The following is a 60948-nucleotide window of genomic DNA, read 5'->3' as shown; positions in this document are numbered from 1 at the left end:
ATCTTTAATCACAGGGTCTTTGGTTTAATCCCTCACCTCAATCAGTGTCTCTCTCACCTCTGCTGCCTGATACCTCAGTGCCTCTCTCACTGCTGCTGTCTGACACCTCAGTGTCTCTCTCACTGCTGCTGCCTGATACCTCAGTGCCTCTCTCACCGCTGCTGCCTGATACCTCAGTGTCTCTCTCACCTCTGCTGTCTGATACCTCAGTGTCTGCTGCCTGATACCTCAGTGTCTCTCACACCTCTGCTGTCTGATACCTCAGTGTCTCTCTCACCGCTGCTGCCTGATACCTCAGTGTCTCTCTCACCGCTGCTCCTGATACCTCAGTGTCTCTCTCACCGCTGCTGCCTGATACCTGTGTCTCTCTCACTGCTGCCTGATACCTCAGTGTCTCTCTCACCGCTGCTGCCTGATACCTCAGTGTCTCTCACACCTCTGCTGCCTGATACCTCAGTGCCTCTCTCACCGCTGCTGCCTGATACCTCAGTGTCTCTCTCACCTCTGCTGTCTGATACCTCAGTGTCTCTCTCACCTCTGCTGCCTGATACCTCAGTGTCTCTCTCACCTCTGCTGTCTGATACCTTAGTGTCTCTCTCACTGCTGCTGTCTGATACCTCAGTGTCTCTCTCACCTCTGCTGTCTGATTCCTCAGTGTCTCTCTCACCTCTGCTGTCTGATACCTCATTGGCTCAACACTCTTAACTTTACTCTCCCACCTTGTCTCAGTCCACATCTTCAAAGTGATGTCCACATGTGGCTGAGAACAAGGTGTAACGTTTGTTTTTATGATGCCAAAGTAACCTGTGGCATTGACAGAACTTTTAGCAGCATCAGCCACATCCAGGTTCAATGTGTGAGCCCCACATGGCATAAATAGAGCTCTCTGATTCATTTCCAGGAGTCTGGCTTGGATACCTTTGTTTTTGCCTCTCGTGTTGACCCCATTATCATAAGACTGTCCTCTGCAGTCCTCAAAATGAATTTTTAGCTCCTCTAATCTTTTGAGAATCGCGGATGCCAAATGTTGGCACGTGGACTCCTCTGCCTCCAAAAAAACCCATAAAATGTTCCTTTATGTGGGGCTCCTCCTTCAGTGACAATTCTAATCACAGCGGACAACTGTTCAGTGTGGCTGACATCTGAGGTGTAATCTAGAATGATAGAGAAGAATTCTGCCAGCTTGATGTCTCTCAACGTTATTGAAATGCTGCTCAACAAATCAATGAGTTCATTCTGTATTTGGTAGCCAAGGTGGTGTGACTTGAGGTCCCTTTTTGGACACGGTTAATGTGCTCTTTCATGACTGGATCAAATTGTGCCATCAGTTCAACCTCTTTGAGGATATGTCCATTTGATGGAGAGCTGTATTTATGTGGCCCCTTAGTGTCAGATTTCTAATTGCCAGAGAGTGCACAATAGCAGTCAGACGTGTCAACACCTCTCTCCATCTCATGCTTATCAATTGTTTCCCCTTTTTTGATCTTCATTGCCAGTTCTTTACATGTTTTCATGCAGTTTTGGTGTTCTGGGCTGCTGTCGTGTGAAGTCAGCAAAGAAGGTGCATGTTTTCAGTCTGTCAGACCTGAGTTTGCTCAATTAATTTTCTTCTTAGAAGCAGAAGAGGCTTTTGTTTCTTTAAAATAATACACCAACCAAATTCTAGAGATTTTTTTTACCACTCACCAAGGTCTTCCTGAAATACTGGTGGTGGCAACGTCCATCACTCTCATTCCTTGGGAAAACAAAGTTAGGTGGTACCTCACTTGGTCCTCTGCAAACTAGTTGTGTCCAAATTCTGTCAGTCAGAACAGAAGGCCAGTCAGCAGGGTCTGTAGACAGTGGTTAGTCCTCAGTCAGCAGGGTCTGTAGACAGTGGTTAGTCCTCAGTCAGCAGGGTCTGTAGACAGTGGTTAGTCCTCAGTCAGCAGGGTCTGTAGACAGTGGTTAGTCCTCAGTCAGCAGGGTCTGTAGACAGTGGTTAGTCCTCAGTCAGCAGGGTCTGTAGACAGTGGTTAGTCCTCAGTCAGCAGGGTCTGTAGACAGTGGTTAGTCCTTAGTCAGCAGGGTCTATAGACAGTGGTTAGTCCTCAGTCAGCAGGGTCTGTAGACAGTGGTTAGTCCTCAGTCAGCAGGGTCTGTAGACAGTGGTTAGTCCTCAGTCAGCAGGGTCTGTAGACAGTGGTTAGTCCTCAGTCAGCAGGGTCTGTAGACAGTGGTTAGTCCTCAGTCAGCAGGGTCTGTAGACAGTGGTTAGTCCTCAGTCAGCAGGGTCTGTAGACAGGGGTTCATCCTCAGTCAGCAGGGTCTGTAGACAGTGGTTAGTCCTCAGTCAGCAGGGTCTGTAGACAGTGGTTAGTCCTCAGTCAGCAGGGTCTGTAGACAGTGGTTAGTCCTCAGTCAGCAGGGTCTGTAGACAGTGGTTAGTCCTCAGTCAGCAGGGTCTGTAGACAGTGGTTAGTCCTCAGTCAGCAGGGTCTGTAGACAGTGGTTAGTCCTCAGTCAGCAGGGTCTGTAGACAGTGGTTAGTCCTCAGTCAGCAGGGTCTGTAGACAGGGGTTCATCCTCAGCAACAGGATTTGGTGGGGATGCTGCTACAGGCATTTCTAATGGAGAACACATGGACATTACTTTAAACACGTTATTCACCGCATTTATAGTGGTGGATCATCCCACATACATACCCAATAATAATAAAATCGTCATTGTTACCTACAATATGGAAACTTGAAACTTTGCGAGAGGAAATTATTTATTTTGTTTATGTTATGCAGGAATGCACACATAAACACATGTGCGTGTACCCACACACACACACACACACACACACACACACACACACACACACACACACACACACACACACACACACACACACACACACACACACACACACACACACACACACACACACACACACACACACACACACACACACACACACACACACACACACACACACACACACACACACACACACACACACACACACACACACACACACACGTGCGTGCGCACAAACACACCTGAAGGCTCCTGCTGGGTAGAAGTGGAAGCAAATGGGTCTTCATCCTCATCCTCAGGCTCAGACAACTTTTGTGAAGAGGCCTGTGTGTCTGAGGAGGTGGATGGCTCCTCATCTTGAGGCTCTGAGATCATTTCTGAAGAGGCCTGTGTGGCTGAGGAGGTGGATGGCTCTTCATCCTGGCCAGTGCCAGACGGTGCTCCAAAATATTTCAGAAGTACCCCTGAATTTGCATTGAAATACAGTATTTGAGTCTGACACCCTAAATACATTTGTTGCACAATTAAATATACATGTCATTATGCACAATTTATCAAACTTTCAGATAGGAACCAAATGAACCATACAACCTCATTGGCTAATTCTAGGCATGAGACACCCCAAAATACTCAATATATCACAAAAGGTACAAAATATAAGCATAATATAGACGTCTTTTAAGTTAGCCTCCTTACTGAGCTCAGGACCTAGTCAATACCATCACAGAAAACCTTTATGATGTCACCTCAGTGAACGTTAACCAAATCAAGAATGTGCTAGTTAGGTTTTAATCGTTTTGCTGCAGGCTACACACATTATCATGTGAAATTATATCCAATGTTATGTAAGCTAGTTGGACAGAAAACTGAATATTGTCGCCCTTCAGTGGGGAGAACAAGTATTTGATACACTGCCGATTTTGCAGGTTTTCCTACTTACAAAGCATGTAGAGGTCTGTAATTTTTATCATAGGTATACTTCAACTGTGAGAGACGGAATCTTAAAACAAAAATCCAGAAAATCACATTGTATGATTTAAGTAATTTCTTTATTTTATTGCATGACATAAGTATTTGATACATCAGAAAAGCAGAACTTAATATTTGGTACAGAAACCTTTGTTTGCAATTACAGAGATCATACATTTCCTGTAGTTCTTGACTAGGTTTGCACATACTGCAGCAGGGATTTTGGCCCACTCCTCCATACAGACCTCCAGATTTCGGGGCTGTCACTGGGCAATACGGACTTTCAACTCCCTCCAAAGAGTTTCTATTGGGTTCAGGTCTGGAGACTGGCTAGGCCACTCCAGGACCTTGAGATGCTTCTTACAGAGCCACTCCTTAGTTACCCTGGCTGTGTGTTTCAGGTCGTTGTCATGCTGGAAGACCCAGCTTCAATGCTCTTACTGAGGAAAGGAGGTTGTTGGCCAAGATATCGCGATACATGGCCCCATCCATCCTCCCCTCAGTACAGTGCAGTCGTCCTGTCCCCTTTGCAGAAAAGTATCCCCAAAGAATTATGTTTCCACCTCCATGCTTCACGGTTGGGATGGTGTTCTTGGGGGTTGTACTCATCCTTCTTCCTCCAAACACAGCGAGTGGAATTTAGACCAAAAAGCTCTATTTTTGTCTCATCAGACCACATGACCTTCTCCCATTCCTCCTCTGGATCATCCAGATGGTCATCGGCAAACTTCAGACGGGCCTGGACATGCGCTGGCTTGAGCAGGGGGACCTTGCGTGCGCTGCAGGATTTTAATCCATGACGGCGTAGTGTGTTACTAATGGTTTTCTTTGAGACTGTGGTCCCAGCTCTCTTTTGGTCATTGACCAGGTCCTGCCGTGTAGTTCTGGGCTTATCCCTCACCTTCCTCACGAGGTGAGATCTTGCATGGAGCCCCAGACCGAGGGTGATTGACCATCAGCTTCAACTTCTTCCATTTTCAAATAATTGCGCCAACAGTTGTTGCCTTCTCACCAAGCTGCTTGCCTATTGTCCTGTAGCCCATCCCAGTCTTGTGCATGTCTACAATTTGATCCCTGATGTCCTTACACCCTCTCTGGTCTTGGCCATTGTGGAGAGGTTGGAGTCTGTTTGATTGAGTGTGTGAACAGGTGTCTTTTATACAGGTAACGAGTTCAAACAGGTGCAGTAAATACAGGTAATGAGTGGAGAACAGGTGGGCTTCTTAAATAAAAACTAACAGGTCTGTGAGAGCTGGAATTCTTACTGGTTGGTAGGTGATCAAATACTTGTCATGCAATAAAATGCAAATTAATTACTTAAAACTCATACAATGTGATTTTCTGGATTTTTGTTTTAGATTCCGTCTCTCACAGTTGAAGTGTACCTATGACAAAAATTACAGACCTCTACATGCTTTGTAAGTATGAAAACCTGCAAAATTGGCAGTGTATCAAATACTTGTTCTCCCCACTGTATGTGTAATAGCATAGAAAGCAACATAGGCTAAGTGTTATACTAGTCTATTTCATTAAATGCATAATATTATAGTCATAAAGAGAGGACATAGCTGCATAGCTTTATCTTTCACGAGTTTCTGCTCCTCTTCTTTCCTCTTTTTCCTAAACTGGACACCTGATGGCTTAGACCTTTTCTTATCCATTTGTGTTGATTTTGCACTCAAGCATCAATACATTACCCATCCCCCAACACTGTCAACCAAGAGTCAAGACTACATTACCCATCCCCCAACACTGTCAACCAAGAGTCAAGACTACATTACCCATCCCCCAACACTGTCAACCAAGAGTCAAGACTAAACCAATTCACCTTGGTGGTGTGAAGACTGGTTTTATATTGTTCTTAACGATTTCACACAAACCAGAAAAAAATGCAACTACATGTCTGTGAAACTATATATTCAAACTATTATGGATGAATTGTGGTTTATTTGGTAGCATTTCGCAGTGTGACTGATTGTACTAATTTCATTAGTATTGTACAAAGTTAGAGGTGCGCTATTTGATAGATTCCCCGCTCCCCCTACCTCGGGCTTCCAGTGGGGAGACCTGAGGTCAACCTACCCCCGCCCCCCTCCCCATCTCGTACTTCTGAGTGGGAGACCTTCCCAGGCAGTAGCCTGCCTAGCTCACAAACTAGAATCAGGGCTCCCACTCTGACAAGGTTAATTGACCCACAGTCCCACACGGTGACATGATATCATTTACGTCACGTGCAAATGAGCGATAGAAAACTGATCGCGCAAATGTCACCATTCCAAATGTTTTTCTTAGGGCGCACAGTGCCGACCCCGGCAAGATGCTGCCCTGGGCGGCTGCCCATGTAGCCCATACCTAAATCTGCCACTGCTCCCAGGTACTTGTATGAGGTGACCACCTCAAGCTCTAAACCCTCAGAAGTAGTAATCACATCTGTGGGGAGAGGGGCATTCTTCTTACCAAACCACATGACCTTTGTTTTGGAGGTGTTCAGAACAAGGTTAAAAGTAGAGAAAGCTTGTTGGCCACTAAGAAAGCTTTGCTGTGGAGCATTTAACACACAATCTAGGGAAGGTCTAGCTGAGTATAAGGCTGTATCATCTGCATATAAATGGATGAGACAGATTCCTACTGCCTGAGCTATGTTGTTGATGTAAATTGAGAAGAGCGTGGGGCCTAGGATTGAGCCTTGGGGGTACTCCCTTGGTGACAGGCAGTGGCTGAGACAGCAGATTTTCTGACTTTATACCCTGCACTCTTCGAGAGGTAGTTAGCAAACCAGGCCAAAGACTCCTCAGAGACACCAATACTCCTTAGCCGGCCCACAAGAACGGAATGGTCTACCGTATCAAAAGTTTTGGCCAAGTCAATAAAAATAGCACATTGCTTAGAATCAAGGGCAATGGTGACATCATTGAGGACCTTAAAGGTGGCAGGGACACATCCATAACCTGAGCAGAAACCCGATTGCATACCCGAGAGAATACTATAGACATCAAGAAAGCCAGTCAATTGATTATTGACAAGTTTTTCCAACACTTTTGATAAACAGGACAAAATATAAATAGGCCTATAACAGTTAGGATCAGCTTGATCTCCCCCTTTAAATATAGGACAAACCGTGGCTGCCTTCCAAGCAATGGGAACCTCCCCAGAAAGGAGATACAGGTTAAAAGGTCAGAGATAGGGTTGGTGATGATAGGGGCAGCAACCTTAAAGAAGAAAGGATCTAAACCATCTGACCCAGATGTTTTTTTGGGGTCACGTTTAAGGAGCTCCTTCAGCACCTCGGACTAGGTGACTGCCTGCAGGGAGACACTTTGTAGTGGGGCAGGGGGAAAAGAGGGAGAAGCATTGAGGATAGTCGCATTAGAAGGGGTGGCATATAAGGAAATGTTGGACGGGCAAGGAGGCATGGTTGAGTCAAATAGGAATCCTGACTTAATGAAGTGGTGATTAAAGAGCTCAGCCATGTGATCCTTGTCAGTAACAACCACATCATCAACATTAAGGAACATGAGCAGCTGAGGAGGAGGGTTTATTCTCCAGGTCTCTAACCGTTTTCCAGAACTTCTTGGGATTAGACCCACAGAGAGAGAAGAGGTCCTTAAAGTAACTAACTTTGGCCTTCCGGATAGCCTGAGTGCACTTATTTCTCATTTGCCTGAACGAGAGCCAGTCAGCCTGAGTATGCATGTGCCGAGCCTTTCACCAAATGCAATTCTTGAGGTGGAGTAACTCTGCCAGATCACATTCGAACCAGGGGCTGAACCTGTTTTTAATTCTAATTTTCTTGATGGGGTGTGTTTGTTAACAATAACACTGAAAATATCAAAAAAAGAAGGGGATCAGAGGGGATCAAGCTGATTCTATACCATTTTACAGAGGCCAGTTCACAAAGGAATTAACGTTTTTTAGCAAGTGTCTATGACAAAGCAGGACATGTCGTTTCACTGAGAAACCATTACGAACACAGTCTATAAAACAGTGATCACTATGGTCATTACAGAAAACACCACACTGATATCTATCAGGATTAGTCCCGAGTGTGGGAACAAAGATAGTCTGTCCAACGGTTGGGTAAAGAAGGTTTTTATTCAACAAAGCATACGGGAGCCACGAGGCAAATAGCAAAAGATTATTCAAATAAGTACTTTTCATATATAGACTATGCACAGCTGCTTATGCTATATATATTTTTAATACGATGTGTTCATTAGTTATATTAATATTGCATATAATGCATTTCCCATTTATATTGAACACCCAATCTTTTCATTGAAAAACGCGCTTCAAATAGCACGCACTTTTTGGATTTGTGGTTTGCCGTACAACAACAGAAATGGCCTCTTCCCAGGACGTCCACGTCCGAATTTGTGGACAAGAAATAATCAAATATGATCTCGAAATTAAAGCTCTCATTCAGGTAGCTATATTTTATTAACTGTTTACTTATTTTTTTTTATTCATTTTGTGTAATTTCAATTTGTGATTGGGGGACAAGTCAGTGTACATTTGGCAAACTAACCTAGCCTAGCGAGCTACTGTAATTGTTGAGAGAAAGCGATGCAATAAACTATTAAACAAATGTGGATTGTATTGAATGGTCAGTTAAAGTTTAAAAAGTATGTATCTTATCTTGCTTAGGACATTAGAGAATGTCCGGGGCCACAAAGTGTGTTGATGGATTTCAACTCCGAAGTAAAAGAGCGATTCAATCAGCTACGACTGAGAATCCAGGTATGTAATTCAATGCATTAGTTTAACTTACTTTACATCTCATTCATTGTGATCAGCTAGATAAAACTCTTCTGACCTATACATTCAATTCACAGAATATGGAGCAAATGGCCAAGGAACAAGACCGAGAAACAGAAAAACAAGCCATCTTGAGTGAGACAGAGAGTAATCGTAGACAGATGCTGAGGTATGAGATTGGAATCCAGATTCATATTTAAAATGTAATTGATCTCACAATTCCTCTTGGAATTCCTTAACTGAATATTTTCAAAATATTCCCTCTACAGTAACCAGACAGCTTGGAGGAAGGCAAACCTGGCATGTAAACTGTCCATTGACAACCTTGAGAAAGATGAGCTGTTGTATGGTGGAGACTCCACTGTGCGACAACGGTGTGTGTTGCTCTTCTCTTCACTCACAGCTGCTTTATTAACCCTCTATATGTCCAGTTTCTGATTCCTGCAATCCTCATTCGTCACAGCTTTCTTCTGCACTTTTTCAAGAAACGTATTAACGTGCAAGTGGACAAATACCCCTTTGACAGGGACAGAAAGTTGGAATTGCATTGGAATTAATTGCAGTGTGTGTCCCCTCTCAGAAAAGCAACTAAGGAGAGTTTGGTCCAGACATCCGGTGATATCACAGAGAGCCTGATGAGCATCAGTCGTATGATGGCTCAGTCGGTGTCGCAGAGCGAGGAGACCATCGGCACTCTGGGTAAGAGACTACTCATTCGGGAAGGGAGAACAGTCACAAAATGGGTGCCAATGGTTAGGGCTTGCAGACCTACAATAATAATATATGCCATTTTGCAATGTTTTTATCCAAAGCGACTTAGTCATACTTGCATACATTTTTACTTATGGGTGGTCCCGGGAATCGAACCTACAACCAAACAAAGATATGATAACTCTATTGTCCATTTATCTGAAAATGTATGTTGTGATGTTCACATACAAAATACACAAAGCCAATACACTATAGTACAATACATAAATTGCTGGAAAGTGAGCACACAAATATTCACAGCCTCGTCCTTTTGGCATACTGCCCCTAGTGTCCCTGTTGGTGCTAGGCTTTGTCCACTAGTCTAGAATACTTTGCATTTCCAGCACTTTTTGTAATTCATCCCAGCAACGCTCTTATTAATCTAGGATAAATGAGTCATTATGTACACATTTTCTCCTGTATGTAGCTACGTCTTCAAGAACAGTCCTGGAAACTGATGAAGAGTTCAAAGCCATGACAGGAACCATACATTTGGGAAGGAAACTGATCTCAAAATATAACAGACGAGAATTGACTGACAAACTACTCATCTTTCTAGCAGTGGCTTTGTTTTTAGCCACTGTCTTGTACATTTTGAAAAAAAGGCTGTTCCCATTCATTTAGAGAGAACTGTGAGCAATTTCCTGTTATTCATTATTTTTTTTTGTCCCTTGATATCTGTCCAAAACTGTCTGTAATATAACTACAGTCATGCCTGTCTTGTGCATTTCCATTATGCACCTTCCCCAGACTGTCTACAGAACTGTCAGACTATTTTTTTTAAATGTTTTATTTAACCTTTATTTAACTAGGCAATTAAGTTAAGAACAAATTCTTATTTACAATGATTGACTAGGAACAATGAGTTAACTGCCTTGTTCAGGGGCTGAACGACAGATTTTTACCTTGTCGGCTCGGGGATTCGATCACTGGCCCAGAACTGTGTCAGGCTGTCTGCAGAACTGTGTCAGGCTGTCTGCAGAGCTGTCAGGCTGACATGCATTATCTATCTATACCACAGAGGAATAACCTTGTTTAAGGGCTCATAGCTGGCAGGGGCACTTTTTAAAATATATATTTTTTTTTTATCCCATTGCCCTACTTATTCTTACTGTACAGTTTACCTGGAATGTACAACCTGGCCGTAGTCCATATACAACAAGAAGGAAATGGTTACTGTAGATCTGTATTGCTGATGGAATAGTGTTCCCAAAACACATGTATTTAGCAAATTGTTGTGAGAGACTACTTATTGTATAAAAGAATCAACTGTTTTACAACATTTTGAATAAACAAATATGTTTCTCAAGTCTCTTTTAATTATTGCTAGCTAGCTGAAAGCTCTGTCTTCACTTTCACATAAGGACAGATATACATGTACCATAATAAAGTTTAGGTATGGTGTGGCTATTATGAAGCTTTAGCTACCCAGGCCTACGATATGAAGGCAGTGCGCCTTGGCGGTCCAAATAACAGTTGAACTTGAGGTGAGGAAGTTTCAGACCTACCAGAGTTACTCCTTTAATATAATGCTTATCTTTATACAAAATATTCAGAGAAATTAACAAATTACCCTCCTCCTGTATGTCTATCTGTATAGCAGATGCAGTAGCCATCTGACATTAAGAAATGCATGTCGGTGTCGTAGCATGCCTGTGTCGTAGCATGCCTGTGTCGTAGCATGCCGGTGTCGTAGCATGCCTGTGTCGTAGCATGCCTGTGTCGTAGCATGCCTGTGTCGTAGCATGCCTGTGTCGTAGCATGCCACCGGCATATCTCCATCTCTCTGAGGTTAGGCCTAAGCTTCTCTTTGTTTATATATTAAAATATGAATATCATACAGTAGACAACTCAGCCTGTAGGTCTTTGCATGCAGTGCCCTGATACATTTAGTGCTCAAATCTCTGAGACCTGAACTCTTGAGGTGGACAATTATTGTTTTAGAAATCCCCCCAGATAATAGGCTATAAAGTTTTGCATATGCTACACATCGAAACACAAGGAATAGGGTTTTTGTCATAGGCTGTTTTTAAGGACATGTAAATGTGTCTCATTTGGCAAACATCCCTTGTTTATTGATGGTGCTAGCTGTGTTGGATCTGAATGCCCATTAAATTTGTAATTTGTCCAGTATATTAAAATCTTCCCTGTCATGTTGTCTAGCGCCAAATTTTTCTAAAGGAAACTCTGAAATGGCATTTTTTTTTGAAGGTTTTTGAATATTCACATAAATCTGTCGCCAATTGGAAGGAAACCTAGCTATAGACACCCTAGAGACTCTGGCAACTCACTAGTCCAGTGTCACTTTGAATATGCCTAAACATGATTCATCAGCAGCCCCAAACGTCTGAAAATTAAGCTACCACCCAAACAAGCTTGTAAGAATTGTACTTAATCTCTCCCCTTATACTTATCTGGAGGTTGATAGACACATTACATAGACAAAAATATCCATCTACGCTGAACACAAATATAAAGCAACATGTAAAGTGTTGGTCCCATGTTTCATTAGCTGAAATAGAAGATCCCAGAAATGTTCCATACGCACAAAAAGAGTATTTCTCTCATTTTGTGCACAAAATTGTTTACATACTTGTTAGTGAGCAGTTTGTCTGTAATACATCCTTGTGGGTTAAAACGCATTCTTTGAAATTGTTGCGTTACATTTGTTTTTGTTCAGTAGCCAAACAAAAAGACCTGTGACTGGCATTATAAGGGAATACGTTGCATTATCATTGACAATCATACGAGGTTTGCCCCTTTGAGCAAAATTTAATGTAAATATATTTGTTATTTTATTTAAGGGGTCACGATAGAAATATGTCCCCAATTTTGTGCAATCCGAGTCATTTGAAAAGTGTATATGTATTTAAATGACAAATAAAATCAATCCAAACTGTGCAGCGGACAATTGAATGAAAAGCGACATGCTACAAAACACCAAAAAGTCTAACATTCGGAAAATGTCAACCAAACCTTCTATACTGGGTAAACCTACAAGTGTCCGTAGTCGGTATGCTTCATTGGTTGGTGCAGAGAAACGTGGAAATTGTTGCATATATTTTATATAACTATAAATCTGATTAACCCCTAGCTGATCGTAGTGTAATGAAACAGGCTCCAGGGAGAGTTCTCATCTGGGCTGACCGGCAAACCCTCAGCCTTCTGGCCCGTAGCGGCAGCGAATTTGCCACAGAAGTCAATATTTCATAAACAGGGCCGCTATGGTTATTTGTGGTCGTAAACATGAGGCAAGTCTATGAGAGGGTGTTCAAGACATTTAAAAATAGGGTCATGTGAATATTTTTTAAACTTGAACGAATTGAGGGTGACTAGTCTCTCGCTCAGTAAATATTGGGGTGGCTGAATAGTGTCCACTTTCGAGTCCCCCAATATGTCCTACCAGTAGATGGCAGTAAGCAACAGTATTATGCACAGATGTTGTCTATGTACATCTGATTTTGGCAAATTTTACAATATTGACGCGATACAACTTTTGCGCAACCTTACGTTGATTGTTCTGCACGTCAGTGTCATTTACGTTAGATTTAACAATTTGCACTGAGATGAGACTCAATCCAACTAGTAGAATTTGTTAGTTTTATTCAACAATATGCTTATAAAATGATTACAATGCATTGTCATAGATTTAAAACAGCAAAGTATCTGAAATGTTTAATGTCCAAAATAACTAAAATGAAAAGTATAAAATGGTAGTTTGCTTGTATCAAGGCCTAACCCTACACCACAAATAAAAGGTAATGCATAGCATAAGAAAAGTAGTCAAAATAAATAAAAGTTAAATAGACATTGAATCAAACTTCGTAAGAAATAAGTTGCTGTTTTCAAGTACAGAGTCTGAATGCAGTCATCCACTTGACATTTAGCCGATAGTACTGACAGAAGTTGTGTAGAGGGCAGTTGATGCTCATCTTACACATGCACAACTGGACATACCAAAAGAAAATCCACATCATACAAGCCAACTGTACAAAATGTGTAAAAAAAAAAAAGTAATAAAAAAATGAATGTGTGAGATAGCAGAGTGTCTGTTGTATTCATACCAGTTCAATGTCCTCTGAAAGTGTCCCGTATTAAACATCTCTAGAGCTGGCATGACTGGTGAGGTAGGTTACTTGGAGTACTATTGAGGTTACTACTAAAGGACAAGCTAGCTAGTTGGATCAAAAGCTAGTAAAAACATTCAAACTGTCAGATTTGAAAATGTTTGACAAGACATTCTGTGGTCATCCTGTGTGAAAAATGAAAAATTGCAGTAGACCCTGATACATATAAACGAAGGCCTCAGTGAGAACAGGCTAAGACTCACCATTCCATTTAACTAATACATTTTGATGGGTCTCATTGTTTTGTTATAACACCTGAGGTTTCCTTATGTTTGCCTTTGAGTGAACATGCATTACCATGTTTGAGTTTATGGTTGTGAGATCTTTTTAAATGAGCTTTCCTGATTGTGGTAGAAGGGCCACTTGTCAGCCAAGCTGTTACTTGTGATGAGACATCACACAAGGCATCATATGGGCCAGTAATGGACTTCTCTTTGCAGAGTTGATGTGACATTGAGTTGTACGGTTCACTTTTGTACTTGCAAATAAATAGTTTCCGCAGAAACAGCGACAGCTTGCGTAAGCACAATTCTCTACACAAGTTTATTTACGGTAGCGCTAGTATTTAGTTAAAACAAATGCAGTATTGAAACTAGTTGACAGAATGTAAAACACAATAGACAGTTTACTTATAAATTTACCTCATCTTCTGGATACCTAGAAAAATAGGACCTAGAGTGAGTCAGCCATCCAAGATGTGGGTTTAATTAAGTGTAAGGGCTCTTTAAAAACCTAATTTATCAAACTATAAGTCATAACTTTGTGTGTAATACCAAGTTAATGTCTAGCTAAACCTGGAATATTGCAGTCACAATTTTGGGAAGAAGTGTAAGAACTTCCAACCAGTTCCAATAGAGTCCTTGCTGTGACGAACTCTTACATCTTTACTGAACTAACAGATACCTGGATCTGTATAAATGGTTTATACTGTAAGATTGATATGCCCATGATTTACTTTTAAAAAAGGAATCAAATGAAATAAATGTTACTTTAAAATATGTTTTGAATATCACTTGTAATTAAAAACAAGGAATTATTGAAAAACAAGGCCTCAAAATCTACATTTGACCAAATAAACCCTGTCACCTGTACCATTTAGGAGAGTATGAATGGAGAAGCATGGTACACGGTCATTACTCTTCCTTGTTTACAACAGAGGTCGTCTGTAGTAGGGTTGTTTCAGGGGAGGGGGGGGGTCAGAGTCATCTGTAGTGGGGTTGCTTGAGGGGAAAGGGGGTAAGAGGTAGTCTGTAGTAGGGTTGCTTGAGGGGGAAACGTGGGTCAGAGGTTAGGGGCTTATCTGTTGCGTGTTCATGCTAGGGACCTTGCACTCTGTTTCACCCCTGGACGGCGGTACTGGGTGCTTGACCAGGCAGAGCGACCCCAGGGTCTGTGGCGTCATCCAGGGGATTCTGACTGAGACTCTCAGAGGGGTGAAGGCTCCCCTCGTCACCTAGCTGGTCTGTTCTTGGTTGGTCCTGTTCGGTGTTGGGGAGGGAGAGCTGGCCAGCAGGGGGCAGTGTGCTCCTGCCCTGCAGAGAGGCAGAAGGGACAGTGATGTGTTGGGGGTCATCTGAGCGGCCCAGGGAGCACAGGCTCAGGCTGCCACACAGGGCCCCCCAGTTCAGCTCACACTGCATCCTCACTCGCCGTGCTATAGCCGTCCTCACCTCCTCACCACATCCCAGCAGGATGTTCACCAGCTCCACATGAGGCCTGACATAGGAAGAGGAACAATTATATTTCTGAATGCAGATTACTATAGTAATTTAATTCAGAGCATGTGGACTCTGGACCATTAAAATGTACTACACTGAATGGGTTTAGTATGAAATGGAAGGCCTCATGCCCACCCTTTGGGGAAGAGGTCCTGGAAGTGGATCATCTCCACCATGACGTTGACGTTCTCCCTGACAGCAGAACAAAGGTTGTGTTTGACGTAGCACTCTCTCTGCAGCTGGAACACCATCTCGTTCACCGCCAGGCACTTCCTGCTCACACAGCTGAACCGGTGCCTCAGGCCGTGGGCCATGCACTTCAGGGCATCCTTGATGAAGGACTTCCCCTTTAGAGTTCAACATAACAAAGGTTGACGTCACCTTAGGGCTGGTACAATAGTATAGCTGACAATTATGGACAATAACCATGAACTGAAGTTGTAATTGTCATATCCTCTTACATTTATTTTAGCGGGGGGGATTAAACTTTATTTTCAAGTAGATGGTTCACCCAATAGCAGTTTCATTTTTACATGAAGATGCTAAAGTTGGTAATAGTTGAGAGAAGCTTAATTTTCAAAAATTCCAAGTGGTCAAATCTAGTTGTTTGAGACGAGTGTCTCCAAAGCTGTATTGTGAAGGGGGATACCTAGTCAGTTGCACAATGCTTTCAACCAAAATGTCTTTCACATTTAACCCAGAGAGGTGTGTGTGGGGGGGGGGGGGGGGGGGGGGGGCTGCCTTAAATTGACATCCTCACCCAGGGAGCATTTATTGTTAGCGGTTAATGGTCTTGCGCAAGGGCAGAGCAGCAGATTTTTCCCACCTTGCTGGCTCGGGAAAGTAAACCAGCGACCTTTTGGTTACTGGCCCAATGCTAGGTATGTTGTAGCTTATTTTCTTATTATGACAACTGGCAATTTGCGTGACAAATATTCATAAACCAAATTTCCATAATGGTCAAAGCTATACATCTGAAGTGGCAATTTCCAAATTGTGTTGTGCTTATTAGTTATAGCACAACACATGTTTATACAGTTCCATAAAGCATGTAATGCATGTAAGCTGTAGTAGGGCATGGGGATACTGTCACTTTCTTTAACCCTCTACAATAGAAATACTCCTGAGTCACTCACAATCCAGGAGGTTAGTTGGGAGGTTTGGAAGAAGTGGGATATACCTGGGAGTCAAACTTGCCAGCATTGTGAAGAAATGTCATACAGATGTCATGTAGGCCTTGGATTTCACACGAGTTGTTGTTGAAGCATTCGAACATGCCACAGCCCACATCCCCAGCATTCACCAGACAGTGCTGGATCTCCGCTGATGGAGAGAACACGTTAGTGAACATCAGGGAGAGCATGTGAAAACTACAAGGGAACAGTAGCTTTTTAATAATAATGCAGAAATTGACCTAGTGCCAATGTGGTGGTTGCTAGGGGGATGAGAAAAAAAATCCCTAATTTTTACTAATACTTTCAATAGTGATCATGTTCCAAATACAGTAGAGATTTAAAAAAAATAAAAAAAGTCCATGATTTAGTAGCCAATTAAGCAAATAGCTTTCACAATTGCAATAGGGTTACACCAGTGATGACGACTAGGAAGATGGAATGCTGGGACCATTCGAGTGCCTGAGAGCCATGCGGCATTGTATCGGTGATTACATAAACGCAGGGGATAGGCAAAAGTACATCAATGCATTGCTAGTGTCATAACGGCTTTGATCGAAAAATAAAACATGAGCTTCCATTCAATGCATTTGTGCGTAATTGAACACAAATGGCAACTTGCGCGTTTAAAAAAAAAAGAAAAATCAAACCAATAGCAAACATTCAAGTAACCTAGTTAGAAATGTCAAAACAATATAATCATTCCTTTGTAGTCTACACAATCTACCACCTTGGCATTTATGTTTCTTATCAAAACTGATGACAGGTCATATAGGGCGCAAATAAAATAATCGAAAACATGCAAATGTATCATAACAATGATACAATTTCTAAAATTGTTATCATATTCCCGCTGGTGTGCGTGCGCCGGGGTAAAAACAGCTTGCTGTCAGAGCTTGTGTTGGCATTGAAACAGGAAGGTGCTTGGAAAAGAGCTGGCCACTAGGCGTATGGAATTACAGTGAAGTGACAGAACTAGAGATCACTGGGTACCTGCGTAGGAACAGACTATGATAAAACCACATTTCGACCACAGGTGTGTGTGTGTGTGTGTGTGTGTCACAATTTCGTAAAAAGAGTTATCCACATTGAAATCAACTTCTCCACATGAGACTAAATAACCCCAAAATACATGTTGTCATAGAATTATTGATTTTGTAATTTTGGCTCGTGACAGAATGTGAAACTCAGAATTCAAGCAGGGAATCTTTATTTTATTTTTTGAGTTCACCTGTTTAAAAAGTTATAATCCGAATTATTAATTTAAACATGCAATACACAGTAGCATTCACTTACCTGTGTTTTGCAGTGATAGTCGTCTTTTCGGCTGGTTCAAATGTTTGTCTTGAGGGATTTCGTGAAATTCGATTGGATCTGTCGCCAATAATTGCTGAAACGCTATTAAAAAGAGCGCTAAAGAAAATGTAAGTAGCATCTCCATTTGCACTATTACGCACTCAAAAAAAAAAAAAGGAAATTTAGAAAAATATTACTTTTGAATTAAGTTCAGCTTGGAACCGCGCATTAATGTCGAGAGTGAGTACGGAGAGGGTATGATGCTTCCTATATCTCCCTCAACTCGTGTCAGTTTTGATTAAGTAGCTAAGCAGGTGCTGTCATTCGTGGCTGCCGACCAATCACAGTGGCAGGCATCCACCACCAAGTTTAAAGGGCGTACGCTCAATTAAATATTCGCCTATCCTGTACTGAATAATTAGAAGCAATTAGTGACATATTACCAACGCAGTGGTGCATTGATATCATGTTTTTTTTTTATTATTCTCTGTAATAATACAATGTAAGGGTGGGGTTAGGTTTTTTCTTTTGGTTCAACTTCTGAATCATTTGTTGTTATTCACATCTAGTATTTTTTAGTAATTGCTGCTGCTGAGGTGGCACTTGAAAAACACAGAATAAAATGTTAGAATAGTTTGTACATACCCAGAGAAATGTACAATAGATGCTTATGGACTGCATGGAGTGACTTGTGGTGAGGTCAGTGGATGGGTAGTCACATTATTAAAGCCAGATGTATTCACAAATAAACCTTGATGAAGCCCAAGTTCCCCATACAAAAGATAGTTCCAACAACCAAAGTGACAGAATTTACAAAAATGTTCACCAAATGTAAATATCAATGTAGGCAAAACACACAAGTGATTTTATTTAACTAGGCAAGTCAGTTAAGAACAAATTCTTATGTTCAATGACAGCCTCGGAACAGTGGGTTAACTGCCTGTTCAGGGGCAGAATGAAAGTATTGTACTTTGTCAGCTCGGGGATTTGAACTTGCAACCTTTCAGTTACTAGTTCAACACTCTAACCACTAGGCTACCCTGCTGCCCCCACATATTTTGTATATGACAAAATGACACCCCACTCAGCTCAGCCATAGACCGATGTAGCATCCACAGTTTCAACTGATAGGTGACACTAAAATACCAATATATGCACATTTAAAACTCTACAGCCTTTTACAAGGGATTTACAATTCTTACAATGTACTGCACTGCATGCAAGCAAACACACACACACTAATAATATTATTACCCACATATATACAGTTGAAGTCGGAAGTTTACATACACTTAGGTTGGAGACATTAAAACTTGTTTTTCAACCACTCCACAAATTTCTTGTTAACAAACTATAGTTTTGGCAAGTCGGTTAGGACATCTACTTTGTACATGACACAAGTCATTTTTACAACAATTGTTCACAGACAGATTATTTCACTTATAATTCACTGTATCACAATTCCAGTGGGTCAGAGGTTTACATACACTAAGTTGACGTTCAGTCTCCTAGAGATGAACGTACTTTGGTGCGAAAAGTGCAAATCAATCCCAGAACAACAGCAAATGACCTTGTGATGATGCTGGAGGAAATGGGTACAAAAGTATCTATATCCACAGTAAAACGAGTCTTATATTGACGTAACCTGAAAGGCCACTCAGTAAGGAAGAAGCCACTGCTCCAAAACTGACATAAAAAAGTCAGACTACGTTTTGCAACTGCACATGGAGACAACGATCATACTTTTTGGAGAAATGTCCTCTGGTCTGATGAAACAAAAATAGAATGGTTTGGCCATAATGACCATAATTATGTTTGGAGGAATAAGGGGGAGGCTTGCAAGCTGAAGAATACCATCCCGACTGTGAAGCACAGAGTTGGCAGCATCATGTTGTGGGGGTGCTTTGCTGCAGGAGGGACTGGTGCACTTCTCAAAATAGATGGCATCATGAGGGGGGAAAATTATGTGGATATTTTGAAGCAACATCTCAAGGCATCAGTCAGGAAGTTCAAGCTTGGTTGCAAATGGGTCTTCCAAATGGACAATAACCCCAAGCACACTTCCAAAGTTGTGGCAAAATGGCTTAAGGACAACAAAGTCAAGGTATGTCAGAAGGTGAATTCACCAATTTGTAAGTCGCTCTGGATAAGAGCGTCTGCTAAATGACTTAAATGTAAATGTAAATGTATTGGAGTGGCCATCACAAAGCCCTGACCTCAATCCCATAGAAAATTTGAGGGCAGAACTGAAAAAGCATGTGCGAGCAAGCAGACCTACAAACCTGACTCTTACACCAGCTCTGTCTGGAGGAATGGGCCAAAATTCACCCAACTTATTATGGGAAGCTTGTGGAAAGCTATCTGAAACTTTTGACCCATGTGAAACAATTTAAGGGCAATGCTACCAAATACTAATTGAGTGTATGTACACTTCTGACCCACTGTGAATGTGATGAAAGAAATACAAGCTGAAATAAATCATTCTCTCTGCTATTATTCTGACATTTCACATTCTTAAAATAAAGTGGTGATCCTAACTGACCTAAAACAGGGAATTTTTTACTAGGATTAAATGTCAGGAATTGTGAAAAACTGAGTTTAAATGTATTTGGCTAAGGTGTATGTAAACTTCCGACTTCAACTGTATAATAAATAAGGGTTTAACTACATTTCATATCAACAATCAATGACTGAAAAAATACATTTAAAAACATGGAAGTCTCTCATCAAAACAACATTTTGGCTTGATAAATCAAACACATTCAAAGAGATTTTAACCCTCAAAATTGCAAAGGAAAATGCATTCTCAGCCCTACATTGTTGTAAATTAATTTATTTCATCTGTCCTTCAGGGTGAACCATCTCACGGACAGCGTTTAAGAATTCACAGCAGAACCACATGTCCATTACTTTATTCTGCATGGACACAACAGGCCCATGGTTGTGTGGGAGAGGCATCCCCAAGGCACAAAACGTCACACACACAAACAGTAGCACAGTTCTCCCACGCAGCACACAGGTAGGCAGCTCCATCCATTAGGGCATGGTTCCCCAACTGGTGGCCTGCGGGTGGTTTTATTTGGCCCCCAAAGTTTTCTGAGCTAAAAAAACAAATAGTTAATTGTTGGACATAAAAGACTGTAAAAACACCAGGAAATCAGCTCAAAGTTATTTTAATTTGGTTAATCTGTTCCCAAGTATTCCCAATGCATAATAGAGAGACATATGTGATCGTATACAAATAATAATAATTAGTAATAATTTATTGGATTTACATCTTTCACTATTATAACAACTGAGGTACGCAAAGCACTTTACATAGAAAAGGGAACTCACCTCATCCACCATCAATGTGTATCACGCATCTTAGTGATGAACAGTGACCATTTTTTTTGTACCAGAACCCTCACCACACATTAGCTATGATGGAGAGGTGAGGAGGGATATATGCCAATTAGGAATGAGGGGAATGATGAGTTGGCCATGATGGAATGGGGCCAGGTTGGGAATTTGGCCCTGACACCGGGTGAACACTCCGACTCTTAAAATAAGCCCCATGGGATTTTTAGTGACAACAGAGTCAGGACACCCGTTTAACATCCCATCTGAAAGACGGCACCCTATACAGGGAAATGTTCCCAAATATAATCAATATTTGAAATGATTATATTTTGTCAAATATTATATATGTTTAGGCTTCTTGCGTTCAATTTGCAGTCAATTATTTGTTTTATTATGTTCCTGCGAACTAACCATTCGCTCAAGAACAAATTGGCCCGTGGCTAAATCTAGTTGATGATCCCTGATAGGGCTTCAAGCCGGCTGGAGAGCGGAATCCTCACGCGCGAGTGCGCCCGAAAGCCGCCACTCACGTAGAATAGTTGTAGTGTGGTTAGTCACATACATCTGGTAGAAGCCAAGGCTCTGGCCAGTATTGGGTGGTGTGAGAAGCCCCATTCCCACTACGTCCACGAAGTACAGGTAGTTGTCCAAGATGTGTAAAAGTCAGGGTGAAAATGTTTTCATTGGTAACGACATTTCAGACAAGTGGTCAGTCCAGGACTCACTGTTCGCCTGTCCGACAGTTAGCAACGAGGATGGCTGTGGCCTGTCATGTCACGTCTTGTTGAGCTCCTGCATATTGCCTATGTTCTTAACTTACATTATAGTTGACGTCCCCGTTCGAACGGCATGTTACATTATTCCAACTTGGAAAATTGTTTGATTTGATAGGTTGTTTTTGCTAGCTAGTTAGCTTTGTTCAGTTCAAGGGATGCGAACGACAAATTAAGTAGACACATCCAAATGTGCAGAGTTTACCCCAGGCATTACCCACACAACATGTTTAGGCATTAAGCATACACGCAAAATATGAAATCCGCTACTTCAAACTAGGGAAAGTAGCGACACCTATGCTGGCTCTGTCCGTTAACAAGTGACGAGTCAAGAACTGCTGGGCTCGTCAAAGATTTTAAAGGTTTTGAAAATATGGAAAGCAGATATGGAAAGAAAGGCATGAATACTGCGCCTTACCTGAGGGTTTGGTGCAGTTTTAGCAGATTTTGAGATTTGAATCACCAGAATCATTAGGTAACAAAAATAATGGTATGTTTTATATACAGTACCAGTCAAACGTTTGGATACACCTACTCATTCCAGGGTTTTTCTTTATTTGGACTATTTTCTACATTGCAGAATAATAGTGAATACATCAAAACTATGACAAAGCACATATGGAATCATGTAGTAATCAAAAAACTGTTAAACAAATCAAAATATATTTAATATTTGGGATTCTTCAAAGTAGCCACCCATTGCTTGATGACAGCTTTGCACACACCTGGCATTCTCTCAACCAGCTTCACCTGTAATAGTTTTCCAACAGTCTTGAAGGAGTTCCCACATATGCTGAGCATTTGTTGGGACCACAGTGTCTCCTGATCCCTCCTGTCTCTGCCACCAGTAGTTATGCTGCAATAGTTTATGTGTTGGGGGGCTTGGGTCAGTCTGTTATATCTGGAGTATTTCTCCTGTCTTATCCGGTGTGAATTTAAGTATTATCTCTCTCTCTCTCTCTCTCTCTCTCTCTCTCTCTCTCTCTCTCTCTCTCTCTCTCTCTCTCTCTCTCTCTCTCTCTCTCTCTCTCTCTCTCTCTCTCTCTCTCTCTCTCTCAGAGGTCCTGAGCCCTAGGACCATGCCTCAGGACTACCTGGCATGATGACTCCCCAGTCCACCTGGTCATGCTGCTGCTCCAGTTTCAACTGTTCTGCCTGCGGCGATGGAACCCTGATCTGTTCACCGGACGTGCTTCCTTATCCCAGACCTGCTGTTTTCAACTCTCTAGAGACAGCAGGTGCAGTAGAGATACTCTGAATGATCGGCTATGATCGATTTAGACACCGTGCTTCTACACCTGCATTGTTTTCTGTTTGGGGTTTTAGGCTGGGTTTTTGTACAGCACTTTGTGACATCAGCTGATGTAAGAAGGGTTTTATAAATACATTTGATTGGTTGGCTGCTTTTCCTTCACTCTGTGGTCCAACTCATCCCAAACCATCTCAATTGGGATGAGGTCGGGTGATTGGGGAGGCCAGGTCATCTGATGCAGCACTCCATCCCTCTCCTTCTTGGTCAAATAGCCTTTACACAGCCTGGAGGTGTCTTGGGTCATTGTCCTGTTGAAAAACAAATGATAGTCCCACTAAGCGCAAACCAGATGGGATGGCGTATCGCTGCAGAATGCTGTGATAGCCAGGCTGGTTAAGTGTGCCTTGAAATCTAAATAAATCACCCTCAGTGTCACACCTCCTCCTCCATGCTTCATGGTGGGAACCACACATGCGGAGTTCATCCGTTCACCTACTCTGCATCTCACAAAGACACGGCGGTTGGAACCAAAAATCTCAGAGCAAAGAACAGATTTCCACCGGTCTAATGTCCATTGCTCGTGTTTCTTGGCCCAAGCAAGTCTCTTCTTATTACTGTCCTTTAGTGGAGGTTTCTTTGTAGCAATCCGACCATGAAGGCCTGATTCACGTAGTCTCCTCTGAACAGTTGATGTTGAGATGTGTCTGTTACTTGAACTATGTGAAACATTTATTTGGGCTGCAATTTCTGAGGTGCAGTGAACTCTAAATGAACTCATCCTCTGCAGGAGAGGTAACTCTGGTTCTTCCTTTCCTGTGTCGGTCCTCTTGAGAGCCAGTTTCCTCATAGTGCTTGTTGGTTTTTGCGACTGCACTTGAAGAAACTTTCAAAGTTGTTGAAATGTTCCCCATTGACTGACCTTAATGTCTTAAAGTAATGATGCATTGCATCTTTGCTTATTTGAGCTATTTTGCCATAATATGGACATGAGCTCTTTTCGAATACCCATACTAACCACACTAACCGTACTATTTGTGACGTGGATTGAGTATATAGTATGCTTATTGGTCATAGTATTGATATGGTTAGTATGCCAAAAGTTCCCGGATGTCGTACTAAATTCGCCAAAATATGAAGTATACACTCAGAGGACACCATTTCCGTACTTTAGGACCCATAATGCAATTCTTCAGGAAATGGGCATGACCCTGAAGTTAATGCTCAGGAAGGTAATCGATAAGGATGGGAAAAACTGGGATTTCATGTTAATGTAACTGATGGTTACCATTAGCGAGGTTCCCCAAGCCACGCTGGGGTATTCACCCTTTGAGCTGGTATATGGGAGGCACCCTCAGAGGGAATCTTGGAGCACCAGTCCACCCCTTACACTCGTGTTATAGAGCATGTCATGGCAATGCAAGACAGGATAGCCACAGTCACGCCCATCATCAGAGAGCACATGAGACAAGCACAAGAGCACCAGCAGGACACTTATAACTGGCAGGCTACTCTGAGGGAATTTCAAACGGGAGTTAAGGTGTTAGTGCTGGTCCCCACGGTAGAGTATAAACTACTAGCCGCATGGAAAGGACCTTGTGAAGTGCTGGAGAGAATAGGATAAGTTAATTATCGAATCTGACAGCTAGGTTGTCGGCCCCCGGAACAGATCTATCACATTAACCTGTTAAAAGCATGGAGAGAGGGAGAAACACTAATGGTCACGTACCCCACATCCACTCAGGAGGCAGCCGAAGTGCAGGTTTCACCTACTCTGTCGCCACAATAAATACAGGAAGTAAAGACCCTGATCCAGAAAAACAGAGATGTGTTTTCAGGGATACCAGGCCTAACTGAGGTTACGGCTCATGATATTGTTTCCCTACCAGGGAGAAAAGTGAGCATGAGTCCATATGTGTTACCCAAGGCTCGACGAGCCACGATTAGATCAGAGACAGAGAAAATGTTGGCAGATGGAGTGGTCGAAAGAGTCACAAAGTGAGTGGTCTAGCCCAGGTTTGATGGTCTCCAGGCCCGATACGTCTTTGCAGTTTTGTAATGATTTTCAGAAGGTAAATTAAATCTTCAAGTTTGATCCCTACCCCGGGTAAATGAACTGTTGAGAAAATTGGTAAAGCTCGGTACATTACGACCCTGGACCTAGCCAAAGGTTACTGGCAAATTCCTCTGACCCCCAGGGCCAAAGAAAAGACAGCCTTTGCAACCCCTGACGGTTTCAATATACCATCATGCCATTCACCTTATACGGGGCCCCAGCCACCTTTCAACGGCTAATGGACCAGGTCCTAAAACCGCACCGAGTTTACACCGCAGCCTAGTTAGATGACGTGGGGATCTACAGCCCAGATTGGGGATCCCACTTACCCCGGGTACAGGCAGTGCTAGATGTCCTTAGGAAGGCAGGGCTCATGGCGAATCCTGCCAAGTGTTACGTGGGGTTAGAGGAAACAAGAGTATCTGGGATACCCCGTGGGAAGAGGGTTAATCAAACCCCAATTTAAGAAGGTCGAGGCAATTAGAGGATGGCCGAAACCAGTAAATAAGAAGCAGGTTCGAGCCTTCCTAGGGTTGACCGGTTACTACCAAGTTATGCTACAGTGGCTGCCCCACTCACCGACATGACTAGAGCCAGAGGGCCAAACATGGTCAAATGGGATGACAAGTCCACCAAAACATTTAGAACATTACAGGAGGCTCTCTGCTGTAATACAGTGTTGGCGGTACCAGACATTACAGGAGGCTCACTGCTGTAATACAGTGTTGGTGGTACCAGACATTGAGGAGGCTCTGCTGTAATACAGTTGTTCATACAGATGCCTCAGAATACAGGTTGGCTGGGTGCCGTGCCAGACATTACCCGTAGTGGTGGTACCAGACAGGAGGCTCTGCTGTAGTGTTCTGGTGGTAGACATTACAGGAGGCTCTCTGGGACATTGAGAGAGAGAGAGAGTTGGAACACCCCATCCTGTTTTTAAGCAGGAAGCTGGAACCATGGGAGGCCAACTACTCAGTCGTTGAGAAAGATGCACTGGCAGTAAAGTGGGCTCTAGAAAGCCTGAAATACTACCTGCTAGGGCACCACTTCACCATCATCAGTGACCATGCCCCACTCACCTGGATGCATAGGGCTAAAGAGAAGAACGCTCGGGTGATGTGATTTTTTTGAGTCTACAACCGTTTCACATTGACTTAAAACACAGAGCAGGGAAGGAAATGGGGATGGGTTATCCCGCATGCACGCCTATTTTGCTGCGGAAGCCCAACCTCGGGGGTCAAAGCTAGGGGGGAGATGTGTGCCAATGAAGGGGGCTGAGTGATAAATGTCAGATATGTGAGGGCAGAACTGATGAACAGACTCTGCCCTCTCACTAAAATGGCCACCCCGACAAGAACTAAAGATCACGAAATGGCCAACCGCCAAAAACGACAATCCCCAGAAGCAAAGGGAACGCTCTGAAGGTGGGGCCGACGTACAGATAAGGGGTCAAGACAAACCAGGAAGAGAGAGAGGAGGGGGCTGGGGGATCTGTGAACCATAGAGAAAGAGAAAATGAAAAGATAGATATCGACTGGATTTTCTGTGTATGACCTGGACTGTTAGGACTTACCTGTTGGCGTTTGGACCTGGACCTACCCGAGAACCTGATTTGTGTACCGAACCCTGCTATCCTTGACCACGCCTGTAGCCTGAGTGGACCAGGACGGAGAAACCAACATACAGGTACTGTCCTGTTTGAAAGAACTCTCATTCTGGGGACGATTTTTGGTGACGGTTTCCCGCTTAATTTGTGACAAACTCTCCTACCCTTGAAGAGGTTTGTCACACTATCTAACTAATACCCAACGTTTATTGACTTGATTATTCCCGTCATTCTTAGCAAAGCTAAATGGGATAGTCGTTGTGCGTTCTCAATGGACATCCGGGTGCTTTCGTAAATTCACTCTGGCTATCTACTCCAATTTCAGAGCACTCTCGTCTGAGTGTACCAGAGCGCAGAATAATGAATTTACGACCGCTCAATACCCGTTGAATATGTCCGGTGTCAGTAAACGTCGTCCAAAAAAATGTCATTAAATTGTCGCCAGCAGTACAGTTACAGTCACCAACGCTCTGGATAACATGAAAACTACATAACCAGCTCTGCTAGGGTGACTAAAATGGTCACATGGTCTCATTTGTGTCTGGAAGTAGCTAGCAAGCTAGGCAAAGTTAGCCTGGGTGCTTGACTGCCGTTGCCCAAACGCATTAAGAAGGGAAGAAATTCCACAAATGAACTTTTAACAAGGCACACCTTTTAATTGAAATGCATTCCAGGTTACTACCTCATGAAGCTGGTTGAGAGAATGCCAAGCATGTGCAAAGCTGTCATCAAGGCAAAGGGTGGCTACTTTGAAGAATCTCAAATATAAAATATATTTAGATTTGTTTAAAACTTTTTTGGTTATTACATTATTCTGTATGTGTTATTTCATAGTTTTGATGTCTTCACTAATATTCTACAATGTAGAAAATAGTACATATGTAGAAAAACCCTTGAATGAGTAGGTGTGTCCAAACTTTTGACTGGTACTATATATACAGTTGAAGTTAGCACCTTAGTTAGGTCAGTTAGGATCACCCCTTTATTTTAAGAATGTGAAATGTCAGAATAATAGTTGAGATAATGATTTATTTCAGCTTTTATTTCTTTCATCACATTCCCAGTGGGTCAGAAGTTTACATACACTCGATTCGTTTTTATTTTTTTTATTTCACCTTTATTTAACCAGGTAGGCAAGTTGAGAACAAGTTGTCATTTGCAACTGTGACCTGGCCAAGATAAAGCAAAACAGTGTGACACAGACAACACAGAGTTACACATGGAGTAAACAATAAACAAGCCAATAACACAATAAACAAATCAATGACACAGTAGAAAAAAGAAAGTCTATATACAATGTGTGCAAAAGGCATGAGGAGGTGAATTCACCAATTTGTAAGTCGCTCTGGATAAGAGCGTCTGCTAAATGACTTAAATGTAATGTAAATGAGGTAGGCAATAAATAGGCCATAGTAGCGAAGTAATTACAATTTAGCAGATTAACACTGGAGTGATAAATGAGCAGATGATGATGTGCAAGTAGAGATACTGGTGTGCAAAAGAGCAGAAAAGTAAATAAAATAAAAAACAGTATGGGGATGAGGTAGATAGATTAGGTGGGCTATTTACCGATGGACTATGTACAGCTGCTGCGTTCGGTTACCTGCTCAGATAGTTGATGTTTAAAGTTGGTGAGGGAAATAAAAGTCTCCAACTTCAGCGATTTTTGCAATTTGTTCCAGTCACTGGCAGCAGAGAACTGGAAGGAAAGGCGGCCAAATGAGGTGTTGGCTTTGGGGATGATCAGTGAGATACACTGAGCTTTACCTAGCATGGACTTGTAGATGACCTGGAGCCAGTGGGTCTGGCGACGAATATGTAGCGAGGGCCAGCCAACTAGAGCATACAGGTCGCAGTGGTGGGTGGTATATGGTGATTTGGTAACAAAAAGGATGGCACTGTGATAGACTACATCCAGTTTGCTGAGTAGAGTGTTGGATGCTATTTTATAGATGACATCGCCGAAGTCAAGGATCGGTAGGATAGTAAGTTTTACTAGGGTAAGTTTGGCGGCGTGAGTGAAGGAGGCTTTGTTGCGAAATAGAAAGCTGATTCTAGATTTTTGATTGGAGATGTTTAATATCGTTTTTGGTAGCATTGCCTTTAAATTGTTTAACTTGGGTCAAACGTTTCAGGTAGCCTTACACAAGATTCCCACAATAAGTTGGGTGAATTTTGGCCCATTCCTCTTGACGAGCAGGTATAACTGAGTCAGGTTTGTAGGCCTCCTTGCTCGCACACGCTTTTTCAGTTCTGCCCACAAATTTTCTATAGGACAGAGGTCAGTGCTTTGTGATGGCCACTCCAATACCTTGACTTTGGCAAGGCATTTTGCCACAACTTTGTAAGTATGCTCGGGGTTATTGTCCATTTGGAAGACCCATTTGCGACCAAGCTTTAACTTCCTGACTGATGTCTTGAGATGTTGCTTCAAAATATCCACATAATTTTCCTGCCTCATGATGCCATTTATTTTGTGAAGTGCACCAGTCCCTCCTGCAGCAAAGCACCTGATGCTGCCACCCCCATGCTTCACAGTTGGGATGGTGTTCTTTGGCTTGCAAGCCTCCCCCATTTTCCTCCAAACATAATTATGGTCATTATGGCCAAACCATTCTATTTTTGTTTCATCAGACCAGAGGACATTTCTCCAGTGCATGTAAACTTTCGACTTCAACTGTGTGTATATATATATATATATAGTACCAGTCAAAAGTTATATATAGTTTTTTATTTATTTGGCTTTTCATATGTTTTTTTGTTGTTGTTGATTGTAAACACTGCCTGGACGTCAATGCTACTAGAAAACATAATCATGCTATTGCCTGAAGGTATCAGGTGGCACAGAATAACATTCCCTTACCCCTAAAGTGCCTAAGCACACATGTTAAGTCAGTTACACTGAATTGATGGGATTATCATAACTAGCCTCAATTAGCCAGTCTGCTAAGTGGGTGCAAAAGAATGTCAGCATGTCTTGACAGCCAGTGTGAAGGTAGGCAGCTGTAAGGTAGTAGCCTTCATGAGTCACTTAGTTGTGAGTCTTTATTAACAGGGAGAGAGTCAGCGAAGGGGTGTGTACTTTGAAGTGGTGCTATTCAAAACAATTGTCTGAAAGTCAGGAGCCTCACTTACCCCGGCCCAATTCGGCAGGACGTGATTTGTGCCGAAACATCTTGCAGTCTTGCCTCAAGGTTATAACTGCATGATCGGCATAGTACCATGGAAACCAGAATGTGTCAAAGTGGCAAAGGATCCCAAAGGAACATGAGGTAAGAGCGACTCCGATGCCTTTACCAGGGCCAAGCCAAACATATCCCGTCATCCTTGTATTAGCACTATGTGTCAGAAACTCGACTAATGTGGATAGTATGCCATGATGAAGGTAAATACAGCCTTTTTGTGTATTAAAAAAATAATTTATATTTAACTAGGCAAGTCAGTTAAGAATAAACTCTTATTTACAATAACAGCCTACTGGGGAACAGTGGGTTAACTGCCTTGTTCAGGGGGAGAATGATAGATTTTTACCTTGCCAGCTCTGGGATTTGATCTAGAAACCTTTGCGGTTACTGGCCCAATGCTCTTACCACTAGGCTACCTGTCATCCTATACGAAGGGCCAGCAACTGAGATAATCCCTAAAGCTGACACTTAAAGTCGCTTGAGTGACAGCTCGTTCTGTCCTGGTCCAGTTTTGAAATTCCCGCTACTTACTTAAACTGAAACGTCATAGATACATTTCAAACCAAATTTGTATTTGCTTTCAGAAGTAAGGTGCAATTTAAGATTATATTGAATGAAAGTCAGGGGATGGGGGAATCAAACCTAGGTCTGGTTGCTGATCCAACCCAGATCATCACCATCCATCTAAATGATAAAGGCCCGCACTCATTAGCAGGGTCACACACAGATAGCTGAGTCAGTCCTGGTAGTCGCTCCACTACTCCCAAAAGAATCAACTACAGATGTAGCATCTTAATTTGATCACTATTTTGTTGCTGAGAATATTCCTGCACTGCAGGATAAGCAGATGAGATTTGTGATTTACATAAATTCACTGAAAACTCAAAATAACACACAGTTATATTAACAGTATTGCACTTTTCATGTGGCCTACTTTTGTCCAGCTAATAGCTTAACCTCTGATCAAGCAACATTGGACTAAACATTCAAATCCTGTTGCTGGCAGGGGCGCAACTTTGGTTTTAGAAGTGGGAGGGACATAACTTGGCGGGGGTTTGAGGGTCCACCCGTTTTTTGGGGCATCTAAAGCTAATTTCCTGTATAACTACACAATCTAATATGACCTGTGACCCTTCTAGCCAACTCAATTTAGAACAACAAAAAGTAAGTAAATATGACTATGGTTATCAAGCTTGGCAAGAGACCATTACTAAATATGATTTAAGTGATTGATAACACTGAACTAGATCAATAATAATTCAATAATCAATATTGTGCTGCTCCTTTAACCAATAACCTAACAAATGAACAAGTCTTACAAATAAAGTACAAAGACTTTGTCATTGTTAAGACAACCTCTATATCAAATTTCAGCCAGACCAGCCCGAGCTATCTGCACGCCCGACCCCCACCAGTCTAGTCAACTCTCTCCCAACACAATTTCCTTACCATCATGTTTTTATGTCACAATGGAAAGGTTTGGAAATCAAAAGTTTCATAAAAACACACATTCACTGCCTACACATGAACACACAGAAACAGTTCATCCTCCGTATAATCAATAGCATAGGCCTACTACTACCGTACACAATATAGCTCGGTCACCACGTCCCGTGTTCCATGGCCTTGCAGCACCCTAACCCACACACCCCACTCAGCTTTAGGGTCTTAGTGAAACATTCATTATTCATCAGGTGTGTTAGGCCAAGGCCAGAGTGACAACCAACAGTATGGCAGACCCCCAGTGCCAGGACTGAGCATCCCAGCAGCTAGGTATTGCCTAAATAGGTATCTCCCCTGACGTGGGCATGTTTTCAATACACACTCCTTTAGTCGTACTGTATTCCATATAAGGAATCCAGACCAAATTAAAGCTGCACAGTATACACTTAGTCTGGTAATAAATCAAATCTAGTGATACGTAACTTGACATTTCTGCCATCCATTGTGACATAGTGGGAGGATAACAAAACTCCCAATTAATGGCAATGCATTTCTTAGCCACTATAAATGCTAAGTTACACAGTTGCTTCTGATAACAGTCTCCAGTAACAACATTTCCAAGCAAACAAAACAGGGAAAATCTGTAGACATGCTGAGATGAAATAACATACTCTGCCAGAATTTAGCCAGGCTTCACAATACCATAACATATGCAAATATGTCCCCTTTTGTGCTTTACACTTTCAGCAGAGGAATGACATTTCTGAGTGCATGATATTCAGTTTAACTGGCATATGGAACAGTCTATGCATGGTCTACAACTGCAGTCATTTATATCTGAGATTATATGAACATGACTGGACATTCTAGCACATCTGTATCTATTCATCATCATCAATAGCGTCTCCCAGGTCTTCCTCACATTTTTGTTTAACATGTTTTGTGTCATAGGGAAAAGCCACTGTCAACCCTTGATACAGTTAGGAAATCAACTTTAGAAGTTCGTCAAACGGCCTTAAAATAATTTAAATCTTTGAAGCTTCTTGCTTGTCCAGTGTTCGCTGTACAGAGAGAATAAAGTGTTGTATCTGCAAAAGTTCACCTCTGCGCCGTCACAAATGGGTCTTCCCTGGCTTCCTGACCCTGATGAGACCCCTGTCACCATCTGATCCTGCTCAGATGAGGCATGACAAAGCATTACCTTGCATTTATACATTATATTATCCAAGAAGTCATAGTCTGTTCTCTCTGCTACCGTACGGCAAGTGGTACTGGAGCGCCAAGTCTAGGTCCAAAAGGGTCCTTAATTAACAGCTTCTACCCCGAAGCCATAAGACTGCTGAACAATTAATCAAATGTCCACCCGGACTATTTGCATTGACCCCCAGCGAGTATCAGCAGTTTTTACACTGCTGCTACTCACTGTTTATTATCTATCCATAGTCACTTTACCCTTACCTACATGTACAAATAACCTCGACTAACCTGTAGACCCACACACTGCCTCGGTACCGGTACTCCCTATACATAGTCTCGTTATTGTTATTTTGTGTTACTTTTTGTATTTCTTTTTTTTTCTTTCGTTTATTTTTAAAATATTTTCTTAACTGCATTGCTGGTTAAGGGCTTGTAAGTAAGCATTTCACGGGAAAGGTCTACCTACACCTGTTGTATTAGGCACATTGGACAAATAACATTTGATTTGGAGAATAGAATCAATGGTTCAGTAATTGAAATGACCATTATTCCCAGATCCCAGACTGTATCACACCCATCAACTCAAGATGGAACTTTCTATCAGTTCACTGATTGTTATAATATACTGCAAAATTCACCTGAGTTCCTTAGACTGGTCTTCCTTGGCTGTTGGGACACTTGTCACCTTCTGATCCTTCTAAGACATGATGAGCATAGGGTTGTGTACTGACTGTGCACCATGACATTTGTATTTGTATTTATTATGGATCCCCATTAGCTGCTGCCTTGGCAGTTTATGGACCCCCTTCCTGGGGTCCAGCAAAATTAAGGCAGTTTATGCAATATTAAAAACATTACAATGCATTCACAGATTTCACAACACACTGTGTGCCCTCAGACCCCTACTCCACCACTACCACATCTACAGTACTAAATCCATGTGTACGTGTGTGTATAGTGCGTATGTTATCGTGTGTGTATGCATGTGTCTGTGCCTGTGCCTGTGTTTGTGTTGCTTCACAGTCCCCTCTGTACCATAAGGTGTATTTTATCTGTTTTTTTAAATCAAATTTTACTGCTTGCATCAGTTACTTAATGTGGAGTTCCATGTAGTCATGGCTCCATGTAGTCATGGCTCTATGTAGTCATGGCTCCATGTAGTCATGGCTCCATGTAGTCATGGCTCTATGTAGCACTGTGCACCTGCCATAGTCTGTTCTGGACTTGGGGACTGTGAAGAGAACTCTTGTCTCATTGAAGCCTGTAGAGCTGTTTATACCATGTCCTTGTGAAAAGTAAGGAATTAGCTAGGGAAACAGACAGATCTATAACGTTACATTGCAATACTGACTAATTAAAATTCACATTGCGCTGAAGAAACGTCAGAATATATCAGCCTTCAATCGTTTGGCTGCTGGTTTCATCATTTGATTCAGGTCGAGTGTGATTGAGTCAAAAATAATAGCTAAAGTTAGTGAGCTATCTTGCTAGCTAGCTGACGTTAGCCAACTTTTGGCTGGCTTTAGCTAATGGTACATCATCAAATTTACTTCTGTTGAAACAGGACAAAACAAAATCTACAAAACATTTCTATGCACACAACAGCTGTTAGCCATGACAGATAATTAGAGGCTAGCTAGAGCTGAACTGGCTGTGGTAGCTACTAGCTAGCTAACTAGCTGCTAGTAATTCATTTACTTCAGTCGAGAGGGGATGATACGTTGGCTAATTTAACATATCAGTTACACTACTAGCTGGGAATAAAAAGTTGTTTTCTGTCAAACAGCAGTTACCTTGCTAGCAGAACACTATAGGAGTAGCCAGTTTCTGCTTTGCTTACTTTTACAACTCAGGGAAAAAGCACAACACAGACAGCAGCTGCCTCTGATCATCTCTCCCATGCTGGTCCTATATATTTTTTGTTTAGTTTAGTTTATTAATTCGACCATAAAAAAAACACACATACAACTTGAAAAAGCCATACATGCACATGAGTAAAATCATTGAGGATAATACACCATTTTTATTTATTTTACTAGGCAAGTCAGTTAAGAACAAATTCTTATTTTCAATGACTGCTGAGGAACAGTGAGTTAACTGCCTGTTCAGGGGCAGAATGACAGATTTGTACCTTGTCAGCTCGGGGATTTGAACTTGCAACCTTTCGGTCACGGCTCTAACCACTAGGCTACCCTGCCGCCCCAATAAATAAATAGCAATAAACAACAATAGTCTGGGACTTATTTTCATTGTGGTCCTCTTGAGACAAGATGGCGAGACAAGATGGCGAGACTAGATGGCGAGACTAGATGGCGAGACTAGATGGCGAGACAAGATGGCGAGACTAGATGGCGAGACTAGATGGCGAGACAAGATGGCGAGACTAGATGGCGAGACTAGACGGCGAGACAAGATGGCGAGACTAGATCGAACACAGGTAAACATAGTATGGCAGTGAAATAATAGAACAAAAACAGAAGAACATCTATCTCATCAAAAACAGAGAAGAAGAACATCTATCTCATCAAAAACAGAGAAGAAGAACATCTATCTCACCAATGCAGTTACATCGTAGGGGTTATTCATATGGGCACAGAAGACATCAAACATATTTTGACTTTATTTTTGAAAGCTGCCCAGAAAGGACGTTGTTTTTATGGGCAGAGGCAACTCATTCCATTCTGAGGCTCCAGTATACTGTACAAGAAAGTACCTTTCCCTGATCTGGTGTTGTGATTGTGTGCACCCTTAACACAAGGAAAGTAATCACTTAGATATCTGGGTGCAGGACCATAAATACTCCTGTAAACCAAACCTAGTCTAATCTGGGACACCCTAGTCTCAACAGCCAGACAGTTTAGTTCCTGAAAGCAGCTCCTGCCTATGTGAGTACGTTGACTTGCCTTCAATACTACCCTGATCAGCTTATTCTGGGCTATCTGGAGCTTCCCCTTCATACATTTAGATGAGCCCCCAAACCAGGAAGTACTAGAGTAGTCAAAATGGCATTGAATGAGTGCAGTGGCTAGCACTTTCATGGAGTCCTTATCAAGCAGCTTTGACTTTCTAGCCAAAAACTCCTGGCATTAACCTTCCCTAGCACTTTATTGGCCATGCTTACACGTCCCAAGCTTCCATAAAGGATACATCCTAGGTAGCTGACAGAGGTTTTAGTAGTCAGCACCTCAACCCCTAACTCCACTCTGATTTCAGAGAACCTACTCAATTTAGGTCTGGATCCAAAAAATAATTGCCTCAGTTTTCCCTAAGTGCAGAGATGGCTTATTATCTCCAAGTAATTTACTAATGTTAGTAAGCTCTGTGCTAATTATGCTCTCCAACATAGTTTTACTTTTGTGAGACACCAAAAGTATAGAGTCATCCGCCTAAAGAAAAAGACGGCAAGAACAAGAATCTTTCATAAAATTAATATACAATAAAAACAGCAGAGGCCCAAGCACACTCCCCTGCGGAACGCCACAACTCATTGGTTTTGCCTGAGACAGTGACCCATTAACATCTACTACTTGCTCCCTTCCTGATAAATAGGGCTTACCCAGCCTAGAGGGATACTGCTTAACCCCAGTGCCTCCAGTTTGGAGATTAGGAGACAGTGGTGAACTGTATCAAAGACCTTCTGTAGGTCAAGCAGTACCATTCCATGGAGATTTCCCTCATCAATCTCTTTCCTGATGAAATCAGTCAAGTAAAGTAGACATGAATCAGTGGAGTATGTTTTTCTAAAACCAGACTATTTGTTAACATATTCATATATTTTCTCATGTACAACTCTCTCCAGGGTCTTTGATAGAGGATAGATACAGGCTTATAATTCCCAGGGTCAGACTTTATCCCCTTCTTATACAGAGGTATAACTTTAGCTTGTTTCATGTCCCTGGGAAAGATACCTTGTTTAAGAGAGAGGTTAATGATATGAGTAATACAAGGGCCAATTTGCTCAGCAGAATCTATAAGAAACCTTGCAGAAATGTTATCCAGGCCTGTGGCTTTGGAGCATTTTAGCTCTGCCAGCACACTGACTATTCTGGCTGTTACTACCTTCGCAAAAGAAAAAGAGTTTGGCTGAACCCCCTAACTCCACCTAATACTTCTTGACTTGGTTGCTTCAATACAAATCAGAACTGGTGGGCAGCTTGCTAACCAGCTTGCTGGCAACAGACGTAAAAACAATAGTTGAATTCATTGGCAACCTCTGCCTTTTCATATTCCATCTCCCCCTTGATGGTCAGTCCAATACTGTTTAGTTTTGTTTGGTAGTACTGCTACAGCCTAGTTCCTTAAATGATTTCCAAATTGTTTTAGGGTTATTTTTGTTCTCAATTATTTTCTCAACAAAGTAACCCCTCTTTGCTTCATCCATCCTGATCTGTGCTTAATTTCTGTGACTTTTATATTCAGCTTCAATGCCATACAACTCTTCTTCCGTGGCCTCCAACTGCTCTTAAATGCAAGTTAAACTAAATGCATGCTCTTCAACCGATCACTGCCCGCACCTGCCCGCCTGCCCGTCCAGCATCACTACTCTTGTCGACTCTGACTTAGAATATGTGGATAACTACAAATACCTAGGTGTCTGGCTAGACTGTAAACTGTCCTTCCAGACTCACATTAAGCATCTCCATTTCAAAATTAAATCTAGAATCGGCTTCCTATTTCGCATCCTTCACTCATGCTGCCAAACATATCCTCGTAAAACTGACCATCCTACCGATCCTAGACTTCGGCGATGTCATTTATAAAATAGCCTCCAACACTACTCAACAAAATGGATGCAGTCTATCACAGTGACATCCGTTTTGTCACCAAAGACCCATGTACTACCCACCACTGCGACCTGTACATTCTCGTTGGCTGGCCCTCACTTCACTCTCATCGCCAAACCCACTGGTTCCAGGTCATCTACAAGTCTCTGCTAGGTAAAGCCCCGCCTTATCTCAGCTCACGGGTTACCATAGCAGCAGCCACTCGTAGCACGCGCTCCAGCAGGTATATCTTACTGGTTACCCCCAAAGCCAATTCATCCTTTGGCTGCCTTTTCTTCCAGTTCTCTGCTGCCAATGACTGGAACGAACTGCAAATATCACTGAAGCTGGAGAGTCATATCTCCCTCACTAACTTTAAGCACCAGCTGTCAGAGCTGCTCACAGATCACTGCACCTGTACATAGCCAATCTGTAAACAGCCCATCCAACTACCTCATCCCCATACTGTATTTATTTATTTATCTTGCTCCTTTTGCACCCCAGTATCTCTACTTGCACATTCCTCTTCTGCACATCTACCATTCCAGTGTTTAATTGCTATATTGTAATTACTTCGCCACTATGGCCTATTTATTTATTAACTCCCTTATCTTACCTCATTTGCACTCACTGTATATAGACTTTTTCTTTTCTTTTTTTTCTACTGTATTATTGACTGTATGTTTGTTTATTCCATGTGTAACTCTGTGTTGTTGTACAGGTATGTGTCAAACTACTATGCTTTATCTTGGCCAGGTCGCAAATGTAAATGAGAACTTGTTCTCAACTAGCCTACCTGGTTATTAGCCAATCAGGCTGCTCTCGAGGACAAAATCAGGCTGCTCTTGAGAGTTCTTACATTTTTTAAAGGCCTTATTCCTTGCTTGGATAGATTATAGAATCTCATGATTAAACCAAAGGCTATATCTCTGCTTCACCCTGACCCGTCTAATGGGAGCCATCACAATCACCACATCAAGGAATCTACATTTAAAGACATACCAGGCACTGTCTACCCCTACACTATCTAGCGCAGGTGACCTGTCTATTTTACCCACTTCCTCCCCTATACTTTTTAGCACAGTATTTATTGAGTCCTCTGATTCTAACAGTTTTGTTACACTTAAATATATATTTAAAAATCCTCCTTGTGCAAAATGTAATGTAATAAAATGATCACTGATTCCATATACTATTACTCCACTCTGCAATATTTTAGATTCATAAAACACCAATATATGCCAGCCTTTCAGAAGCTTTGCCTTCACACAGCCTTCCCGCACACTCTGCGGTGTCTATGCCGTCCTAAATCCACCAGAGTGAAACCTGAAAACTGCCTACCCAACCGATCTGAGGCGTCCACATGGTCCTAAAGCACACCGGAGCACAATGCAATTTCAGAATGGGGGGGGGGGGTTCATGTCCCCACCTGACCCCAGTGAGTTGTGCCCCTGAATATAGGGGAAAATAAGATCCTACACCTGTACACCCATCTGTAAGCAAACAGGTGTGATGTATCCTTTTGGTGCATCAATAGATGTATTCACTTTTCATAGGCCCGGCACCTCAACATACAAAGGTAGAAAACTAATCATGGGCCCAAGCCATTGTATCTTGCATTATAAATTACCTGAGGCAGTGGGGAGAGGTTTCCTGTAAGTCACGTGGTATAGGATGCTCCTGTCAACTACACCTGAAATATGGGCCTAGTGGTCAGAGAAGGTGGAGGACAGGGGAATGTCACACAGGGAACAGAGTAGGACAAGCTGGTCCTACTACGACAACCTCACAACACTGGCCTCATCCAAACATATTTATTGGAAGATGGAACGGGAGATAGATTCCAAGAACCAAGATCAATGGCATGGTGAATCACAAAGTGTTCTGTAAAATATTGCATAACTTGAGGTTCAATGTCATCCAGCATCAGTCATCTTATAATTGTGTAGAACAGATATTACATTAGTTGGCCACAAAGCAACTGTGTCCCATTGGCTTAGCTCAGGTATTCCCAAACAGAGGTGCTGTCAGGGTACGCCAAATAAAAATGTGATTCACAATTTTTTTAAATTGAAGTATTCACATTTTCAAACAGTCCATTTGTATTTTCCAAAGGAGCTATACATTTGGGTGAGGTTTCTCTCTCGCCTGAGTAGCCTCGTTTTACTGCCAAAAAAACAATTAAACCATCTAGTGTTCAGCGAAATAACACAATGTCAAATGCAGATAGCCTAGTCAAATAATTAACATCCAATCACATCAATCGTTACTCTCTCACGGAAATTCCACTAACGGTCCATATGTGTAACGGGTGTCGTCGTCGGATGAGGAGGAATCGGACCAAAGCGCAGCAAGTGTTCAGGACTTTTATTTAACTGAACACTGAAACAAAAACAACAAAGTGCAAAATGAAACCGAAACAGTCCTGTGAGGTGCAGAAAACACTAAACAGAAAACTATCCACAAAACATAGGTGGGAAAAAGCTACCTAAGTATGGTTCCCAATCAGAGACAACGATAGTCAGCTGTCCCTGATTGAGAACCACACCCGGCCAAAACAAAGAAATACAAAACATAGAAAAATGAACATAGAATTCCCACCCAAATCACACCCTGACCAAACCAAAATAGAGACATAAAAAGCTCTCTCAGGTCAGGGCGTGACAGTATGTAGCCAAACATAGCTGCTGCTCATGTTGGTATATGTACTGATGGCACAAAAGCCATGACAAGGAGACATAGTGGAGTGGTAACGCGCGTGCAAGCAGTTGCTCCCAATGCCACTTGGGTACACTGCAGCATCCACTGAGAGGCTCTTGCTGCCAAGGGAATGCCTGACAGCTTGAAAGATGTTTTGGACACTACTAAAGCAAGGCCCCTGAACTCTCGTGTATTTTCTGCACTATTCAATGATATGGGCAGTGACCATGTAACACTTTTACAACATACAGAAGTGCGCTGGTTATCAAGGGGAAAAGTATTGAGGCATTTTTTTTATTTAATTGAGAGACGAGCTTAAAGTTTTCTTTACTGACCATAATTTTCACTTGTCTGACTGCTTGCATGATGACGGGTTTCTCACATGACTGGCCGATCTGGGTGATGTTTTTTCACATCTGAATGAGCTGAATCTAGGATTACAGGGACTCTCCACAACTATATTCAATGTGCGGGACAACACTGAGCCTATAATTAAGAAGTTGGAGATCTTCTCTGTCTGGACAACACACAGGTCTTTCCAACATTGAATGATTTTTTGTGTGCAAATTAACTCAAACTTACGGACAATGTCAAATGAGAAATAGCGCCTGAGTGAGTTGGATGCGCAATTACGCGGGTATTTTCCAGAAACAGATGACACAAACAACTGGATTCGTTATCTCTTTCATGCCCTGCCTCCAGTCCAATTACCGATATCTACAAAAAGCCTTTACATTTACATTTAAAATGTCATTTAGCAGACAGCTTTTATCCAGAGCGACTTACAAATAAAGCCTCAGCATGAAATTGCAACAAGCAGTTCTGTGAAAATGGAATTTAATCAGGAGCCACAGACAGATTTCTGGATTGGGCTGCGCTTCGCAACCACGTACCAATGTGAGAGTGGATTCTCCGCCCTCACCAGCATGAAAACTAAATATGGGCACAAACTGTGTGTGGAAAATGATTTAAGACTGAGACTTTCTCCAATACAACCCAACATTGCAGAGTTATGTGCATCCTTTCAAGGAAGTACACCCTTCTCATTAAAACTGTGGTGAGTTATTCACAATTTTCACCATGAACAAAACCCCAGGTTTTATATGTAATATTATTAATTATTATTGAATTATTATTTAGATGCACTATTGTATAAGAGGCTGTTCCACTGGTGTCAGAAGGTGAATTCCGGGTTTGTGACAAAAACTCACACTCATTCTTAAATGTAAATTAAATGTAAGGTATGTGCCAGGCTTACAATGATGGCAGACACAATATTTGAGAGTGCGCTGACCCTGCTGCAAGAGGGGGTACACAGCTGGAGGTTGAATGTTAGAAGGGTTATGGGACTATAAAAAGTTTGGGAACCACTGGCTTAGCTAATATCATTAGTATTACTCCCAGAGACCTGGTAGGGAGGGGTGGGGGTGTGGGGGGGGGGGGGGTCTGAGTGTTACAAAGCATATATCATCAACGGCTGTGTACTGAGGTCTGGGCATAATGGCATACTACCCCAGTAATAACAGGGTCCTAGAAATGGCCCCAGTGTTTAGTTAGGCTAATATTAATGTATTTACAGAAGGGGAGAGATCCGGTAATGGGACCTGATGAGAACCTACAGTATCTGTCTCTCAGCGAGAGTCTCAGTGCCAGCAGAAGACAAGTTCAGCAACGGCTTTCACCTTCTGTCCAAAGATGTACTGTATGTCCTTCCATGGCCAAATAAAGTCTAATGTAGGGGGTAGGGGGTAGGCAACTATACTGAAAAATATATATAAATGCAACATGTAAAGTGTTGGTCCCATGATTCATAAGCTTATTTTTGTAAAATGTTGTGCATTTTCAAATCGAATCAAAGTTTATTTGAATACAACAGGTGTAGACCGTACAGTGAAATGCTTACTTACAGGCTCTAACCAACAGTGCAAAAAAGGTATTAGGTAAACAATAGGTAAGTAAAGAAATAAAACAACAGTAAAAAGACAGGCTATATACAGTAGCGAGGCTATAAAAGTAGAGAGGCTACATACAGACACTGGTTAGTCGGGCTGATTGAGGTAGTATGTACATGTAGATATGGTTAAAGTGACTATGCATATATGATAAACAGAGAGTAGCAGTAGCGTAAAAGATGGGTTGGTGGATGGTGGGTGGTGGGTGGTGGGACACAATGCAGATAGCCCTTTTAGCCAATGTGCGGGGGGCACTGGTTGGTTGGGCCAATTGAGGTAGTATGTACATGAATGTATAGCTTAAGTGACTATGCATATTTGATAAACAGACGTATGCACGTATGGTCATTGTGGGGACAACGTCATCGATGCACTTATTGATGAAGCCAATGACTGATGTGGTGTACTCCTCAATGCCATCGGAGGAATCCCGGAACATATTCCAGTCTGTGATAGCAAAACAGTCCTGTAGCTTAGCATCTGCTTCATCTGACCACTTTTTTATTGATCCAGTCACTGGTGCTTCCTGCTTTATTTTTTGCTTGTAAGCAGGAATCAGGAGGATAGAATTATGGTCAGATTTGCCAAATGGAGGGCGAGGGAGAGCTTTGTGTGCGTCTGTGTGTGGAGTAAAGGTGGTCCAGAGTTTTTTTCCTCTGGTTGCTCATTTAACATGCTGATAGAAATTTGGTGAAACCGATTTAAGTTTCGCTACATTAAAGTCCCTGGCTACTAGGAGAGTGTTTTCTTGTTTGCTTATGGCTGAATCCAGCTCATTCAATGCTATCTTAGTGTCAGCCTCTGATTGTGGTGGTATGTAAACAGCTACGAAAAATACAGATGAAAACTCTCTAGGTAGATAGTGTGGTCTACAGCTTATCATGAGATATTCTACCTCAGGCGAGCAACAGCTCGAGACTTCCTTAGATATTGTGTACTAGCTGTTACACATAGTCCGCCACCTCTTGTCTACCAGACGCCGCTGTTCTATCCTGCCAGTGCAGCGTATAACCAGCCTGTATGTTGATGGTGTTTGAATGTCCCATTGGTAGTTTAGTCTTCCGCATAGGTCATCCATTTTATTCTCCAGAGATTGCACGTTTACTAGCAGAATGGAAGGAAGTGGGGTTTTTGTTAGATCGCCTACGAATTCTCAGAAGGCAGCCAGCCCTCCGGACCCTTTTTCACCGCATCCTCTTCACACAAATCACAGGGATCTGGGCCTGTTCCTGAGCAGTATATCTTCGGGCTCGCAGGGGGGAAAAAGGCACAAAAGGATTCTGCCAGTCCGTGGTGAGTAATCGCAGTCCTGATGTCAAGAAGTTCTTTTTGGTCATAAGAGACGGTAGCGGCAACATTATGTACAAAAACAAGTAAAAATATAAGTGACAAACATTGCAAATAAACAAACAAAAAAAAGACAATTGGTTGGGGGCGCGTTAAACGTCTGTCTTCTTCTCTGGTGCCATCTTACTCTATTATTCTACAATTTAGAAAATAGTATGAATAAAAAAAAAACTTGAATGAATAGGTGTGTCCAAACTTTTGACTGGTACTGTAAGCTACGGACAAAAAATACACTATTATCGATGGCAATTTGAATGCGCAGAGATACCATGACAAGATCCTGAGGCCCATTGTCGTGCCATTTATCCGCCATCACCTCATGTTTCAGCATGATAATGCACGGTCCCATGTCGCAAGGATCTGTACACATTTCCTGGAAGCTGAAAATGTTCCAGTTCCTCCATGACCTGCATACTCACCAGACATGTCATCCACTGAGCATGTTTGGGATGCTCTGGACTGACATATACGACAGCATGTTCCAGTTCCTCCATGACCTGCATACTCACCAGACATGTCATCCACTGAGCATGTTTGGGATGCTCTGGACTGACATATACGACAGCATGTTCCAGTTCCCGCCAATATCCAGCAACTTCACAAAGCCATTGAAGAGGAGTGGGACAACATTCCACAATCAACAGCCTGATCAACTATATGCGAAGGAGATGTCGCCCTGCATGAGGTACATGGTGGTCACACCAGATACGGACTGGTTTTCTGATCAACGCCTCTACCTTTTTTTTAACGGTATCTGTGACCAACAGGTGCATATCTGTATTCCAGTCATGTGAAATCCATAGATTAGGGCGTTATGAATGTATTTCAACTGACTGATTTCCTTATTTGAACTGTAACTCAGTAAAATCTTTGAAATTGTTGGATGTTGCGTTTTTATATTTTTCTCCCGTGTAGATTCAGCCTCTTGGACGATTTTTTGTCGGAGCGGATGGTGGGGGGGTTGCAAGACTTTTACAAGCTGATTACGAAACTCCAGTTGAACCCAGTTTAATTAATTCCCTCTATAGCACTGGTGCTGAATGTTTAGGCAGTTGAAGATACAGATATTTATTTTATCAACAACATCTCAAGTGTTTACACTCTAAACGGCTCTCCTTAGTGAAAGTGTTCAGTGCCCCAACGGTGCCAGGACCAGAAACTACACTGAAGAACAGTCAAATAGGGGCCTGTCTGCATATCAGGCAGGGGTGTTGGCAGTCAACAGTGAAGGTGACCACAACAAGGATCACATCGTGGTATGTGGTTGGTTGTTTTGAACATTGAGACAATAGAACCCTACAATAGATGAGTTTATGCTGGAAGAACACAATGTTTTGGTTTTATCAACCAGAAAAATATTTTAACTGCTAAAACGAGGAGCCTATATTGACCATGTTGAGGACTTATTACTATCCTATAATTCTGTTTTTCCAAGATCTGTGCTTGAAATCAGGGGGATTTGTTTCCAAAATTGAAAGAGAGAATATCCCAAAATTCTGGTTTTGCTCGCCCGCAGTCCCCCCCCCCACACACACACACAATAATATTTATCTTTGTGAATGAAAATTTTCCCATGCAGGTAACTGATACAGGCATACTGGGCGCCCTCTGTGGTAAACCAATACTGTTTAGCCTTCTGATCCATCGCATTCAAAGAATAAGACAAGTGGTCCTCACAACAGTCTAAACCATGCATCTCTCGTGTAATAGCAATACCACCACCACGCACATCTCCTCGTTAGCTGTGACAACACAATGACACAGGATGAACATTTGTGACACACATTAACTGATAGGTTGTAATTAATTTTACACCACAAATTACTATATAATCCATGAATTGGTGCCAGTTAAGTAGTTGTTGTAAAGTCTAGTGGTGACACAGGGGTTAAGGGGCAGTGTTCTCTGGGTGTTCTACTCTCAGACAGTGGGACTAATCGAGCGGGGCTCTTGTCTCTGGTGGCAGCAGATGCCGACTCTGCAGAGTGAATCTTAACCATCGGAGTTAAGCGACGATAGTCTCAGCCTCCTACGTCAGGGCACATTTTAACAGGCCCCGCACCCTGCCAAGAAAAGGAGCAGGCTTCCCAGGAGGGTTGCTGCTGCTGTTAAAATAAACACACTTTAACAGGCTGAGAAAAGACAGAGCACAGGCTGCAGGCCAGGCAGGCCTTCCCTCTGTCACAGTTGCTTGTGGGTTGCAGCACACCATGTCCCCGGTGCAGAGAAACAATGTTTTTAGAAAGCTAGGAGCTCTCCTTGATTTATAGTTTGTTTTCTGTATCATGACGTACCCTTCAGGACAGCTACCTGTTTCAAGGCTACGTGTGTGTGTGTGTGTGTGTGTGTGTGTGTGTGTGTGTGTGTGTGTGTGTGTGTGTGTGTGTGTGTGTGTGTGTGTGTGTGTGTGTGTGTGTGTGTGTGTGTGTGTGTGTGTGTGTGTGTGTGTGTGTTTGTTGTGTGTGTGTGTGTGTGTGTGTGTGTGTGTGTGTGTGTGTGTGTGTGTGTGTGTGTGTGTGTGTGTGTGTGTGTGTGTGTGTGTGTGTGTGCGTGCATGCATGTGTGCACACTACAGCAAGGTATTGAACAGGGCATTCACATGCTCTGTGGGGCATAGTATTCTAGGTTACCCTGCCGAGGGGGTGAAGGTAATCCCTTTTGGCACCCTTGTAGAAAATAACATTTTCGAGCTCTGACTGTGCTTTGACCCTTACTTGGGCTTTAAATCATTACCCCTCTTCGTGTCAGCCCTCCAGTCATTTGCAAGCACTCTGAAAAAAGAGGCCACTCTGCCAGACAGGGCATTTGCTGAATCTGGCCAAGTACAACACTGGCCTGACTCCAGGTTCTGCCATAGTGCTGGCACCGCAGAGCTGGAGAGGTCTTGGCCCCAAATATTCACACACATACTCCAAAAGCTACCTTCAGAACTCTCTCATTGCTACCATAGCACAGTCAATTTGCTGTGTGTTGTATTTGTCTATATGTATACAAGGAAGTGGGTTATGTTCCCTGGAAGGATATCCTATGTACTGATAGCATCGCTCAGTGTACGTCCTTCACCCAACCAGTGTAAGAGGCAGGTGATACACCTACATATTCCAGTCACTTAAAGGCTCTCCAATATATCCCATTTTGTGTTGCTGCACAGTAGATTGAGTCTGTCCCCTCACCCTGCCCCCTATACTCGTCATCTTTCAGCCTCAACTACCAAATATAAGCTATAGAGAAACTCAATGTGATCAACTACAGACACATTGTCATGATGGGTGATTTTGGTTCAATTGTCACGAAAGTGGAGGGACATATTGTCCAATGCCAGTTGAGCTTAGTGTATAGGAGATTTGTCACTTGTGCTCCCTCTCCGGCCTCTAGGTCACCAGGCTGCTCGTTATGGCGCACACCTGTCACCATCGTTATGCACACCTGTCCCCATCGTTATGCACATCTGTCACCATCGTTATGCACACCTGTCACCATCGTTATGCACACCTGTCACCATCGTTATGCACACCTGTCACCATCGTTATGCACACTTGTCACCATCGTTATGCACATCTGTCACCATTGTTATGCACACCTGTCACCATCGTTGTGCACACCTGTCACCATCGTTATGCACACCTGTCACCATCGTTATGCACACCTGTCACCATCGTTATGCACACCTGCACGTCCTCAGACTTACCTGGACTTCCCTGATTACCTTCCCTATATATATATATACACTGCTCAAAAAAATAAAGGGAACACTTAAACAACACAATGTAACTCCAAGTCAATCACACTTCTGTGAAATCAAACTGTCCACTTAGGAAGCAACACTGATTGACAATTAATTTCACATGCTGTTGTGCAAATGGAATAGACAACAGGTGGAAATTATAGGCAGTTAGCAAGACACCCCCAGGTGATAACCACAGACCACTTCTCAGTTCCTATGCTTCCTGGCTGATGTTTTGGTCAATTTTGAATGCTGGAGGTGCTTTCACTCTAGTGGTAGGATGAGACGGAGTCTACAACCCACACAAGTGGCTCAGGTAGTGCAGCTCATCCAGGATGGCACATCAATGTGAGCTGTTGCAAAAAGGTTTGCTGTGTCTGTCAGCGTAGTGTCCAGAGCATGTAGGCGCTACCAGGAGACAGGCCAGTACATCAGGAGACGTGGAGGAGGCCGTAGGAGGGCAACAACCCAGCAGCAGGACCGCTACCTCCGCCTTTGTGCAAGGACGAGCAGGAGGAGCACTGCCAGAGCCCTGCAAAATGACCTCCATCAGGCCACAAATGTGCATGTGTCTGCTCAAACGGTCAGAAACAGACTCCATGAGGGTGGCATGAGGGCTCGACGTCCACAGGTGGGGGTTGTGCTTCGAGCCCAACACCGTGCAGGATGTTTGGCATTTGCCAGAGAACACCAAGATTGGCAAATTCGCCACTGGCGCCCTGTGCTCTTCACAGATGAAAGCAGGTTCACACTGAGCACGTGACAGAGTCTGGAGACGCCGTGGAGAACGTTCTGCTGCCTGCAACATCCTCCAGCATGACCGGTTTGGCGGTGGGTCAGTCATGGTGTGGGGTGGCATTTCTTTGGGGGGCCGCACAGCCCTCCATGTGCTCGCCAGAGGTAGCCTGACTGCCATTAGGTACCGAGATGAGATCCTCAGACCCCTTGTGAGACCATATGCTGGTGTGGTTGGCCCTGGGTTCCTCCTAATGCAAGACAATGCTGTGGCTGGAGTGTGTCAGCAGTTCCTGCAAGAGGAAGGCATTGATGCTATGGACTGGCCCTCCCTTTCCCCAGACCTGAATCCAATTGAGCACATCTGGGACATCATGTCTCGCTCCATCCACCAACCACAGACTGTCCAGGAGTTGGCGGATGCTTTAGTTCAGGTCTGGGAGGAGATCCCTCAGGAGACCATCCACCACCTCATCAGGAGCATGCCCAGGCGTTGTAGGGAGGTCATACAGGCACGTGGAGGCCACAAACACTACTGAGCCTCATTTTGACTTGTTTTAAGGACATTACATCAAAGTTGGATCAGCCTGTAGTGTGGTTTTCCACTTTAATTTTGAGTGTGACTCCAAATCCAGACCTCCATGGGTTGATTTCCATTGATAATTCTTGTGTGATTTTGTTGTCAGCACATTCAACTATGTAAAGAAAAAAGTATTTAATAAGAATATTTCATTCATTCAGATCTAGGATGTGTTATTTTAGTGTCCCCTTTATTTTTTTGAGCAGTATATATATATACATGACACCCCCTTTGGTTTCTTCCCCAGGCGTCATTGTTTCTTTTTCATGTCTGTGCTTTGTTCGTGTTTCTTTGTTTGTATTATGTTGTGTTTATTTATTTAAACACTCAGTCCCTGAACTTGCTTCTCGACTCTCAGCGCACATCGTTACAGGATCTCAAGTGTATCAGTCAGCTTAGATGTATCTAATACTAAAGAGTCCCTTTTATCTCCCTCACCAACTTCAAACATGTGCTATCCGAGCAGCTAACCGATCGCTGCAGCTGTACATAGTCTATTGGTAAATAGCCCACCCATTTTCACCTACCTCATCCCCACACTGTTTTTATTTATTTACTTTTCTGCTCTTTTGCACACCAGCATCTCTACCTGTACATGACCATCTGATCATTTATCACTCCAGTGCTAATCTGCAAAATTGTAATTATTCGCCTACCTCCTCATGCCTTTTGCACACAATGTATATAGACTCGTCTTTTTTTGTACTGTGTTATTGACTTGTTAATTGTTTACTCCATGTGTAACTCTGTGTTGTCTGTTCACACTGCTAAGCTTTATCTTGGCCAGGTCGCAGTTGCAAATGAGAACTTGTTCTCAACTAGCCTACCTGGTTAAATAAAGGTGAAAAAAATAAAAAATAAATAAAAATCACCAGCCGATTTGTCCCTCCGAAGTAGAGTAAAGAGAGAGTTAATGTTATGGGTAGTTCAGTGAGGGGCAGCAGAAGGGCATATTCAGAGAAAAAACATAAATGTTTTAAGGAATTTTTTCTACTTTTTTTTTGTAAAAAAATGTCCCTCCTTTTTCTCCCCAATTTTGTCATGTCCAATTGGTAGTTACAGTCTTGTCCCTTCGCTGCAACTTCCGTACGGACTCGGGAGAGGTGAACGTCAAGAGCCATGCGTCCTCCGAAACGCAACCCAGCCAAGCTGCACTGCTTCTTGACACAATGCACACATAACCCGGAAATCATGTGTTGGAGGAAACATCGTACACCTGGCGACCGTGTCAGCATGCATGCGCCCGGCCTGCCAAAGGAGTCGCTAGAGCGCAAACGGGCAAGGACATCCCGACACAGCCCGGTATGCAACACAGCCCGGTATCGAACAAGGATCTGTAGTAACACAGCGACTACTGCGATGCAGTGCCTTAGACCGCTGCACCACTCGGGAGGCCCCGAAATAGTAGATTTAAACATAGTGACTGGCACTGACTGATGAGGTGGCTATTTCCAAACAGACTGCACATGTGAGTTATCCCTATGTTCATAGCACTGTTGAATGAGCTAGTGTCCATAAATCACTGGAGGGGCTTAATTCTGATCCAGATCCCCGTGTAGAAAATGTCATCTCGTGGGCCTGGCGTGTCAAACATGAGAGGCATCCAACTCAAGCGTATGTCCATGAGCCCTTTCCAGTGACATTGTCGTCATAAGGGGCTGACCCCCTACTCCCTGACAGTCACAAGGTGTCCTACCTGTTTTTGTGAATGATTCTCCTGGACCTTATGACAGCACAGTAAGCCCAAGGGCAGCAGGACCATGATGACATCACAGAGCCCCAGTGGAACAGCGCCACACAGACATGGCAATCCCTAGTCTCCTCCCCCTGACCCTGGATGATTGGAGGTAGGAGGGGGTGGGGGGTTGTTTTGTTTTAAGGGGGAGGGGGGGGTGAAGAGGTCTTGTGTGTGGGTGGGTTTACACATAGTGTGCCCATATTTGGACTGGTGACTGTCCCGCTCTCTTTTATCCTCGCAGAGAGCTTTAAAAACAACCTAACAGAACAGTGTTGATCTCCCACTGAATGACCCCTGACCTGCAAACATGAGCATACACATTGTCTCAAACAAACAATGTTCAAGTGCACTCTTGTACCGCCTGTCCCTCACATGACCGTGTTATGAAAAATGCAAAATGTAAACACGGTTGTTGTCTTGCCTAACTGTCAGAGTTGTAGAATGCAGCGTTGTGTGTGTGTGTGTACACGCTGTATAAGCACAACTCGAGTAGCTGGTTAATGTAGATGGACAAAAGAGAAGAGAAAGGGTAATGCAGGTATAGTACACACATCCCAGAGGCTGCATTTTGATACGGCGCAACTGAGTTGAGGCAGGGACAGTTGCTCTGTATAGCACACCTATACCAGCTACAGTACCAACAATCAATAGATAGTTGGGAGACGGACGTAGTTCATTGCAATACTACATGTTTTAATGGAAATCCTTTGAAACATAACTCTCTAGACACCTACAGTGGCTTGCGAAAGTATTCACCCCCCTTGGCATTTTTCCTATTTTGTTGCCTTACAACCTGGAATTAAAATGGAAGCCTTTTTGTGCATAACTATTCACCCCCCCCATTCAATTCTGACCAGTTTCCCAGTTCCTGCCGATGAAAAACATCCCCACAGCATGATGCTGCCACCTCCATGCTTCACTGTGGGGATGGTATTCTCAGGGTGATGATATGTTGGGTTTGCGCCAGATATAGCGTTTTCCTTGATGGCCAAAAAGCTCAATTTTAGTCTCAATATGATCATGGATTTAATGGTGCTCCGTGGGATGTTCAAAGTTTCAGATCTTTTTTTATAACCAAACCGTGATCCGTACTTCTCCACAAGTTTGTCCCTGACCTGTTTGGAGAGCTCCTTGGTCTTCATGGTGCCGCTTGCTTGATGGTGCCCTTTGCTTAGTGGTGTTGCAGACTCTGGTGCCTTTCAGAACAGGTGTATATGTACTGAGATTATGTGACAGATCATGTGACACTTAGATTGCACACAGGTGGACTTTATTTAAATAATTATGTGACTCCTGAAGGTAATTGGTTGCACCAGATTGTATTTAGGGGCTTCATAGCAAAGGGGGGAATACATATGCACACATCACTTTTCTATTTTATTTTATTTTTTATATTTTTTGAAACAAGTCATTTTTTTTTCATTTCACTTCACCAATTTGGACTATTTTGTGTATGTCCATTACATTAAATCCAAATAAACGTCCATTTACATTACAGGTTGTAATGCAACAAAATAGGAAAAACGCCAAGGGGGATGAATATGTTTGCAAGGCACTGTAAGTCATGGGACTGTACTGTAGATACCCTGCAGCATCAACAACAACTCATTGGAATGTCCTCATGAATGAGGACTAAAGGTTGTATAATACCACCTGTTCTATTGCTTCAAATTGGGAGTAAAGAGAAGGAGGACGTGGGTTGAGAATGGACTCTGTGTGATACTTCTACAAAACCTCCTGTTATTGTTGAAGGCACCTGGTTTGTGTTCTGCTGTAATAGGTCAGGAAGGCTCAGACAATGCATGCAGAGAGAGAGAGTAGAGAAAGGGCTTGTTGTGTCCCCTACTAGAGGACCCTGACCACGTGGGAAAACACCACGGGCCTCACTCTCCACACAACGTCTCCTCCAATCTGCACATTGCCTGACATTGAACGTGTGTTTCAGACTCATGCCAAAAACAAGTGGATAAATCAATGAAATTACACAAGAGTTGACATCTGCAGAGGAATAGCCAAGCTGTGCTGATGTTGCTAGCTTGCTTTCTTTCCTCTCACTATGAATAAGCGGGCCGAATGTACCTGTAATGGCAAAACTCACAATATTTGTAAAGACAATGTACAATGAATACAATTGTCTAATAAGTACATATGCCTGCTTATAATTCTCACTATGTAATAATGGATGGATCCTAGATGTATTTTGATAGATATATTATAGCCAGTCACTATCCTCTCAGTCCTTATGGAGTGCTTTTTTCACAACTAATTACTTCCAAGATATAATAAAAAAATATATGTTCCAAAAAAAAATTGCGAATAACATTTGCTAACACATTTCATCATACATACAGTATGTCCTCCATTAAAGTTTTAAAAGGGGATTGCTTCCATAGGCAGCCAAGATCACCAAGCCACAGCGTTTAATACTCATTACGTCTGTATAGTCCCTGGCTGAAGAAGAGTGGAGACTGAGGAGCTTGTGTCTAGTGGTGAAAATGACCTTGCCTAATGCACATCTGGGCAGAGAGGTCCTGGATCGGGCAACCTCAGTGTACCACTATATGTAATGAATCCCCCCACTAACGTGTGAGAAATATGAGGGGTAATTAAATGAACAGATGCACCAAGGCTTTGCAGAGGAATGGGGATTTAATTGTTGTGGCTTGGGCCTCTAAGGGACAACTCTGGGTCCAACGTGCAGCTGTGCTCTAATGGGGTTAAGGGGAGGGGGTGAATTTACCCCTACTCTGTCCCATTTCAATAATTACTCTGGTTCAGAAAACCAATGCAATGACAGCTGAGACTTTTGCCCCCAAGATGTGCAGTGAACACAACACACAATTTCACACTATATTACCAGTACCCTCCAAGGACCCTGAACTTAATTGCTGCATATCTGAGGCCAAAAGTGCTGTGTCACTTGGTTTCTTACACAATGCATAGTTCAACCCTGTGTCCTCTCTCATCCGTGAGCAATTTAGTACTGGGCAGAGTTTGGGTTTTGAGTTTCTTTTGTTTGTTTACACTTGACAATGATGATAAATGATTGGCTTGCTATGTCCTACAAATATTTGTTTTTCTAAATCATTGAAATTATTGCTATGATTGTGCAATATTCCAAAATTCTAATTAGGGAGTCATAATTACGTCATGATGTGTTGCTCACATACTGACACAAGATAGTGACCAGGAACAGAGCAGCAGCACAACAAAGGTCCTCTATGAAAATTTGAACATCTTGGCACTGTTATAATCTTCACTCGGCACCCCTTAGAGCCTGGTTCCTCTCTACGTTTCTTCCTAGGTTCCTGCCTTTCAATGGGAGTTTTTTCTAGCCACTGTGCTTCTACATCTGCATTGCTTGCTCTTTGGGAATTTAGGCTGGAATTCTGTATAGCACTTTGTGAAATTGGCTGATGTAAAAAGGGGCCTTATAAATTTGATTGCTTGAAACCCCACAGCTGACCAGCTATATTAAAATAAAAACATCTCTGCCTGTTGTGTTGGTTGCATACTTCGTTATTCTACAGAAACTATACATGATACTTTGTCAGTTTAGCCGGGTCAAGTCAGACTCAAGACCAACAGCTAGAGGAGGATGTCCCTGAGCTTGTTAGAATCACTTTGCCCTCTAGTGGGTTTTGTCTTACATTTCAGATACTGCCAAAGCATCTGCTACAGTACAGCCCTGTACACTCTGCTCCTCCATTGTGTGGAAGGAAGACGTTGCTATGCTGCTGTGGGGGTTCTGGACTGGAACACAACTTGACCTTTACTATTCAGAATAATGTGATTGTGTTGAGGCCATCTGGTCATAAATTGGCATTGCTTTTAATTGTATAATGCATGTGTAATAAGTGACCATAATTCAATAGGGGTTCATGGGTAATCCCAACCACATACTGTGACCTGTAGAAAAGGTAGTGGAGAGTGGTGGAAATGAAGCCATTTTTTTTTACATTCAGCTTTACTCTGTCAAGATAAATATAGACTGAACAAAAAAAATATACACATATTATGCAACAATTTCATGCCTAGTCAATCAGAATGAGTTTTTCCACACAAAAGGGCTTTATTACAGACAGAAATACTCCTCTGTTTCATCAACTGCTCAGCTGGGTGGTCTCGGACAATCCTGTAGGTGAAAAAGCTGGATGTGGAGGTCCTTGGTAGGTGTGGTTGCACCTGGTTTGCGGTTGTGAGATCAGTTGGACACACTGCCAAATTCTCTAAAACGACGTTGGGAGGTCGGCTTATGCTAGCAAAATTAACATTCAATCATCTGGCAACAGCTCTGGTAGATGTTCCTATAGTCAGCATACCAATTGCACGCTCCCTCAAAACATGAGCCATCTGTGGCATTATGTGGTGTGACAAAACTGCACATTTTAGAGTGACCTTTTATTGTCAGCAGCACAAGGTGCACCTGTGTAATGATCATGCTGTTTAATCAGCTTATTGATATAGCTCACTTGTTCAGTATAGTATTCTTTCTAACAAAGATACCTACATATATTTCAGGATGTTGTGTATCCCTGGAAATATTCAGAATTCATGTAAACATACAGTTTAGAACATTTGGGGAAAAAAGGCCTCTTGGCACTTATTCCGGGTATGGGGTAAGTTGAGCCACAGGACAGGGTACGTTAAGCCACCTACAAATGTATGTACTGAATTAAATTGTACCACTAACTTTTTGAAACCATGTCTAATTTTATTTCCCAAACACAATTCAACACAATCACTTTTTCCCCAGATTTTTGTAAATTTTAAGCATATTTTAACAAACACTTTTTAAAAACACTTATCATCACACAGCTGCAAGGATGCACTTTTATGCTAGGTTTAGGACATCATACGGAAACTTAGAGACCCCAACTGATGTATAAAATTATCTACTTTGGTTTAGATAGAAGCATCATGAAACCTCTAGTATATATTAATTAGACTTTTTCCATGTAGTTTCTTCCATTAGACTCTTGAAATGATTAACTTTTCCTAAATATTTAGTAAAAGTATTAATTTTGTGTATGGTTTCCTAGAAACAAGGGTGGCTCAACTTACCCCCCTTTCCCCTCCTGACAAGATAAAGTGAAGACTAGAGACTTCCAGCTCGAGTGCAGTGGAGCCAGGGCATTAAATTCCTCACCCTGGATTCTGATTACTCACACCAGACAGCTGACAACTGTAGCGTTAAGATCAGGACAGGATTGAGTTTCCCCAGATGGAGGAACTGTGGCAAAGCATCTTAATTAGCGTGAGCAGCAGACACTGATGTCAGGGTGGGGGCTGGAGTCACGTAGCCATGCTGCTGGTCTCTGAAAACCTGACACACCACCAGGACCTTTATTCAATTTGTGTAAGTGTGTGTTGGGGGGGGGGGGGGGGGGGGCAACAAATTAGCTATGCTCAAAGTCCAATGTCTCACTAGTATCCACTTGCCCTAAATGCTTATCGGTCTACTACACACTATTTCCTTACGGACCACTCCTAAAAGACATTCTGTAGTGTCAGTGTGTGGAGGTCTCTGATTTAAAAAAAGAGAACAAAGGCCTGCTTGCCAGTTCTCAGTGGTGCAGCACAGCGGGCCTGCTAGTATGCACGTCCTCAGAGGCGAGGTGGTGAATGACAGAAGCAGCTCCATCCAGGCAGCTCTGACAATTCAACCTTTGTCCCAGCCAGGCGGGAACACTCTGCACAGCTCATCCAGAGCCCCTCATCCCCCTCCTTTTACTGGGGGCCTTGGAGCTGCATCTTAGGGCCATGGAGCTAAGCCTCACTCCTACACGGCTGAGGGCAGCGAGAGAAATATAGCATGGATGTGTTGAGACAGAAACCATGCCGTGCTCCCAGGCACTGCCAATCAACTTGCACCCTGCCTGCCCAGAGAAATGCCAACAAGCCTCAGTCAGGGGCAGGCTGTTCTACTCCCTCTGCCCTGGCAGCTAGTTTCATAACCTGGGTTGTACTCCAGATGTTAAGTCTTGAACTGGCAAAGACTGCAGCGCTCCCTTTTATGGACTGTCTCCTCTATGTAACGCAGTACACCTTCCTACCCGGAAGAGATCTCACTGGCTGTGCTCTGGATGGATCCAAATGTGATAATGCTGTGATCATTCTAATCTAATAAAAATATAGGAAATCAGCTGTGTAGTGCGAGGGCAAAAAACAAAAACTTGCACCCCTTGGGGTCCTGAGGACAAAGTGTGGGAAACACTGCTCTAGGCTAACTGAACAATGTAGTCTTACCGCAGCCCATACAGCACAGTATTGACACAGTTTAACAAATGACAGGGCAGTGTACACATTTCAACCAAATCATTCATTTATTGGTGAATGACATTTACAATATTCACCAATAAGTGTCAAACTGAGGAACAAAATCTGTAAGCCAACATTACAAATGGCTACTTCCTGCTCTTAAAAAAAAAAAAAAAAGTTACCAGTCTCTTTAATTCAATAACCACAAACAAAATTCCATGTGCTATACCTGGGGTACTCAACTCTTAGCCTACGAGGTCCATTGCCTGCAGGTTTTCTTCTACCTGATAATGAATTGCACACAACCTGGTGTCTCAGGTCAAAATCAGTCCCTGAGAGGGGAACAATGAAAAAATGCAGTGGAACTGGCTTCGAGGTCCAGAGTTGAGTTTGAGGGTGCTATACCAGTGTCATTTGCACAATTCCCCTTTGACATGGGCATTATTTGGTAGCTGTTAGCAATGACAGCTAACATCCACGGCTTGGTTTCTCCACATGAAGAAAGACTAAGAGTTGTGCAAACCTCTTGCTCCATGATTACTAGACAGTAGGTCCTTGTCCATCCAGCCTGATGGAGCGCTAAAAAACATCTACCTTCAGCAGAAAACGTTTCTCTGTACCTGAAGTAAAAGGAGAGAAGACAAACTGTGAAACTTTGAGATTATACTATAGTTCTATGCCTATAGATGTGCCCATGATGTTTATGTTAAGGTGTTACACGCACTGACTGACCTCATGGCGTTTTGGGTCCAGTGTGGCTTGGAGCCTCTTGTTGCTCAGTCTCTGATTGAGTGTTGGATGGACCCTCCTCCTTCTCAGCAGACAGGAAGTCATGAATGGCATCCTCAATGTGGGGCCTGAAAGTGTGGTTCAATTTGGGATCCACCACCTGGGTGATGATTCTGTCCACTCCAGACTCCAGCATGCCTGACCTGACACACAGCAGAGACACTACAGATGACTAATGACTGTGGCATAAGTAGCAACAACTGATAACACCTACCTCAGTCCAGACTGGGGACGTGAGCTTAGCCATCCAATGTGCAGATTTCACTATCCTATGTAATATTTACTATCAGCAACGCATTTGACACTTACAGGCAGAATTATGAGTATATGAAGTATTGTAGCTACTTACTGCACGACGCTTTGTCTTAGCCCATTTCGTACTTGATTTTTGTTGATTGATGGGTTCCATTCTTGAGTGCTCAAATGAGTGGATACAAAGTTGTCAACTTTTTGTCGCAGATTCTGGTAGGCAGGCTGACGGCAATGACAGAAGTTTACCGGCATTGATCAATAGCTGAGAACATTTCCAGTACAACTGGCTAGCTAACGTTAGCTAGCTATGCTAAAAACAACATGGTTGGACACAAAGCGTAAACGTGCTATCTAACTGAGTAAAATAAATGTTGACAGCCAGTTAGTCAGGAAAAAGTTGAAAGCTATATATAGTACCTTTGTATCCACATCTGCCAGGCAATCTCTGCGGAACTCGTCGAACAAGCCTCGGTTCTTGAGATGTTCCACGATGAGACCGATTAGCTGAGGATCTCCGGGAGGAAGATTCACCGCGTTACCGCTGGCACCCTCCGCCATACCGATGTTTGTTTAATTTCAGCCTTGTTCATAAACCAGTGGAACACTATCGATATAATTTGAGGAAACGACACAAAAGAACTGCTCGGTGGTCTAAAACTACAAACTAGCTAGTTATGTGGAAGAATGATTTGGAAGTGTACACAAGTACCAAAATGCTTTGCAATACGGAAGTTGCTTCTTGGCAAGTTACTACTACGCGAGGTCTTTCATCTTGATAGGCCATGCGTGGTCATTCCGAATTCTGCATTGGCCGTGCAGCATTTACGGTGATATGGACTCTGCAGAAGTCAGGGCATTCATATTTATTTAGTTTCGCCGAGCAGCGCTGTTGTGAAGGAAGTTGTCAATGAAGTGAGTTTGTGTTATACATGACCTCCCGCCCTCACCGAAATCAAACAATCGTGTCAATGCGGATCTATACGGAGCACTCCGCATTGTTAAAATATTTGAGAGGCGCACTGTGATGCGGTACAGAGTTCAATTTGGCCTCTGCGTGCCTCTGGAGGCTCCTCTATTGCGCCACACCGCGCCTCAGACCACATTTTCAGATCAATTAATAAAATGGCTCTTAGCTTTTGTTTACAGAGAGTGAACTCTTTGGTTAGACACAGTTCAACCTTAAAAAATAGCAAATGTACTGATGACAGGGAGTAATGACCAGATCATATTCATTGTCTTGTTTGATAAAAAAAAAGGAATGTCTCTAATATTGTCAGCAATACTCACAATGTATGTATATCTTCCCTGTAAATTGCATAGGCCTACTGGTAAATGTAGACCACCTCATAACAACTTAGATATAGGCCTATGGATTACAGGACTTGGTTTTGCATAATGATGAAATCAGTTTGTGCCTAATTAATTCATACATTTCCTGTGTGACAGATCAAATAGACAGTGTCCATCTAAGATGGGATGGTGATTATAGGTCTGGTGTGGATGAGACTGGGAAAAAGACATCTGTATTTGCAATGTTATTTTTGTTTTAAATGGCCATGTGAGTGTTACATAACAACCTCAATTACTGCAATTTGCACACTCAATTATGTTTATCTGACTCACATTGTGAGACAGCATCTTCTGTTTATTTGAATATTAATACCACATTGAGGTAATTCAAGTGTTAGACTATTGGCCATGTGGCGGATTTATAAATATCCTAAATGTGAATTGTTTTGTAATTTAGGCCTATATTACAAGAATCAACTACAGAGATATGATTTTGTTTTGCAATTATTTTCTTTAATAAATGTAGTTATTGTAAATGGTGGGGGTGGTCTTTAATTATAATGTCAACTATAGTCTCCTCAATTTCCAGGAGTAGCTGGTTGCCAGGCAACTAGGGAGAGGAACCATGGTGATATGAGGGAAGAGGAGGGAGAAACAAGGGGTTCTGATGAGAAGGACAGTGTCTTATGTATTGTAACATGTACACCATGGTCTTGTAGGCTAACCCTTTGTACTGGGAGTATACCCTGTATATAGCCTCCTCTCCTATTTCTTATTTTGTGTGTTTTTTTAATTTTCACATTTTTAATCAGTTAAACTTTTTGGATATTGAGTACTGCACTGTTGGGTATGGTTTGCATGTTAATGATCTCAAACCTATTTGTTCATACACATTGTTTGTGGAAAACATATGCATATGTAACAGTGTAACATTAGTTCGTCCCCTCGCCGGGCTCAAACCAGGTACCCTCTGCACGCATAGACAACTGACACCCACAAAGCATAGTTACCTATCGCACCAGAAAACCCGCAGCCTTTGCAGAGCAAAGGGAACCACAACTTCAAGGTCTCAGAGCAAGTGATGTCACCGATTGAAACGCTATTAGCGCGCACCACCGCTAACTTGCTAGCCATTTCACATCGGTTACACATATACCAACATGGAGAGTTGAGGTACACCCTCTGTACGGCAATGTATTTTTCACAATGCAGTTATGCTTATTAATGGATTGTATTAATTTCATGTTGCCTCAGAGATGGTTTGAGCACAGTAATTAAATCTTCCAGATTTCCACCACCAATGGGCCACAAGATGGTGACATAACATCAGTATGTGTCAGAGTTAAAGCAGCTTGGACAGAGAGGTTTAATTATGCAATGCTGTAGTCTCCAGCTGTAGTTGACAGTTTTTCGACATGTGCTGTGGCATATGTATCTTTGATCTGTACAATAAGATATTCTGTTACTGCCACCAAACAACAAAAACAAAGCACCCCGGCATGAAAACACACATGCGCACACAAATACTTAATGGAACTAGTCCCAATCATAACTCTTCCAATTTAGCAGAATCAGGCTGGCCTGCTGTACTGTAATCATTTTACAGTGAGATTGCAGTCCTGGTTTTTGGGATCAATATGCCATTGTGCTCCCACTGGTATATCCTTGTAGAGTCCTGTGTAAAGCATGGCGCTTGCAACGCCACATGATTGTAGGTTTGATTTCCACGGGGGACCAGTATGAAGAAGAAAAATAAAGTATAAGAGTGTATGCATTCACTATTGTAAGGAGCTCTGGGTAAGTGTGTCTGCTAAAATGTAAATGAGTCAGGACTCTATTCTTCCTGGTTGGCACATGGATTAGGAATCTAAGAAAGGAGTGTTTTGGAGCATTTACTTTGGGATTATGTGCTTTTATAAACTGGGTGGTTTGAGTCCTGAATTGGGATTGGTTGAAAGCCATGGTATATCGGACCATAAAACATTGAGTTTTACTGTTTTATTTATGTTGGTGACTAGTTTATAATAGCAATAGGGCTCCTCAGGGGTTTGTGATATATGACCACTATACCACGACTAAGGGCTGTGTCCTGGCACTTTGCGCTGCGTCGTGCGTAAGAACAGCCCTTAGTCGTGGTATATTGTGTGGTGAACTCCATCTAAGGCTAAATACCGGCACGAGACCGATAGTCAACAAGTAGCGCAAGGGAAAGTTGATAGTGGCGCAGCGTTCGAAGGCACTGCATCTCAATGCAAGAGTTCCGTGTTTCAAATCCAACCTCTATCACATCTGGCTGTGATGGGGAGTCCCATATGGTGGTGTACAGTTGGACCACGGTAGTCATTGTAAATAAGAATGTAACTCAACAAGTGGAGCCGATCATCCTGCATTTACA

General features: G+C 42.6%; 3 protein-coding genes across 4 annotated transcripts; 1 reads left to right on the top strand and 2 right to left on the bottom strand.

Annotated features, from left to right (window-relative positions):
* Positions 1-8083: 8083 nt before the first annotated feature.
* Positions 8084-10567, top strand: LOC135550992 (vesicle transport protein SEC20-like). Its single transcript, XM_064982336.1, has 6 exons — positions 8084-8176; positions 8398-8490; positions 8586-8677; positions 8778-8882; positions 9089-9207; positions 9686-10567. The coding sequence occupies exons 1-6, from the start codon at positions 8093-8095 to the stop codon at positions 9880-9882; spliced, it is 690 nt and encodes a 229-aa protein (XP_064838408.1). The 5' UTR covers positions 8084-8092; the 3' UTR covers positions 9883-10567.
* A 2277-nt stretch (positions 10568-12844) lies between these two features.
* Positions 12845-17843, bottom strand: LOC135550990 (stanniocalcin-2-like). Its single transcript, XM_064982332.1, has 4 exons — positions 17572-17843; positions 16284-16426; positions 15239-15450; positions 12845-15101 (listed from the first exon to the last, which is right to left on the bottom strand). Exons 1-4 carry the CDS (start codon positions 17714-17716, stop codon positions 14723-14725), a joined length of 879 nt encoding a protein of 292 aa, XP_064838404.1. The 5' UTR covers positions 17717-17843; the 3' UTR covers positions 12845-14722.
* Positions 17844-56264: 38421 nt separating this feature from the next.
* LOC135550991 (biorientation of chromosomes in cell division protein 1-like) lies at positions 56265-58056 on the bottom strand. 2 transcript variants are annotated; one of them, XM_064982334.1, is made up of 4 exons: positions 57681-58056; positions 57361-57485; positions 56947-57154; positions 56265-56842 (listed from the first exon to the last, which is right to left on the bottom strand). In XM_064982334.1, exons 1-3 carry the CDS (start codon positions 57819-57821, stop codon positions 56956-56958), a joined length of 465 nt encoding a protein of 154 aa, XP_064838406.1. In that variant the 5' UTR covers positions 57822-58056; the 3' UTR covers positions 56265-56842; positions 56947-56955. The 2 variants fall into 2 exon arrangements, with proteins under 2 accessions (XP_064838406.1, XP_064838405.1); XM_064982333.1 differs by having other exon boundaries at positions 56955-57154; positions 57681-58051.
* Positions 58057-60948: the final 2892 nt, after the last annotated feature.

The sequence above is a fragment of the Oncorhynchus masou genome, chromosome 12 (assembly GCF_036934945.1).
Source record: "Oncorhynchus masou masou isolate Uvic2021 chromosome 12, UVic_Omas_1.1, whole genome shotgun sequence".
NCBI lineage: Eukaryota > Metazoa > Chordata > Actinopteri > Salmoniformes > Salmonidae > Oncorhynchus > Oncorhynchus masou.
The sequence above is the reverse complement of the archived record's forward strand: the minus strand, read 5'-3'. Positions and strand labels throughout refer to the sequence as shown.

Bases quoted from the DNA above. Each gene is read 5' to 3' on its own strand.
- LOC135550992 (XM_064982336.1), top strand. From the start codon at position 8,093: ATGGCCTCTTCCCAGGACGTCCACGTCCGAATTTGTGGACAAGAAATA. The intron at 8,491-8,585 runs GTATGTAATTCA...TTCAATTCACAG, and splicing joins AGCTACGACTGAGAATCCAG to AATATGGAGCAAATGGCCAA. The intron at 8,678-8,777 runs GTATGAGATTGG...TTCCCTCTACAG, and splicing joins AATCGTAGACAGATGCTGAG to TAACCAGACAGCTTGGAGGA.
- LOC135550990 (XM_064982332.1), bottom strand. From the start codon at position 17,716: ATGGAGATGCTACTTACATTTTCTTTAGCGCTCTTTTTAATAGCGTTT. The intron at 16,427-17,571 runs GTAAGTGAATGC...TCTCTCCATCAG, and splicing joins ACTATCACTGCAAAACACAG to CGGAGATCCAGCACTGTCTG. The intron at 15,102-15,238 runs GTGGGCATGAGG...TTCCTATGTCAG, and splicing joins CAGGACCTCTTCCCCAAAGG to GCCTCATGTGGAGCTGGTGA.
- LOC135550991 (XM_064982334.1), bottom strand. From the start codon at position 57,821: ATGGCGGAGGGTGCCAGCGGTAACGCGGTGAATCTTCCTCCCGGAGAT. The intron at 57,486-57,680 runs GTACTATATATA...CATTGCCGTCAG, and splicing joins TGGCAGATGTGGATACAAAG to CCTGCCTACCAGAATCTGCG. The intron at 57,155-57,360 runs GTAAGTAGCTAC...GCTGTGTGTCAG, and splicing joins CTAAGACAAAGCGTCGTGCA to GTCAGGCATGCTGGAGTCTG.